The sequence below is a fragment of the Misgurnus anguillicaudatus genome, chromosome 11 (assembly GCF_027580225.2).
Source record: "Misgurnus anguillicaudatus chromosome 11, ASM2758022v2, whole genome shotgun sequence".
NCBI classification, from domain to species: domain Eukaryota; kingdom Metazoa; phylum Chordata; class Actinopteri; order Cypriniformes; family Cobitidae; genus Misgurnus; species Misgurnus anguillicaudatus.
In genome coordinates this window covers 35,475,342-35,529,282 of record NC_073347.2, presented here as the reverse complement: position 1 = coordinate 35,529,282, position 53,941 = coordinate 35,475,342, and the positions used below count along the sequence as shown (strand labels likewise).

Genomic DNA, 53,941 nt, shown 5'->3' with positions numbered 1-53,941 from the left:
TTGTGTTAAACAATTGATAAATTACAACAGAGATTGGTGATATAACAGAAGTGATAAAGTAAGTTTATTTATTGCAGTAATTGTTTGACATTGCATCTTAAATTTGGACAGTTACACAACGTTTAGCCAGCAGCTTTGTAACCCAGAGGAAGATCTGAAGTCCTGAATAACTCCATATGTCCAAATTCCAAGTACCTAAAAGAAGAAGCATAACCACATAGTAGATGTTTCTTTACTGAGGTGACCGCAAACCTCAATCCCAAAAAAGCAAGACATCCTTCTCCTTTAACCACATTTAGGATTGTCTTAAACATCGTTTTGCCTCATCTATATAATGTAGTCTCAGTTCTTCGCCGGTTTTGATCATTGTAAAGAAAAACAAATAGTACCGGACTGCTCTTTGCTTTAACTTTTTTTTTACATACTTTTTAAATGTTTACATGTGTGTAAGCTTCATGAGAGAAAAGTTTGTGACAGAATTAGTACATTTTGTTGATAGTGTATTTCGGTTTGAAACCTCAGGATGACTCTTTTAGATTCTCATGGATATTTCTAGCAATCAAATCCCCTCACTGTGGAAGGTGGGGCGCAATTTTAAAACAATTACCGTAACTCCCATGCACCAATTCAGAACTCGTATAACGCTTGGGGAAAGTGCTCTACCGACTTGAGAAAATATTTAACAATTTCCGTAATTACCTAACGTCCGTTCACATTTATGCTGTCAATTGAAAACTAGCAATTTAGTCGCGTTTGTGCCAAGGTTGGTGTGACTTTGTGCATGAATGCAGGTTCCTCCCACTGAGTAAACCAAGAGAGGAAGTTAGGGGTCCTGTTAAAGCAGCTAATCAAAGAGAAATCTCACCAGATGACTGAGAAGAGAGAGAGAGAGAGAAAGAGCCAGAAATATACACTCGGCACCCCAAATCAACAGGCATACTAACCATAAACACATATATATATTATTGTATACTTGCCTTCTGTGTGGCATATACACTACCTACTCATTTCTCTTTATACCTACACAATCTTTACAATTACTATTTTATACATGTTTGAATATAAATGGCAACGTCATGCCAAGCTCCTGAATAATATAAAGTGAAATAAATGCAAATATGTGAGCTTGTCTGTGAAATGCAAGTCTCATAACCTAAATATGAGATTAGGAGCATAAAAGTTTGATTGAACTTTTTGATTTTAATGTTTGAAATAACCATAGACTCAGTCCATTTGAAAGATATCAAGATTATATTTTCACATTATGCCCTTTATATTATGTAAGATCATTTTATGTAAAAAGACAGTAAACTACAAAAATGATTTTGGTTGGGTTTTCATGGAACACATAATGTAGGGGCGGTTTCCCAGACAGGGATTAGACTAGTCCTAGACTAAAATAAATGTTAGAGCTGTCCAAACTGAAAACTACTTGCACTGCAATATCTTAAAATACATCAGTGCCCTTTGTTTTTCCTCAAAATGCACACAAGTTTTTAGTAAGGCATGTTTTCTAATTAAACTAAGGTCTAGTACTGGCTTAAAATAATCCCCGTCCGGGAAACCACCCCAATGGGTTACATAGACAATCTCATATTAGTTTTTTGGTTAGCATTTACATGTATGCATTTGGCAGACATTTTTCTCCAAAGCGACTCACAGTGCATTACTAACGCAATGCTCTACCACTGAGCTATACAGGTTAGCAAGCATGAATACATTAAAGCTTTGCACATTTTGGGCATTCTCTGGCATGTCTTTTAAACAGTATTGAAGGACTTTCCATATGCTAATTCAATAAAGAAGATTAAATATTTTCATATATGTATCATATTCATTATGTCTACGATTCAAATCTAAACATAAGGGTTCAGGGACAGTTCACTGAAAAATGAAAATTCTGTCATCATTTACTCATCCTCAAGTTGCTTCAAACCTGTATACATTTCTCTGTTTTGCTTGAAGGGACACTCCACTTTTTTGAAAATATGCTCCTTTTCATATGCTTTTTTTTTGATAATATGCTCCCCTAGAGTTAAACATTTGTTTTTTACCATTTTGGAATCCATTCAGTCGACCTCCAGGTCTGGCGGTACCACTTTTAGCATATAGCACAATTCATTGAATCTGATTAGACCATTAGCATTGCGTTTTTATATTTTTACTATTTAAAACTTGACTCTTCTGTAATTACATTGTGTACTAAGACCGACGAAAAATAAAAAGTTGCAATGATAGGCGCAATGATATTATGCAGTGTGTGTGTGTATGTATGTGTATGTATATGTGTATATATGTATATGTATATATAGCCGGGGGAAAAAGTCCTAGGAGGAAAAAACCCTTTGGAGATATAGGGTTTTTCCCTCCTAGGACTTTTTTACCCTGGCTAAAAGTCTGGGTTTTTTTTCTCCTAGGGGGTTTTTCAACCTGGGGATTCAACCTTCTTTGGCTTTACTTTGCACCCTCTTCTATACGTTACATTACTAATACGCTCGCTTATAATGTTGATTCATAGCCACAGCAAATTCTGCTGCTTATGGTATCTGTATTATGTTGCTATCTGTTGCATTTTCTGTTTTTCCCTGCTTTTATTAATGTAAAGCTGCTTTGAAATAATTACCAATTGTGAAAAGCGCTATATAAATAAAACTGAATTGAAAAATTGAGTTGAAAGTTACAAAGGGGACTATTTTCAGGCGCTGCGTAATGTCATTGCACCTCCAGCACCCATGTTACGACAGCAAAGTTCTTGATTATTACGCTACAATGTTCCTAGCCTGTCTAGAAAATCACAACTTTTAATTTTCCGTTGATCTTAGTATACAATGTAACTACAGAAGAGTCAAGTTTTAAATAGGAAAAATATCAAAACTCTTTGGTTATTCTTTAGTGTGATGCTAATGGTCTAATCAGATTCAATGGATTATGCTAAGCTATGCTAAAAGTGCTAGCGCCAGACGCGGAGATCAGCTGAATGGATTCCAAAACTGTAAAAATCAAATGTTTAACTCTATGAGAGCTGGAAAATTAGCATTTTTCAAAAAAAAGTGCAATGTCCCTTTAACACAAAGGAAGATATCTTGAAAAATGTTTGTAACAAAGCATTTCTGAGGCACCATTGACTTCCATAGTAGGAAAATATACTATGGAATACTATCGAAGCAAATGGTGCCCAAGAATTAACATTTCTTATTTTGTGTTCAAAAGTAAAAAAAAATACAGGTTTGGAAAAATTTAAGGGTGAGTAAATGATGACATAATTTTCATTCACATTCAAGTCTTAAAGTTTCATTAAACATTCTTGCACAAAAGGTACTTTGTACGGTATGATCTTCAGACAATGAACAGATGAGAAACAAGGTGTTGAGAAACAACAAACAGAAATTGGTTATATGGCACAGCTCCAAAACCCCTTTATTCAACATTATCTTTAGTAGGACATGTGTGCATTTCACAGCATGCAATGTAATCCCCATTAAACATGAGGAGCATCTTCAGAATCTGATGCTGGTTCTTCAGCAATGGATGTAGATAACACAGTCCTCACATTGTGTCTTGTGTATGTGTGTGTAAAGCAGGCACTGGCTCTTAAGAGACGCTGCTGTGGTGGGGCGCTGCCTCAAACTCTGTAATTACCCACGAGTCCCGGCTCTGCCCTAAGCCACAATTTGCGGTGGCATGAAATAAATACATGCTCTTCAACAATAAACAACTGCCTTTTCAAATTATAGCACCTCCTCCGGTTTACCCCCACTGTCACCTCCTGTTTTCTCTCTTAAACTTTAGTCGTGAGTTTCGTAACGTAGGCTGTTATGGCACAAGCTCGCACGTTAACGGGGGTCACCACAGTCGGAGAAACACTGCCATGTTTTTCACAGAGCGCAGGAAAAAGTGGCCGAGCTGCTCTTCTGTTAAACCTTCAGTTACAGAACAGATTAACAATATTGTTGGAATGTCAATACTAGAACAGAAATGTTGTGGCTGTTGTAAAGCATTGGAGAAAAAAAGAAATTCTAAACGTAGGAGTTTTCATGTAGCTCAACTGCACTGTAAACAAATGCACCATGAGCTTAAAACAACTTGGTTTTGCAAGTCAATTCAACCTACTACTTTTGGCGTGTAATAAAAGTTGACATAAGTTAAACAATTTCACTTTGATTTTTTAATTTATTTTTTTAAACTTAGAGTAACACATAAATCTTTGTTTATTTGACAAAAATGCTGCAGTTTTTTTTATAGTATGGTAGAGCATTGCATTAATGCCACAAAAGGTCATGTGTTTGATCCCAGGGAACACACATACTGATTAAATGCATTGGATGCACTTTACGTGACTTTGGGCAGCATCTACCAATGCATAGCTGTAATGTCAAAAATGAAAACTCTTAACTCATTCACCGCCAGCCTTTTTGAGAAAAGTTGCCAACCGTGATTTTAAAAAAGTTTCACAAAATTCCTTGCAGGTAAAATTATCTTCTATAAATATATAAACATACAAATTATATCAAATTAAAGAACACACCCTCTGCTTTCAAACAAACAATAAACAAATAAACAAACAAACAAACAAAATGGGGGAAAAACGTTTCATTATACATTTACTTTTTCCACTTAATTTAACCACTGAAATATGGATATTTCTCTTCAAAAATACAACATTTTGAGCAAAAAGCTTAAAAAATTGCGTTTTTGTAAAGGAATTTATGTTAGAGATCAGACTCAGAATGACTATCAAACATAAAGGCAGTTAAAATAAATCATTAAATCTGTTTTACTTCCGTTTTTGATAAATTCGGTTTGGTGCCATCCAGTGGATAAAAGCGGTATTACACTTTCACTTTGAAATTCGTCCAGAAAGGCATATTTATTAGTTAAATATTAACTCATAATTGACGAGATAACTCGTCAATGGCGGTGAATGAGTTAAGTATCTCTTCACTCTTCAGGTTACATTGACACTTTGAGGTATGGTCCAGTTCTGTAAAATGATAATTTGGCAAATTGAAGCACAATGTGAGAATGTTTGGCACAAAAACTAACAAACGATTTATGCCTTACACTCTTTAAAACAAAAATTTAGCTTACTTAAAATGTTTTTTTTTTCCAAGTAATGCTATAATACAGGAGTTCACAAACCCCTGGTGGCTCGTGGGGGAATAGCAGAGGATTCGTGAGCTAATGAAAAAATAATAAATGTAATAATAAAATGTAAATAATAAATAAATAATAAAAACAACAAAATCTATATTTTATTTGTGAAATCTGCATGTCGTGTGACCATTACCAAAACAGTAACAGTTTACATTAAGGTTGTATGTGTTAACATTATTAAACGCATTAGCTAACATGAGCTAACACAGAGAAATATAATTTTCAGCAGTTAATAATCTTTGTTAAAGGTGCAGTGTGTAATTTTTTATAAGGATCTCTTAAAGGAATAGTCTACTCATTTTCAACATTAAAATATGTCACCACCCCAACCAAGAATCGTTGATACATCCCTCCACCACCCGTGCGCGTGCACGCAAGCGCCGGAGCGCGCCGCGACGCCTCGACAGCACTACATTTTATTTTGTACCACCAAACTTGCTCCTATAACTACTCGTCTTAAATAGGAAAAACGTTGATGTGTTTGGTCACTTCTAACTTTATCTCTAAATGGTACCATTAAGTGAATGGGGCTAAGCGAAATGCTATCGAAGCGTCGCAGCGCGCTCCAGCGCTTACGTGCACGCACACAGATGATAGAGGGATGTATCAACAATTCTTAGTTAAGGTAATAACATATTTTAATATTGAAAATGAGTAGACTATTCCTTTAACAGAAATGCAAAATCATATACAAAGCTATATTATCAGGGGTGTATAAAGACCTTTCATAATGAACCGTTATGTGTTTATTACCTTAGAATGAGACGTTTTTATCTACATACACTGATGGTCCCCTTATATGGAAGCCGCCATTTTGTGCTGCCATGTTTTTACAAAACCCCTTAACGTACATACTTTTTTTACGCAGCTGTCTTCGACGATGACATGTTTGTCTGGTGGCGGCTACTGTAGCTTCTCTATGCGTTTCAAAAGCGAGGGGTGAGCAGTGGACTGAGCTGTTGGTTGCAATTCGCAACCTCACCACTAGATGCCACTAAAATTTACACACTGCACCTTTAATGTATTAGCTAACATGAACTGACAATGTTCTACAGTACTTCACTACAGTACTTAAAAGTTCATGTAATTCAGCATTTATGAACACATTTTATCAGAAGTTGTAATTGTCAACATTAGTTATTGCCAGTGAACTAACATGAACTGCAGTGGCATTAACTAACATTATTTAAAGGTGCAGTGTGTAAATTTTAGCGGCATCTAGTGATGAGGTTGCGAATTGCAACCAACAGCTCAGTCCACTGCTCACCCCTCGCTTTTGAAACGCATAGAGAAGCTACAGTAGCCGCCATCGTCTGATAATATTGTTATGATTTTGCATTTCAGTCAAGGGATCTTTCTATAAAAATTACACACTGCACCTTTAACTAATGTTAAAAAAACCTTGTTGTAAAGTACACTTGTGCAATATGAACAGATACATTTTATGTACCATAACCAGATGATAAAATTTTCAAACAGATAAAAAATAAATGCTTTTAAAGTTAAACATGCAAATGTGCTATAAAATAATTTTAATATTTACTTTCAAATCTCAGGTTACTTCAAATAAATAATTTAGGACAAGGGGGTTAACATGAAAAAAAATCTGCCCTAAAAACAATTTTGGGTTCCCAAATACCTTTTCAGTCAAACCTTTTTGCAACAATGGTTCTTTGGATGTGAAAGGTTCTTTACGAAACAATTCAACCCATCAAAGGACCTTTCTAAGAAAAAAATATTTTATGTAAGAGCAAGCTCGAAGCAATGATATTCTCCCCTTAAGTGACTTAATGTGAACACATGCTAACTGCTAAATTGCTTTATATACGAAGTGTTCGATAAAGTGTCAGAAGTCACATCAAGTGCTTAAACCCACAAACCCATTCATGTAAGAAACCCTACACATATTTACTGGAACAGTCAGCATCAAATGTTATCAATAAACTTTCATAAACAATACACAGAGGCCACAAACCACTGGTGTAAATCCATAATAGCAGGCTGGTGGTCATATATGCTGTAGGTGGCATAAGTCACTTTTTGCATTTAAAGTGCATGGTTGTTTTTAGATACAGCTGCATTTTTCCCATCTCTGTCTATCTCACATACTTGCTTGAGCCAACCATAGGTTACTTTCATGTGTCATTGATAACAGGGAAAAATGTTTAACATATGATCATCACGGCCAACTATTCCGGGGCAGAGAGAACAGCTTGTACTCTGAAGAATTACAGCAGCTTCCCCAAAAAAATTCACTTTATTCAGCATAAAAGTGACTTCTTTCTATGAGAGAGCGCCCTCTGCTGTTTGCAGATATATACACTAGAATTAGGATTTTATTTATGGAGGGTGGAAAAGGAATCTGATTGAATCACACTTTTCACAGTGATGTCATAGTTCACTTTTTTTGGTTATTTAAAGATGCATTTAGTCTAAAGTTCGCTCTATTTATAGTACAAATAAACTTTTGTGCAACAAAATGGATATTAAAGGTTCTTTATGAAACCACATAAAGAAGGTTTTAGGAACAGATTTTCTAAATGTATGCATGTATGCATTTACCAAAATATGCAATGCACAATGACACCACACCAGTATCCCACAATGCAATGCACTTAACCTGACCTTCCGTTATAGCATTGCAAATTAAGCAAAAGCAACATCAACTACAATTTAAAAGCGATATTGAAAGCAACCAATTCTCTTAAATTATTTGATCTTGCACAAGATTTTAACAAGACACCATTAGCTAAATTTAAACATGCAATATGTGATGAGCTAATACGACTAAATATTAGCATACTGTCTACATCAGTTATCGTTACTAAAAATGGTAGCTAGTGAGTAGTAGTGACCATTGTGCTGTACCAGTATTCGCATCTGTCTTGCACCCAAAAGCAAAACCCATGACAAACACAAAAAAAAACTTGCAGATGTTGAAACTAGATGTTTTTATACATTTATTATATAATTTTCTCCTAAATAGACATTTAAAAGGAAAGCAAAACAAAATAAAGCATAACATATACTTTACTTTAATCATTATTGCAAAATTCAATGAGAATCACATAACATGCCACAGAAAAAAAACAATACAACATAGTGATCCAAAGAGCATGAAGCCCTTTATCTGCTGATATCAGCTTTTGTTATTGATTTTAAAAGCAAAGTGACACAAGGTCATCCTTTTCTGTAAAAAAGGTCATTTAATGCAAAGTGTTTCTTCGGCAGCTAATGGTTATGTTGTTAAACTCTTGAATACAATAAAAAATAACTTATCTGAAAATACAGGTCTTCCCTTAAACCTGAAAACAGCAGCTTGGTGCCTTAAAGCAGAATAAACAAAATGCACATTTCTCTAGACATGCGTTACTGTTTCAATGGCTGTATTTTTCAAGTTCATCCCGTGATTCGCATCTTAAAAAAGCACCTCCATTCACGGGATATCTTGGCTTCAGAATAAATGCTTAAAATAACTCGTTCAATATTAAAGGCAAACAATGTAATGCTTTGTAAGGCACTCTGGACTGTCAAGTTTTAAACCTTAAATGAAGTCAAATGCACTAGTGTGAGAACTGACTGCTTATAAAACAATACAGTTGTATACAAATCGACTGCAGAAAGAGAAAAGTGTAAATAGTGTAATGCACATTTGTAAAGACAGCAGATGTGCTTGGCTGTGGTACATTAGGTAAACATTAGTGTTTCTTTGGTTAAGTGTGTCATAAAACAGCACGACACGCTTTTCAAATTTATTCAAACCCAAGGTCACGTTTGCCAAAGTGTCAGATCCATAATGATGGAAACGATTTGCACAAGATGTAAAGCAGGAACCATGAAGAGCAATGAAGTCTTAACTAACTTCTGTCATCCACTGAAGCCAAAACATGTGAAACACAAGAGAAAACGCTGAGCTCAGCGAAGAGGCAGATGTTTCAAAAGCTCTTGCATAATATAAAATAACAAGATCTTCTGCACTAGAGAATAGGATAACACTAATTTATACATAAAAAAAACATAAACTGCAATCAAAGAAATACTACAAACGTACAAAGCACGCATGCAATACATTTACAGGAAAAATACCACCGAACCTGCAGGAACGTGAATCAGACTTTAAAGGAATACTCCACTTTTATGAAAAAAAATCTGTCTTCCAAAGTGTTTATTTCTTTATTTATTCAGTCGAGAAGAATTATTTTTTTTTTAAACATTCCAAGATTTTTCTCAATTCAACACTTTATTGGACCTCAACAGTTTATAGATTTAACACAGATTCAAAGGAAATCTAAATGATCCCAACCGAGACATAAGGGTCTTATCTAGCGAAACAATCGTCATTTTCGGCAAGAAAAATAAAATAAAATACTAAAATAAAGTACTTTTAAACCACTCTCATCTTGCACTAGCCGGGACCTTACGTATTACGTAATCACGTCGAAAGGTCATGCATAACATATGTGAAACTACCGCCCCAGGTGAAGAAAGTACCGAGCCCCTAAGGTGACATTGGAGTAAAAAAATGTTAAGTTTAGTTTCATGTGCTCACGTGAAACCTTCATGTGCAGAATTTAAAAAAAAAAGTTTAGTTTCACGCGCGTGCAAAACTAAACTTTTTTTAAAAAAACTTTACGCGCGCGCACGTCAAACTTTAAACGCGCGCGCACGTCAAACTTTAAACGCGCGCGCACGTCAAACTTTAAACGCGCGCGCACGTCAAACTTTAAACGCGCGCGCACGTCAAACTTTAAACTAAACTTTTTTTCATTTTGTCTCCATTTCCCCTTAGGGGCTCCGTAAGAAAGAGGAGCGTTCAGACGTTGTTATGTGGAATTATACAAATTAATGTCTCTGTGTGAGTTTATTGTTTAAAATGGTGGGCAAGTGTGTGTTCTACATATGTCATACGTGACATGATTGTGTAATGCGTAAGGTCACACTGGCACTTCACACGGTTAGTGCAAAACAAGTGGTGGTTTAAAAGTGTATTTTTTTCGCTCGATAACACCCTTATGCCTCGATTGGGATCGTTCAGAGCTCCAATTTTAAACTGCATTAAAACTGAACTGTTGGGGGCCAATAAAGTCTATTAAATTGAGAGAAATCTTGGAATGTTTACCTAAAAAAATATATATATTTCTTCTCGACTGAACATGAAAAGACATAAACATCTTGGATGACATGGGGGGCGAGTAAATGAGAACTTTTTTTAATCAAAGTGGAGTATTCCTTTAAAGACCAAACGTCTGCTACAAGATAAAGACGTACACTTCTGTTGAGGAACATCATCTGTAGTTGATGTAGTTTTATATACATCAGTTCATTGGCTGATATTAAAGTGCAAAACTATGAGAAGACAAAATAACTTAATTTCTGTGTAAGGTTTGAACAACAGCCCTAACCTTTTGCAATACTGATGTGCCCTAAAGTTGGTTGTACAGTTGGGGCACTTTAAAGAATAAAAATATCCAATTAGAAATCACCATGCAGAATAAAAACCTGGAGTGTGTGTGAGGTGAAATCTGAGTTTAATCGAATGACTATCAAGACACACACGCTAATCTATAACTCATTTTCCCTGCTTGATATCCTAACATAAAAAAAAAACGCAGGTGGCAAAATATTATTCTTTGGTACGACTCTCCTTAATTCTCATTTTGAGGGTTTTATATCAAAGTCTTTCAATTCGGGATTAACCAAAAATAAAGAAAAACCGTCAGGGCAGATCTTCGTCTGTTCTTTGGCTTGGTGGTGTTGGCACAGGAAGAAAGAACAGAACATACAATATAAGAGGCTAAATAAACCTCAAAAGACGATCATGCGGTACAACGATGCTCTGGCCCTCCGCACCACCCAAACCTCACCTCATAAGAGACGCTTTTTCCCAAGAGGAGCCCATCTGCTCTGCTTTTAAACCTCCATCAGAGTCTGACAGTAAATTCACATAATAACGCTGAAGTGAAGAACTCTGATTTGTGAGAACTTTCATAAGACTCCAATCCACAATACTGGTCCATGCGGTACCTGACGTACAGATTACCAAAGTGAAGGCTCAAGCCCCGTCAGTCATGATTCAAAGCTCTGGGTGCCGGTAAGAGAGGCGAGTGTTGGTTTAAGGCTGCCAATCCTTGCCTCGATTTTCAGGAATGTGCTTATAGCGACACCTATCTTCAAAATGACAGCCGGTGGTCCTCCAGAAGTAACACTCGTCCCCGTTGACAGGACCTCTGCGTCTAGGACTGAAAGAGAAAAGTTGTAGTGTCATAATATTGTCTGTTTGATACAGAATCTGAGAGAGGTCGTGTACTACTATTATTTTTGCTTGCTTGTTTACTTCATTTTACTCGCGATCGTGACTTAATTTTCTTGTTATTTTCTCGCAATAACAAAATCTTTTTTGCGATAACAAACAAAAATAGTTTTTTCTCTTGCAATAACAAAAGTGATCTTTCAGGATAACAAAAGTGTTTTTTTTCTCGCAGTGACAATTTTTTTATTTTCTTGCAATAACAAAATCATTTTACTCGCGATAACCAAAAAATATATATATATATATATATATCCCTCGCGATAACAAAGTCATTTTCTCGCGAAAACAAAAGAGATTTTCTCGCAATCTCGACTTGATTTTCTTGTGATTACAAAAGCGTTTTTTGGGGGGGTTCACGATAACAAAAAATTAGCTTTTTCTCATGATAACAAAAAAATTATATAGATTTCCTATGATAACAAAAAAGCCGTTATTTTCTTGCAATAACAAAAGTGATTTTTCACGATAACAAACGTAATTTTTTTTTTGCGGTGATGCATTTTTTTATTTTCATTTTCTCACAATAATAAAGTGACTTTTCTAGTGATAAACAAACAAATATCCCTCACGATAACAAAGCAATCGTAACAAAAGTGATTTTCACGCAATCTCAACTTAATTCTCTTGTGATTTTCTCGTTATTACAAAAGTGTTTTGAGGGGGAGTCGCGATAACAAAAAACAAAAGTATTTTTTCTCGCGATTACCAAAAAGATATATAGATTCCTCAAGATAACCAAAAAACAAAACGTTATTTTCTTGCAATAACAAACGTGATTTTTCTTGCGATAACAACAAAATTCATTTTCTCGCAATAAAAATAAAAAAAAGATTTTCTAACGGTAACAAAAAGTGATTTCTCACAATAACAAAAGTGTTTTTTCTCACGGTGACAATTTTTTTTCTTATAATAACAAAAGTGATTTTTCTCACGATAACAACAAGTTTGATTTTCTCGCGATAACCCCCCCAAAAAAATAATAATAAACTTGCGATAACAAAAGTGATTTTCCTCGCAATCTCGAGATAACAAGTTGCCAGCACCAGCACTTTTTATGATTTTCACAAAAGTTTAATGCCTTCCAGAAAATGTTCTTCTTTAAATATATAAACATGCAAATATATCAAATGAAAGAACAGACCCTCTGCTCTCAACCAAAAGTTTCATCCTACCTTCATTTGAGTTTTTTTTATCACCTTTCATATATGGGTAGGTTTCTTTAAAAATACCATACCAAATTTTAAGCAAAAAGCTGAGATAATTGCATTTTTGTAAAGGACTTTTGTTAGAGATCAGATTCAGAGCAATGAAAACATACACCGAGTTTTAACCATTTTTAACTGAGTGGATGCTTCAGTGTTTTATAAGTTGGGTAAAAGCGCCACCTGGTGGATAATAGTGGAAAAACAGATTGCTGTAAAAACTTGTCATTGGCAGGGAAGGGTTTTCTCTTAATTGACGAGATAACTCAATCAATGGTGGGGAAAGAGTTGATATACACGTTCTACTTAAAACAGTATTTAAATGGAATGACTTGGTCAAAAACCGTCTAGTTTATGTGGCTGTCAGCTATAATATAAAACCTTTTAAGATTTTTGATATTTATTCAAATAAACTCAAGATATTCAAGATAGAAATGTGTACATTATGGCTTTAGATTCCCTAAATTCACGAGCATCGACATCCAACTTTTATCTATTTATTAAGTCCATCATGGGCAATTACGAAGACCCCGACTCACATGCATCAGCAGTCCACTTCAATATACATTAAATATTAGAAAGAGGAAATGAGATGTGGATTATGTCCAGATAACGAGAAAACAACTTTTATCATCTCGAGATCCACAGAAAATTAAGCTGTGATCATGAAAAAACAAGCAAGCAAAAATAATCATGTCCTCTATCGGCTTCCGTAGTTTGATGAAATTATTCAATTAATAGACTGAATTACCCAGCAGCCCCTGCAGGTTGTTGAATGGCAGGTGTCGGCATGACTCTCTGAATCCGTCGATCAGGATATCGGACCACCAGGCGAGTGTTCTCAATGAGAAAGCCCTGAGATAAAACGGTGTTATTTCTCTCAAATTAGAGGTTATCCTATGACATGTTACTTATCTGTGTGACAATACGATTTTCACGCACATTGAGTTTCTCCATCGCACGGGAGGCCATGTTAGCGTTCTTGAAGTTAACGAATGCACAAAAGCGCTCATGCAGAACCCGAATGCTCTCGATTTCTCCGTGACTAAAAAACACAACATAATAGGGCAAAATGAGAATGAGGACAATAGCTTTCAAAGTGTAATTTCTTTTAATGATGGCTTGGCATCGCATCTCACAGTTTGAAAAGGTCCCGCAGATGCTTCTCTGTCAGTTCTGTGGTCACGTTTCCCACCCACAGGGAATTGCAAGGACTTCCCGGAAGAGAGATGTTATAAGAGACAGAGATGAGCCTACTCTCAGAAACACATTGTGAAATGCAAAGCTAAAATGTGAAATCAGATTTGGGTACATTTGGTGTCCAAAGTCATTATTTTTTATAACATTTTGGTACTTAAGCCTCATACACACCGCATATAAATCGGTTCTCCCTTAATCCGGTTCTCTACACACAGACTTCAGTAATTTACGGGACTTTGTCAATTCTGTTTTTGTCAACACTGACAAGTAAGTGTTGTCAGTATGTGAAAATATTATATTGTTATGGTCTATAACAGTGGTTTTCAAACTGGGGGCCGCGAGATGGTGCCAGGGGGGCCCCAGTTTTATGATATTTTATGAAATACATTAATTTATCATGAATTCTGTGTAATTTAACCTAAAAAAAAATAAGGCTACTAACCAAAAGCACTCCTTTTTTGTATAATTTAATGTTTTTTTTTTATTAAAATGTAGAGTTTTAGAATAGTTTTTTGTCACAAATTTTCTTGGGGGGGCGCGAAGGAATGCACCGTACACAAGGGGGGCCGCACGCTGAAAAAGTTTGGGAACCACTGGTCTATAACATCTCATCATGTAGCATCATGTTTCATGTCAAATTACTCCGTACCAAATTATTAACATAATTATAAACATAACTATTCAAACCAAAGACACCAAATCTACCTGTAATTATATAATCACCCATAGTGACTTACCCTGGATGGAGAAGGGCACAGTCTTGATTTAACGCTGTGAAATATATGAGAGACATGACAAATCAGTGATAGTAAATAAACTTTGTGTGATTTGGAAATCAGTTTTTATATCGTGCAAACTCTTTAAAAGCACAGTTCATCCAAAAATAAAAACTCAATCTTCTTTTACTGATTTTGGTGACCTTGGGTAACTTTTTTGCTTCCGTCATCTTGTTTACCACAATAGCTGTATTACCCTTTTAATTGGGCAAATAGACATTGGTCGTATTTTCAATTCACAATGGAAATTTCGCACAGTTTTTATGCTCGCATGGTGGTTTTTCAGCTAATTCAGAAAAGGTGCATTTCACAAAACTGCAATAGAAAGTTTATTCGACACGACAGAACTGTGAATAACATCCTTGTGTGACTGAATGACTTCAGTCAAACATAAAACCCTCGCACGTATTTTGTGTTGCAGTCACAAAATATTCGATTTATATATTTATGTTCATGCACAGGATTTTACTCTTTTTTTCGTGTCATTGAGCACAACTTTCTTTACTTTGTCACTTAGTTTTTTTCTATTTTTTATTTTATTTTAAAACTATTGTCACTTAGGGTAAGAGTTGGGGTTTGGGTTAAGATGTCTGAAATGTAACAGTAAACAGAACCTATAAAAACTCATGCATGTCCATGAACACAAATAAATAATCAAATATTTTGTTACTATACCACAAAATGTGCTGTGAGATTAAGTTGAAACATAAGAGTTGCAAAGTAACAATATGATGATTACAAAATGTTCAAATGAACCCCTTCAAGTATAGCAGACTGAAAATGAAGCAATAGCACCCTCAAGTGGTTCATTCTTTAAACAAATTATAGATCAGAAGATCTTACCCCTGGCTGTAACAACAGCCTGCACAGTGTTGTATTTGTCCAGCAATTCAATACTCTGCTCCTCGTCATATCCAAGATCCTGATAAGAAAATTCAGAAAGACTTTTTTTGCTTTAATTCTTGGTGGGATCACAATCTTTACACATGGCAATGATGAACTTCAACATATTACAGGAAAAATTCACCCAAAATCAGAGTAAAGTATCTTAAGTTTCCTCTTGGAAACAAACATTTGCTTTATCATGATGACATCCTGATATTATATTTACCATAAGTTGTTGCACTTTACAGTATAAGAGGTCATTTGCAGCTTCTTCGCAGTCTCCGTCTAACTTCAGCACCTGCTCCATAGCTTTCTCGGCTTCACTGTATCTCTATAATACACATCAATACACACACGTGACACTTCATAGTAACCTCTTTCACACAGTCATTTCCATAAATTACTAATACAAAATTGACTTTACCCACAAATACAAAAATGTGCTGTTACATACATTGTTATGTCTTTTTACCAGTAGGGGTGAGTGGGGCACAAACTAACAGGGGGTTTATTGTAACACGGCTGCTTTACATATTTATGAGCAATCTGTGCTTTTGTCTTTTTCTCTTTCTGTCAGAAGATCTCCTGTGAATTTGTGAAAAGTTGTGATGTTTTTGGTTAAGATATTGAACAAAAATTGTTTTGAAGGCATAAAAGTACATTTCGTCATTTCGTTTTTTTTTTCTAAGTTGGGTGTGTAAGTCATCAAATCCAACCTTATATTATTTTAATCACTGTCTTGTTACCCAAAACATAACAACATTTTGAAACATGTCAGCAACTCCTGGTAACTGATAGCTGGGATTGAAAACATTTTTACACACCGGGGTTAGTTGTCACACAGTGTTACAATGAAGCCTCAGGTGTACAATGATAATGAAATTAAAACTATATAAATACTATTCATCAAAATCATAACTGTTAATACAATATCAGGGGAAATAACTCACTACTATGAGTTAAAGGATGATGGATGGATGAATATGTGGATATCTATCTATTACAGGCAGATAAATAAACAATATCCACCTTAAGTATATAGACAGAATTTGATTGAATTATTTGTGTTTAAACTAAATTTTACTAATAATCAGGTCTTACAACAAACCCTCTGTTTGTTACAATGAACCCCACCTATGGGTTAAGTTGTAACATTTGAACTGCTTGTATGATAACGGTAGGGCCCACATACAAACTTCAAGTGTTCATCTGTAGCATTGAATGATAAAGCCAAAGCCAAAAAGCGTTAGTTTGTAAATAAATAGAAAGAGTTGCCAACCTCCATCCAAAACATTTAACAAAAATGTCTAAACATAAGGCTTCACAGAAAAGGTGCAAAGGACTTGGCCAATTCAGCAAATAAATAGTAATCCATTTTAAACAACTCTGGTGATAAGATTTGGCCAATTTAGCGGATTACATGTGTTCGACTTCTGTAAAATTTTAGTAAACAGTGCGAGAGATAAATGTCCACTGCACCTGGCCCGAAGCTGTAAGCGGGTTCTGATGTCATCCGTTCTCATACTGGTAAGCATCGTACCAGTAAATTAAAATAGTAATATTAAAAAAAAAAATGGTCCCATTCACACGTGATCTCTTAACTGCAATTTACCAATAATTTACCAGTACAGACTGTATGTGTGAAAGCAGTTATTGTAATACCGTAAGTCCCATGAGTGCACTTCCTCTACGGTAATGGCCTTTGGGCCAATCAGGAGCCATCTGGATGGACTTCTCAGCATCCGCTAGCGCCAACGAGTAATGCTCCAAACAACAGTAACAGTAGGAGCGATTTCCAAAAAACCTACAGATAATAAAGAATTAACACGAATAGCCAATCTCTATGGATCAGGTTTAAATTGAATGTGGATCAAAGCGTCACCTGTAATCCTTTGGGTCACATTTGATGGCTTCGGTAAACAGACTGACAGCTTGTGTGTACTGGCCCTCCTGAACTAATCTGATCCCTTTTTCTGGAGCGAAAAGAAAGAAAGATTCAGAAATCAGAAGAACTAAGCTTTACTGATAGATACTACATGAAATTCAATTAAAAAGCAAGATTTACTGAGATGCAATTTCAATTTAATCCATTTTAAATTCTGTCATTGTTTATTTGGTAAATACAGGTAAAACGTTTAAGAACATCCTAAAGGTCACCTAATATGAGAAATTCACTTTCATATGTTGTTTGAACATAATTGTGTGTCACTGGTGTGTGTACACAACCACCCTATAATGATCAAAATCTGCCCACTACTTTTTTATCCCTGTAAAACATTAACAGTCTAATGGGACGAGCTGTTGGCATTTTCTGAGCAAACTGATGTCACTTTGCGCAAGCCCCGCCCATAACCGTCCAAAGACCACGGTTAGGTCATAATTTGTAGTTTAAATCTGCTTTACATAATTCATTACCACACATTCATTATGAACAATAAAGTAAGGTGATTATCTTATTAGAACAATCTATGTTTTCTGTATAAATAACAGTTGATGGGGAGGGAAGCAGCAGCTCATTTGCATTTAAAGAGACACACACACAAAAACAGCACACACAAAAATGGGCCTTTTCAATATGGTATAATAAATCATCATTTGGACTTGAAACTTCACAGGCACATTCTGAAGACACTCGAGACTAATATTACATTTTAAAATAATGCCATATTAGGTGACCTTTTGAGTAAAAGAGGGTGACAAAAAGCATAAAAAAAATCAGATGAGGTATATATGGGTGATTCTCACAAAACCATTGAAACACCACGGCACTAATGATTTTAGCTTTAAAATGTGTAATATAGTAACATTAAAAAGCATCAGAATTAACACAATACTGTGTTCTACCTTGCACAATGTGTGATTTCAACATAAGAATTTATAATTGTAAATTTTATCTCATTTTCTGCTGAAATTCTCATTACCGCAATGTGTCCGGCTGTGTTTGAACATGCGTTATGTTGTAATTTAATCAAATTAACACAAAAATATTAAGAAAAAAAATAAATGGATGTTTTGCTAGACTACTTTAGATGACAGAAAAATATTTACTGAATATTCATGTATAATAAAAATGAAGAAAAATTAGGAAAATGATGTGTCCATGCCTGATGTTCTCATCCTCCGCAACACTTTTTGAGAACAGTTTAAGCACACATACAGAATTGTAATAAAGTTTGATTTTGAGTGACCAAGCACATGGACCAGTTACTTTAAGATGGCTACCAGGTAAGATCATTTTTTTACAGTTAATTTGAAATATTGTCTTGTCAGAATGCTTACACGACATTTTGATTATCATTACCGCAACAGATGCTTATTAAATGTTAATTTAATTAATAGAAGCATAATACTTTGATTTTAAATGCATGTGCAGAATCTCCAAATTATGTTCTTTCAGGTTTGTCATGTCATTTTGAAAACATGTCAGTGTTGATGTTTTCTGACTGTTGCGGTAATGAGATTTTTTAGGACAAATTTTTTTAATTATGTTACAAAAAGTGTTCAATGATAAGTAAAAGTTTTTAAATTAATGTTCCCATTTACTCCAGACTTTGTTTTTCAATGTCTGGTGGGAAAAAAAGTTAATTTAAGCAATTTTTACATTTTCATGCTTGACATTTTTAAAACCAAGTTTTCGTGAGAATCACCCATATACACAATTTAAACTGAGTTTACTACAATATCACAGGGATTTCTAAAATGATTTAGTGCCAATTTTGGTTGAACTATTCATTTAAAACCACTAAAACAGAGTTCATGTACTGGATAGAGCCTCTTTTCATAATTCACCATAAACGGTGTAAATGTGTGAATGAAAAAAGTTACACACCTACTAGTAAAGCACTTTTTTTACTTATAGCATCTGATAAGCCAATAACCTGTAATAAAAGAAACAAATATATTAGTAGATACTAAAAGGATATTTTAGGTTATTTACAGTCAGGGCTGCAAGACATATACTGAAACTTCTGCAAATCGCGATATATTGCAAATGTCTGAAATAATTGAATGACTTCAATACTCCAAAATGTTATTTAAAGTTTTAGAGAGACAGAAAGCGGTGCTTTTGTTTTCAAGAAAGAATGTGAAACGTATATTGTTTATATAATATAAAAGTCAGTTTTGAATACATTTTATTATAATTTAGTCCACCTGTAGTCATTAAGGCATATCTAAACGTTTTCCTGTCAGTAATTTCTCCATGCTTGAAACAGCTTGAACGTAACTCTACACCCTTGTCTCATTTAGTATACACAGATATATGAATATGCAAATTAGTCCCCACCTCTACTCACTCACACCAGCTTAGACTATATAGGACGTTTCTCAAACGAAAGGCTGCATCCTCCGGAGGTCGCATATGCAGGCTACATGCGTTATTAAGCTTGGTTTATTACAGTTAACCGAGCATTGCATTTGCATAAGCATATTATAACAATTTACGATTTACTATAAGTATAATAGTTAACTTTATAATTGTTAATATTCTGAAATAAGACTGTATGCAGCCTACAAATGCTATCTCCGAAGGATGCAACCTTCTGTTTGGTCATTTACTGTATATGAATATGCAAATTAGTCCTCACCTACTCTGTTTTGCATCGCCTCAGACCACAGATATACATTTAAGTCTTTGAAAAACGTATTTACTTAGTATAAACAACAAAAACTAGATTTTCACCACAACATTGAGATTTTAAATTGATTAGCAAGCAAGCATTAGCAAGTCATTATTTAGCAAGTCATCGCATATCGGTCGTATTTATCTTCAATATCGTGCAGCCCTATTTACATCATAATGCAGACAACATTAAAATAAATAAAATACCCACAATATTTCTGCAAGTAAGCTTAAAACTAACAATAATCATTCACATATTTCATGTCATGCTATGAGCATAAAACTGCTAGTAATGAGATAATCGTGAAAAATAGTAAACCTCAAAGCGATGTTTAACCCATCAGTCTCTCTGTTATTGTACATTGAACCTTAAACGTGCAGAAGTGCACACAACTTTACGTTATCTGTATACTGATTGACCGAATAAACTACTCCTTATACTAGTTACTTGAACAAAGTAGCATTTAAAAAGACATCACTGTATAACAGCACTAAAGGGACTAAAACAACAACATGTGTCTTTAAACTCTTTTACTTGTACTTTGTGCTTGGCTTTATTAGCACACTACTGAACAATCAAGTTAATGGTCAAGTTAGTAGCATTACTACTTTTAGCCATTTACTCCAGTAAAGCAGGCAACCAATCACATCAAAGTCATTATTACAAACATTACATCATTTAAAAGTGACTCCACCCACAGTCAATAGTACCAAGGAAACCCAGGGTCTAGTTTCAGCGTTCACGTGACTCGGCTTTACAACAGAAGAATGTAAACAACAAGAAAAAGGTCACGTGACAACACTTACCTCTCCAGTTCTGCTCTCGTTCTCTTTGTTCTCTTTCGACTTGTGACCTCCTTTACTTTTGGCTTTGGGCCGAATGTGACTTACAGCATTAGCAACAAAAGCACTGTTTACATCCCATCCTGGGTCCTGAAAATAAACAAACGGTGTCAGTTCAATGCTAGTTAGTTAAAAACTGAGCCTTTTCACACCTAATTGTTAATCCAGGGTTATCTTGTTTCTCATTTCACATTTGCTCATACTGTTTACAAGTTTACAGGGTCGTTTACAACATTTCCAACCATAAACCATACATTTCTTATAGAGTTTGGCTGTTCGATGATTACACAACAGCAGCATTTTGGGGGTCCTAAAAATCAGGAAATGATGCCTTGTCATCTCTGTGTAAACGTGAATCTGCGTTAACAGTGACGTCATGTGCATGTGTTAATTCAGTTTATAAGAATACATGAGTATAACCAAAACAACTATGGCAGCCTACAGGACTGTGTTTGTGCTTTGTGTTTATTAACACTTCTCCAACCAAGTTTACAAAATGTTTGTGCTTAATAGTTGAGGGTCACTTGTAGTAATAAACTAACCTCATTGCCCATCTAAACAAAACTGTCTGATGCTTTCGCCGTCTTGACTGGTCATGTGGTAGAGACGAAACGGTATGAAAATTTCACTATAACGTGGTTATAGTGACCAAAATTACCACGGTTATCACTATTATGATTTTTTTACGATTTCTAGAAATGTAAAAAAAAAATTGATTTTACATGCAAGTGCACTTTTGTTCGCATAAAGCATTTTAATTTATAACTTCCCCATGTGCATAAACCGCAAACTCTAGAAGTTCATTGGCTGTAACAGTGTAATTGTCTCAGATTTAGCACCTCTTCAACGGAGCGGGTCGGCAGCTGACGATTACTTTTGTTTCCCAAACCCAAACCCAGTGGAGCCCCGGCAGGAGTTTCATTTTGAGGAGCAACCGGCTCCTCTTCCACTTTTGACAGGTCGATCTCCTCCGTTTCCTCAGATTCAGACTCTTCAGACTCTTCGAGCTCAGAATCGGCTTCGACAAGCTCCTCCCCCTTAAATTGTCAGACAAAAGCACAAAGAAATGAATACAAGAGGATGCAGAAAGAAAACATTGTGATTTTGTTCCAAAATTGAGCAAGCAAATTATTTTCTGATAATTGACCGATTTATGCTCTACATGACTACGTGCATCATGCAAGGTCAAACATAGAGCCGTTTTCTGCTCATTAGACTATTGCATTTGTTTGCTTAGCTTTGTGCAAATGCAAAACATTTACATTAAATTGAAACTTACCTGCTCAGTACATTCGTCCTTCTTACCACGTTCTAGTTTCTTCCTCTGTCGCTGGCGCTGGCATCAATGTGGATTAAAAACAAAACATATTTATCACATATCATGGCATTTATATGTCCCTACTACAGTGTCAGAAAACACTAAGTGTATCATAACATGAAGTACTTTTTGTAAAGCAGTACTCTGATGAATAATGACAATTACCACATTGGCCGCTACCGGAGGTTAGTTATTATAGTTAATAAAATTATTAAAAATAGATATTTTTCTTACAAGGCATTCATTAACCCCCTGAAGCCGTGTGGATTACTTCTATGAAGGATGGATGCACTTTTTTGGGCTTGAAAGTCATGGACCCTGTTTTCTACCATTATAAAGTTTGGAAGAGTCTGGACGTTTTCTACAAATTGTGTTCATCTGAAAAATGATGGACATATGCATCTCAGATGGCTCGATGGTGAGTAAATCATGGGGTAATTTTCATTTTTTTGCTGAACTATCCCTTTAATTAAGTAGGTGTTGTTTATTAAAGCCACTGAGTGCTAAAAAGCACAATGAAAACAAAAAACTTACCCGGCACCTGAACTAGGTTGAAGGTGGTCAATTCTTGTGTTTAGTATGTTAAAGTTTATCTGAGAATGAAAAATTTCACTCACCTTCCTCTTGGCTTTACGCCTTTCAGCTTTCCTTTTAGCCTTTTCTTCTTCGCTGAGACCCTCTTCACCCGTTAAAACATCCTGTATGCACACAAATATAAAGTAGGGTAAAGGGAATGGCCTCAATCAACCAACCTCATTTTTGTTACAAAAATAACACAACCTAATATTGGCCCATGTCCAAGAAAAACGGGTTGAAGTCTCATAATCTAGTGATGATATTATGAGCATCAATATTTGATTTCACTCATTAATTTTAATCTTTGAGATGACCTTAATCGGTCAATAAAGATATCAAGGTTATATTTTCACTAAATGTTCTATACCAGTGGTTTTCAAACTGGGGGCCGGGGCCCCCTGGGGGGCCGCGAGATGGTGCCAGGGGTGCCCCAGTTTAATGACATTTTATGAAATACATTAATTTGATAGGAATTCTGTGTAATTAAACCTAAAAAAAATAAGGCTACTTACTAAAAGCATTACTTTTTTGTATAATTTAATGTTTTTTTTTAGTAAAATGATGAGTTTTATAACAGTTTTTTGTCACAAATTTTCTTTGGGGGGCCGCAAAGGAATGCATCGTACACAAGGGGGGGCCGCACGCTGAAAAAGTTTGGGAACCACTGTTCTATACATTATGTGGTATGATTTTATGCAGAAAACACAAAAATCCTCCCAAAAAACACCAATTACAACAAAATGACTCTATAAAATGTCTTAATTAGTTGTCAACCAATATGGGGTTCATAAGGACAATGCAAATATTGATAAAGCAGTGTGGCCGATATAAGGCTGATATAACACAAATGTAAGTACAGTAATGTAAATTTTACAAATATCGCTGCAATATAGGGGTGTAAATCAGACCTAGTTAAGCTTTAGTTTAAGTTTTTTAATAACTCATGAATGCAACCAAAATATATAACATGAATGTTTAATTAAACTTTTTAAAAAGGCACAATCTCTGTCCCAATTGGAATATTTTTTCACAATAAGAAAAAATGCACTTTAAAAATATATAATGATGATAATGTCACATAAAATTAAGTTATGACGGCAACAGTCAAAGTTTTTAGCGTTCAGCTGGTGCTGTCAAAGGTTTAAAGCCAATCTGTTTTGTCCAATCTTTTTTCCAAATACAAAATATTTTCAAATCCATGATTTGCATCTAATAGCAGTCACAATGTCTTCTGTCTTTTTCACTGTGTTTTCGCTGCTACAACCTCTTTGTTGCAACATTGCAATTACTTGCTGACACTAGCACACAAAAATAAACAAAAATCTTCAATTTGGCGGAAATGCGTAGATGGACGCTACGTCAAGGAATGAGGACGCTGAGAGTGTAAAAATAAAGGTACCTTATATCAACATTTTATGTGTGGCACTGTTACATCGATACATATTCATGTATTCTTACACCCCTACTACAATAAATCGGTCTATCACTAGTCTTAAAGGGGACATATCATGAAAATCTGACTTTTTCCATGTTTAAGTGCTATAATTGTGTCCCCAGTGCTTCTATCAACCTAGAAAATGTGAAAAATATCAACCCAGTAATTTAGTTTTGGTAAACCATTCTCTGAAAGCAAGTGAAAAAAATAGGTCATTGAAATTTGGCTCCCCCTGTGATGTCAGAAGGGGTAATACCGCCCCTTAATCTGCACTATCCAACCACGGCACTGCCATTTAGTGCAAAGATCAGCTCATTTGCATATTAAAGGACACACCCAAAATGGCACATTTTTGCTCACACCTACAAGTGGCAAATTTAACCATGTTATAATAAATTATCTATATGGTATTTTGAGATACACATAGGTATTCTGGGGACACCAAAGATTTATTTGACATCTTAAAAAAAGTCTTGAGAAATGTCCCCTTTTATAACTGAAGGCACACAAATTCTTCCACCCCCCCTCTATTAAAGCACACATAAGCAGTATTTTAAAGGTACGTGTGATATAAGTGGTGAGAGATGACGTGACAGCTTCTCAATTCTCTTTAAATTCTGCACAACTGCTTAATAAGCAATTCTGCAGGCAGACAAGCAGGTAGTTTTTCATTTGAAAAGATGATTTATATCAAAATAGCAACATTTCAAACAGCTCAAGACAGTTTCAGTGCTACAACAAGGCTGAAAAGAGCTATGAAATCACTGCAGAGGACATAAATCCATAGGCAGACGGATCAAATGTTTCAAGCAGAAGTAAAAGATTAATGTTACTCTTACTCTTCTTATGAATGATTATCTAACTAAAGTGTAACTCAAGGCTTAAATTCTTCAAGACTTCACAATAAAGGTACAGTTCTGAAACAACAGCAGGCATCTAATGTCAGTGTTGCTGGAAGAATGCACACTATCATGGACAGATAAGACATAAATTGAAGCTTTCTGCCTGAATGAAAAACATTATCACAAATAAAACACTGTGTTCTTTTAAACAAGAGAGACACAGAGCCATTACAAAGAACAGTATCTGCTGGGAGCTTCTCTATTTGGGGCACATCGGCCTGACCTTGATCTAACTGAAACGTGGGACGCATGACCAGAAGTTCATGCTCCAACAAAAATCTTTGTGGTGTTGTGAAAGAGAACTATGCTTATGAACTATGAAATAAATAGAAATGTCAATGTTGCATTAGATATCACATTAGAAACTTTTTTGAGATTTGCATATGAAGAGCTCAGATGCAACCGAAAGCCCTCAGCACATATTATATGTTCATCAAATACAAATCCGCTTAATCCCGCCTCAGGCCGCCTTTTGGCAGAAGTTGTAATCCTCATGCTAAGCAAATGCAAAGTGTAAAAAAGCAGTTAAGCATGTAACAGAGTATTTCTGGGCCAAATTTAAGGCTCACGAAAAGTTTTTCATACACAGGTACCCGTTACATATCAATGACCCCTTATTCCTTTTATGGGCACTTCCTCCAGAAAAGCACACCCACAGAGTGAGAGCGAGAAAGACGAGGATGCTTATTAGCATTTTTCCTTCAAGTAAAAATCACAGGCATCACTGCACACGACAGCTTTGTTTTATATCAAGACTCAAAAATGGCACAAGAGAAGAAGTGTGTTTTTGGATGTAATGAGAAGAACGCCTTGTTCAGCTTTCCAAGTAAGTCAGCCTTATGAAAACAATGGATATAGTTTGTTTATCCAGGGCAGCAGCGAAGTTGTGTGTGTGTGTTTGTTTAACGCTGGATTTCGTTGAAATAGGGTGGTCCCAACTAGTGTTGGGCGATATGCCCTATTTTCAGATAGTCCTATCGTCAGCCTGTGGGATCGGCAATACACAATATTATCGGGGGGCGGGGCAGTAGTTTACTCATTTTTTTATTTGTTAATTTTTTACTCATTAACAAGTCACTTATGGGTGGACAAAAAAAACAAGAGCAACACCGTCATGACTGCAGCCTTCTTAAAACTGATGCCATTAATGCGAGCGCGTCATTAAAACCCTATCATGATTACTTAATAACTGTAAAAACATGCATCTGCGCACGCACACACACGTGCGCGCACATACAAACAATTCAATGCATTTGTTTAGTGCTGTTGCAGAAGACTACACGTGTCAAGCAGTGGTGCACTCAGAGGTGCCTTTTTAAACGCATCGGTCCAGCGGAACGCGATCATATTTTTAAACACAATCATATATTAAACACGAGGGACGTGTTGCTACAACTCATTGAAATGCATATCATAAACAGGATTAATAACTAGTGATCTGACTTCGGACAGATCGCAGCTCTCTGCACGTACGCAAGAGTGAGAGAGAGGCGCTAATATGCAGCGGGTCATATTTTTTAAACAAAAAGTAAAGTTTGCCTCAGCTCGCATGAAACGCATTAAACTGAACAAATACATAAGGATTACTACTTTAGTTTATGTTTAGACATTGGACAGACGCGAGAGCGCGTGCACGTGAGACAGAGAGAAGCGCAGCTGCTCATGACGTGGTGCGCTGGATTTAGTGGTAGAAGGAGACCAAGACGCGCGCATTAATGCAGGTACGTGCAAGAAGGAATTCTCTCTTTACAAGCTCTCCGCGTAAAGTGTAGCCCACAAACCCTCATGTGAGGAAAAGCATGCATTGTGGGTGTTAATATAAAACTATGATGATAATAATAATAATAATAATAACCATTCGCCAACTATCGTCATGACTATCGCCATGAAAGCCTGCCATTGGCGATATGTCTGAAGATCGTCGATACACGATACTATCGTCTATCGGCACAACCCTAGTCCCAACTGGGTCATGAGTCACAAGCGGTAAGTAAAACTGCATCAAATGTCTGTGTTTTGTTGGTAATTGGCACGTAAGTGTATATAATGTAAACGATGCGAATATGTAGTAAATCATAAGTTATCCAGAGATAATGTTTTGTGTGTGTTGCTTGCTCGTAACTCGCTCCTCTGGCTTTTCTGGAAACAATCACTAGAGAGGATGTCTTTTCTGATAAAACTAAATACTCTTTGGAGATATGAAGGACGGTTAATTGCCCAATAAATTATGACGATTAATACCCTGTTTTAGGGCCTTGAGGTTTAATTCTCATCTATTTTTTTGTTTGTTCATGAAATAATTTCACACATTGTTGAATATATCTTTCAAAAACTGAAAAAAAATTCCCTAAATTTGAAATATCTGTTTTGGAAATGTATGTTTTACTTGGCAATTCGAACTGCTTATTAAAGTTTTGCAGCATTTCTTTAAATGCTGTTTTACCATTGTATTAAATGGCTTTGCAATGTATCTTGTTACACTGTCAGTCAAGGAGCGCCATTAGATATGGTCTCGTTTATACAGGTGCTGCAGCTCCCCCTTGTGTTTTTTAGAGAGATATGCAATCATTGCGGTGATCTGGAATCATGGCGATGAGGTCAAACAATTGCGATGAGACGATTATTTAATCATTGTGACAGCCCTATACTAATGTATAGGAACTCAAGATTAACATGAGATAAAAAAATGCTCATTATAAGAAAATATCTCAGATGCACTTAGAGGGTTTTGTATCTAAACTTTTAAAAAAAGCAGAGTTAAAAAAGATAAATAAACTTCTGGTCACTTTATATTAAACAAACTTAAACAAGATCTAGTCGATATCTTGAAAATATTTTTGTACCTGCGAGATCATATCTTCATTCTGTTCAGTGCCAGTGTCCATGTCCTCCGGCCTATCATCACTGGAGCCTGTAAAAGACGGATGAAGAAAAACATTAGCTTTGTGATAAAAAATAAATAACCGCATTTAGCAGAAATACTGTGTGACGCAGAAATGAGAATCAAGTCATAGGTTTCATTTACACAGTATTATCATGTTTACACTTCTTGGAAGGCAGTGCAGTATTGATATGCAAGTATAATATTTGAGAAATATTTCGTTTTGTAAAGTGCATTTTTGCAATTTTCCCACTTGCATTTAGGATTCTGAAACATCTGACTTTCCACAGTAAAGCTATAGCTATAATAATGTTTGCAAACTTGATTATGACCTTACATTCCTTGCATATATTTAAACCACTTATGGTCGTTAAACAGCACGGTAAATACTATATGTTGATACTTACAGAAAACCAGATGGAGCATTATGACAACAGGAACATGACCCTCATTTACATAAAACGTGACCATGGAAATTGGCTGTTTAAACAACAAGGAGTTCGTGCCAAGATGTGTTTTAAAGCCACTCTATGCATTTTCGGCGTTTTTGTCAAACAGCGACCCCTAGAGTCGCTGGAGAATACTTGCAACGGTCGTAACTTCCCTCTCCCACTCTAGTACACCTGCGAAGATAATGACCAGGTAATGTTTCACAATTTCGTACAAATATTAGGCTACTGCATAGTCTACTAAACTACAGATGATGGTAATAGGATAATAAGAAGTTTATTCCAAGTGTAGAGTAGGCATATAATAATAAAGTACCGCGTTTGCTAGCTTATAACGTTTTTACATGATTGCAGCTAAATCACAAGTAAACAGTCTAGTCTATGTCTAATGTATCATTTCAGTTGTGTTCTTTTATTGTAAACATTACAAAATGCCATGACAAAGTTAATTGTGTACGTTGCATTATTTCATAACATTGTTCGTTATAATGTCACTATACATGATTATTGCTATTTATCATAATAGTTTGCAAATTATTCATGTTTACACTATTTACAACCTCTAGGCTTATTTATGTCCTGATAATTATGTGAGATATTGACATCTGTTGTCATGATAATCGCATGACATACTACAAGCAAGCGCAACAACATACAACATAGACCGCAAACAAGTTTACAAATAAGAGATTTACTTACTAGTCCTTCAACAAAATTGCCAGATCAGCATCCCATCCAGTGCTGTCTTTTAGCTCACGCCAACGAGTAAAAACCTGACCGAGTGGGACTCTTGTCCGTTTCCTAACGCGGTCAGATTCTCTTTTCCTTTTCCTACTCGCTTCCGAACGCACTCTCTTAACTTTTAAATCGTTTAGCCTCACGTCTCAAATTCGCGCGTGCAGTTGTTGTTATAGGCTGGATCGACTTCATGCAGCGCTGCAAGAACCGACAGCCGGATGACGTCAAAGTGCCATCTCGGATCATTCTCGCGGTACTTTGACGTCATCCGGCGGTCGGTTCTTGGAGCGCCACACGAAGCCGAACAAGCCTAACCTGTGTGACGTTGTTGCCGTAACACAAGTCGTGATTCTCGCGAGATTTGTCAGGGGTGGTTCTCTCAAGCTTGCATTGCTGGTTTTGCTAGCGGCGTCCTCCCCGTGCATCAACAGGAGGATGATTCGCCCTACTATGACTTTGTTTACCACCTAAATAACTTTGAAGCTGTTAGATTAAGGTAAAATAACTGCATAGTGTGTCTTTAACACCATCGTACATAGCTTTACCATGCATGAAACTTTAGTCATTGATATTTTGCTGTTAATTATGTTTTTGCCAGCACTGTATATCCAAAACGGCACAAAAAAAATAAGAAGAAGAAGTGGCATATGCAATGCATGATATAGCCTAAAGATCAGTTATATGAGGAATATGGATCCACAAAAGTAATGACATCATCATCTGGACTTTTAAAGTGGGTGGTATTCTTGTCGCGAGCCCTGGTGCAACAACCCACCAACCAACATGGTTTAGACTTCTATAAATTACAGAGATGCATTGGATAGGCCTAATAAAAACAACAAAGAAAAAACACAGAGACCCATAATGATGTATAGAAGTATACAAAACCTCAAGACTTATAATGCGCCTTAAACAATGCTGTGGGAACAAAATAATGCGCTTTATTGGTCAGCTGCACAAAGACGTTAATTTCACATCATCTCTGTGACAACCAACTGAAGTTTAATGAAACCACACCGTCACACCCACATGTCAAACAAATACAAGAACTAAAACCCTGCAGGGTTAAAACGAAATTTCCAGCTAGCTTAAAATTCCCTTGAAATTATCAAATTAAACCTTGCAGACATTCCTCCAAGCAACCGGTGCTGTTACAAACCAAACGGCTCAAACCATTTCTGGTAAAGCAATACCTTCTCTGAAGATCATCCAACAGCTGTGATGTTGAATTTTGCGGTCTGCTAATCTAAGCAAACGGCTTTCAGACTGACCTTCCAATTTTTAAATTCTTGCAAGGCTGCAACTAACTAAGATTATTAACTAGCTTTCTCGCTGTTAAGTGTACGACGTAGCCTACGCATAGTTGCCTATGCTGTAACATGATCGGCATCTCGCCAAAAATGTAACAATGCGTCAATTGCAGAAAAGCAGTTTGAAAAACATTTTTGTTTTATTATAAACACAGCAAAGAAAAAAGAAACGGTGAAGAACATTTTCCCCCAAACAGCCCCCTTGTTTTCATTTGACTTGCTTAGTCAAACACTGACATTCCTGGTTTAGGAAGACAAGGATCTTTATGAGGTAATAAACTTCCTGTTCGAAAAGGAGAGAAGATACATTAGTGACAGAAAACCACAGTTTCCCCATCTTTAACCACTCCCATTAGACATTACAACACTCGTAATATCTTACAATCGTTACTATAGAGTACAGATATAGTTTGTCTTTGGTCAAGAATCACGGTCAAACTGATACCACAAATTTACAACAAACACAGATAAAAGGAGACGTAAGAGACGTAAGACCTACACTTTGCTCTGCCTCAAGAGCAAACCACACTTTGTTACGACATCTAAAACCTGTGGTGTCAGGGAAATGATGTGTCGAGCAGCACACTTCCCTTTAAATGAGTCATATAACACTTCAGTGACTCGTGACAACAGCAGAAGTAAGAACTGATTTATTTAACAGAAACAGTCGTGGCCCACACAGTGCTATCTTTCATGTATCATGCAAACTGTTCATGCAAATGATCCCAACTGCTACCGTTTTCACTGCAGTATGTGGTTACAGTAGCCAACAAATTTTAATTCATACTACAAGACAATGCATAGGCTATATTTGATTGACACAAAGAATAGTTACTGCATAACTCCATTGTAAGGTGGTTAGTTTCAAGGCTTGCAATGCCGATTATACAAAACGCAAGGCCACAAGCCAACCGGCCAACCACCCACCTGATGAAGACATCTCCAAATATTTTACTATGAATGTCACAGGCAAATGCTGCCTACAGCAACAACTCAGGACAATAACACAATTATTATTAATTATGAAACATCGCACACCCTATCAGGACTTCATGCAAGCCAAAAAGCAGTATTTCAGAACGAAAACACTCTAAAATAATGTGACAACAGAGGAAAATGGACAAATTAATGCTCCAATGTAGGGCTGCATAACGATTAATCGTGATTAATCATTTGCACATAAAAGTTTATATAATTTATATATATAAATTAATATATTATAAATTAATGGACGTTTCAATTATTCCTTACTAGGGCTGTCATAATGAATAAATAATCGTCTCATCGCGATTGTTTGACTTTATCGTGATGATTTCAGATCACCGCAATGATTGCACATCTCTCTAAAAACACAAGGGGGAGCTGCAGCGCATGTATAAACGAGACAGTATCAGATTATGTGTTATGTGTATTATTATTTACTGCCAGGCAAACCTTGCAAAATATTTAATTTAAATAATCACAACAATGTGTGAAAATTATTTCATAAACAAAGAAAAAATGTGTAAGAATTCAAAGCAATAAAAGACAATTAATCGTCATAATTGGCACAATTTATAAGGCAATTAACCGTCAGCCAAATTTCATAATCGTGACCTCCCTATTCCTTACCTTTAAAAATGTATATATATACACTAGGGCTGGGTATCGATTCAGATGTCCCAGATCGATTCGATTTCGATTCACATGCTATCAAATCGATTCAATTTCGATTCTCGGTTCAATTTTCTATTCCGGTTCTCGGGTCACTTTTTATACTCGATTCTCGATTCAACTCAATGAATATAGATTTAATACAAATGCTATATCAATAAAAAAGCACAGTGAACAGCAGTTAACAAGTGGGCAATTATTTAAAAAAATTAAAAGCCACAACACTATCGTCATCTTGCTTGCAAAATCTAAAATGCTTCCATACCTCTGACTTTTTATGTGAAGGTGGCATCGACGTCGATGAAGCACCTGAAACCGCCATTTTAAGCACTGAATGAATGAATGACAGGCTCACCCTTCGCTCCTTGGTAACATCGCGCAAGGCAAAAAAAGAGGGTGACATCTAGTAAAGAAGACTAGTAATAAGATTAACGTTAATCTTACGTTCAAAGTTTGCAAAAATAAATATGAAAGAAAAAAATCGATTCAGCTCTTTGAGAATCGATTTTGAATCGACCACGTTTAAAAAAAAAAAAAGATTAATCGAAAAATCTATTTTTTTGCCCAGCCCTAATATACACACGTAAATATTTATTAAATATATACTTGAGTGTGTATTTATACATGCATAATTAATTATTATACACCGTACACACACACGATGTAAACAAAAACTTTTATTCTGCAAACGATTAGTCGCGATTAATCGTTATGCAGCCCTATTAATGAGAAGCAAATGGGGTTTACAGCATGATGTCTTTGAAGGACATTTTCAGTTCTTCATAAACTTTTTATTATCTAGTTTTATGGAAAACCATCTGTGCACAAGAACTTCCAGAAACCAAAACATACCAATCTGAAAAGTCTTTCAAAATAAGGGCATTTAAGAACCAAAAACCAGAATCATAACTAGCAGGCATGCTAGTTACATAAGACAAAAACCTTGGTGGAAGGAACCAAATTGTTTATAATTGTATCAAGAAAGCAACATCTGCAATGACACAATAGTGAAACTTGACACTTATAAAGTTTTTTTAAATGCATTAACAATTTAGGAAAGGTCTTAAATGTTTTGGATAAAAAATGCTTGTCCATAAAAAATGACACTGAAACTCAACAGCTGTTGTATATGTGATTTCCAGGCTTGGTTGTTTCTCAAATGTTTGGATGGGGTTCCAATAAGAACAAACTTGCCTGCCTCTGATAAACGTATTTAAACTATAATGAATTTTATTTTATTCCTTTACGATGTAGAATTTATATGTGGGCTGACTGACAATCACAAGTTATTGTTGTATTTCATAATGAATGTATTAAACTTTAAAAGATAAACATATTTATTTACCATCTACAAATATAAACTATTTGGATGATAACTGATTAAAATTACTTTAGTTACATTATAAACTATTTCTGTAAGTGCTATCGGTCTCTATAAACTTCCCCACTTTAATATAAAATTAATCTCTAAAGCGGTTTACAGATATATAAGAGGATTGTGTTGTGGGTTTGACGGCTTAGATCCGTAGAAAACAAACTTTATAACTCGGTGAGAGAGACGAGAAAGTTTGCATGGCGTTGAAACTCACCGCTGAGCCCCAGTAACCGGCAGAAATCCAAACTGAACTTCATCAGTCCGACCATCCAGCATTATTACTTTTAATACCACCAGAACGACACGTGCACGACGCATGCACGTCAACAAACGTTAAAACACCAAAAAGATCGTCATTTTTAAAACTTATGGAGATAGATGTGCGCCGTTTGTCTTCCTGGGCGTCGAGCAGGACGTCAGGCAGGCGGGTGTGCGCGCTCAAGCGCCTCCCAGGACGAGCGTCTTAAAGGGGACATATCATGAAAATCTGACTTTTTCCATGTTTAAGTGCTATTATTGGGTCCCAAGTGCTTCTATCATCTTAGAAAAAGATCAACCCAGTAACTTGGTTAACTTAGCTCTGCTAGCATGTGAAAAAAATATGTCATTAAAATGTGCTCCCCTTGTGATGTCAAAAAAGGGATCTTACTATTATAATAATACCGCCCCTTACTCAGCACTATCCATCCACCATTATGGCAATCAATGTTTGCATTTTATCAGCTTATTTGCATCTAAAAGGACACATTTTTGCTCACACCTACAAAGTGGCAATTTTAACATTTTATAATAAATTATCTATATGGTATTTTGAATTTTTCAAGTCTTGTGAAATGTCCCCTTTAAAGGGCCGTTTAGGCCCTGATCTCAGGTAGCCACACGTTCTGTCTGGAACAAATATGAAGCATTCATTGAGAAACCCTACTATCAATGTAAAAGTTTGTTTTAGTTATTTATATTGTGTGGTTTTAGTAAAAGTTTACTTTTTTAAATGATTCTATTTATTTTATTTTAATATTTATGTACAGTATTTGTTTGCGAAATTGTTGTATTAATATGTAAATAATTATTATGTTGTTTATTGATTATATTGTGGCTGGCAATGAATAAAAAAATAAACTGTTCTCAGTGGCAGCCGGTGACTTCTTTTTCGAGGGTGCACGATGCAAAGCTCATCACAACATGTATTTAGCCCATCATGTGTGTGGCTCGCCATGTCAAAAAATATGTTAGTCGTGTCATGTGAACCATGTGCATCATGCGTCTTGTCAAAATACATGCCTGCTGCAAACGCGTCTAAAGGATTTATGATGAAAGTGATGCTCATGTTGGCCAGATACTCACTTAATCTAATGTTTAATAAGAGTTTAGTGTTAAAGGACAAGTTGGGTATTTTACACTTAAAGCCCTGTTTTAAGATTTTTTATGATGAAATAGAACGGTTTTGACTGAAATTTGGACATATGATGCTGTCCCAAGAATTTTCGGGTGTTTGTTCTATCACCTCCCACCTCTATAATGGCTGCATAGGTGCACTGGAACAATTCTTCCTAAAATGCATTAAACTTTTGTTTACAAAGACGTGAAATCCACCGAGTGGTCAGGGGTGTTCATTGATATGCTCACACAAAAATCGCTGCAAAAGATGCTTTCCAACAGGTGTTTTAGCATTCGTTGTAAACTTGTGGACCTATTTTTCCAAACGCCTCACACCTGTATATTCTTCCGTTGAGAGCTTGAATAATAGACACTCCAGTCCAGTTGGTGGCGATAATCCGCCAATTGCAAGAATACAAACAAGGTTCCCGGTGCAGAGTAATACCGTACCTCACAGCACATCTAATACAAGTCAATGGAGTTGGAGAAAAACTACGATTAAACCTGTTTCAAAAATGCCAGCAGCTGGCGGGTTTTGTCTCCGCTGAGTGCTGAGAGTTATAAAATGTTCAACTTTAGGTGAAACGCTCAGCTCGTCAATGTCACTTCTCACCCGGTCATCCAATCACAGTGGAGAAGGGGTAGGACAAATATTACCAGCGCATCGTTCACCGACTGATAAACAAAGCAGAAGTATCATTGCAACCAAAGCGCTTACCTGATAAAAGCTGGTAAGCGGCTATAGTCGGCATCCGCCTGCCGTTTCAGTCCCGTTTAAACGGTTTGGTGGACACGCCCCTTAAGGGTGCTACATATTTATACACAGAATTGTATTTTATTGCAAATAAAATCAGAATGAAGAACTGGAATTAACTGTTTTATAAATATGAAACACAAAATCAGCCTCTGAGGCTTAGTTTTCAACAATTTATTGTTAACTAGATGTCAATCATTGCTTCTGCTATCTTTTCTCACGTACACGCCCTCAACTTGAAAGAATAGTTCCCCCACTCTTAAGTACATAGTGGCCGTGTTTGCTTATAAATACAATATTTCCGATGTCTTAAACGAACCACATGTTTGGGATTTTCTTTGAGCCCCATGTTTCCGAGTTGGAGATGTGTCAGTGAGAAAACACGACAGAAGTGATATATGTAACATCTGTAGTTGACTGTCAAATATGTTTAATGAATGTTTACTCATCTGAGCAACAACCTAACCACGCTGCCACAGTATTTTACCTGCTGTCCCATATTTGGATGGTAGAAAGTTGGCTATCCTATATTTAAAATGTTTGTGGCTTTCATTCCACGACTGTTTGTTTTGAGGCCAACTAGTTTATTCTAGCCTTTTCCAAATCTGTCTTCTAGGAGAACTGGACCACTCGGTTGAGTCTGTGGTTTTCTCTCCACTTATACACCATTGGAGTTTTGATTCCTTGCCACTGTCGCCTTTGGCTTGCTCACTGGGAGACTGTTTGTTAATAATACGCCTACAAATATAATAAAAATGCAGCATGAAGTTAAACCAACTTCGTTTTGCAAGTCAATTCAACCTAATATTTTAGGTTTTGACCTGGGATAAGTTTAAATAACTTATAAAAACAAGTTGAAATTGTTTAACCTAATTTGTTAAGTTAAAGTAACACAAAAATGCATGTTGATTTTACAAAAAATTAAATTTTTTACAGTGTGTGTTTTGTATAATGCTGCTTTGCAACAATGTAAATATAAAATTAACTTAAATTGAGTTTAAACTTGAACAAAATGCTCTCTTTAATGGGAACATACTGGACCTTTTGCTAACACCACTCAGCTATTTGTGTAAAATGTGGTTTCCATTAATGCCTTCTATCACATGTTATACACAACAAAAAGCCTGTATTCAATAATTTATCTACTGAGATTTTTTTTTTAATTGTACGGCGTTAAAAAATGCATGCAACAATTTTTTTAAGTGCTAGATTTTTGGAGTGTTTTGAATGTTTTGCAAGACAGAACAAATCCCAGAAAATGTCAACAACAGTTCATATTTGGCCTGATCTTTGTTTTCATCCCAATATCCCAGCGGGCCACCAAAAGGTGATTTTTCCCAGCTGAAGGCAATAAACGTGTTGTTAAGTGACATCATCATCGTTTTAAATCTGACAGGACTGTGAGAGCTGCATTCCAGCCAGCTGCACCCATGACACCTCCACCTGGATCAGACGGCAGAGGAACATCAACATGTGAAACCACAATAATGCCACCAAATCCAGTAGGCAGTTTTAAATGATAAGACAAACTGGGTTTTATTTAATCAGACACAAACCTGGATGGCTGCCACTGCCACATAAGTACAGCCCTTTGACTGGTGAGCGGTAGTCAGCTATAGAGGGCAAAGGTCTTGCAAGGTACAACTGATCCAAAGACATCGAGCCATGAAATATATTCTGCAAAATACAAAGCTTGTAAGCAGTATTTCGAGAGATATGCATGCAAAATATGGTTTACTTGACTCTGTATAGTTGTACATACATACACTCACCTAAAGGGTTATTAGGAACACCATACTAATACTGTGTTTGACCCCCTTTCGCCTTCAGAACTGGCTTAATTCTACGTGGCGTTGATTCAACAAGGTGCTGAAAGCATTCTTTAGAAATGTTGTCTCATATTGATAGGATAGCATCTTGCAGTTGATGGAGATTTGTGGGATGCACATCCAGGGCACGAAGCTCCCGTTCCACCACATCCCAAAGATGCTCTTTTGGGTTGAGATCTGGTGACTGTGGGGGCCATTTTAGTACAGTGAACTCATTGTCATGTTCAAGAAACCAATTTGAAATGATTCGAGCTTTGTGACATGGTGCATTATCTTGCTGGAAGTAGCCATCAGAGGATGAGTACATGGTGGTCATAAAGGGATGGACATGGTTAGAAACAATGCTCAGGTAGGCCGTGGCATTTAAACGATGCCCAATTGGCACTAAGAGGCCTAAAGTGTGCCAAGAAAACATCCCCCACACCATTACACCATTGCATTAATGAGAAATTGAACAGGTGTTCCTAATAATCCTTTAGGTGAGTGTACGTGCCATTTGAAAGAGGGCCATCTTGTTTATTGAGGAACAACAATGAAAGCAATACTGGAGTTTTGTGCTTACAAAATATTATTAAATATAATACTAAAGATAAATTGTTTTTGCACAAGAATAGGTCTTTGTATTTGTTTTTTATTTAAAATGAACCCACAATCACATTAAAGTTAAATGTTTGTTTCATACCCCTCCAGTGAGACCAAAGACCTTCTCAAGATCAGGAGGAGTCAAAATATCTTTGCCCACTATAGACTTTTTAAATCCAGGTGCATAACGCTCAATCCATTCGAATACTGCGAGACAACAAACAAAAAACTTTATTACTTTAAAGCATGCAATCGTGTAAATTAAAATGAGCTAGTTTGTACCCGTCTATAATATGCTGGCATAAACAAAGCTGTCTGTGTTATACTAAATCTTCCAAAAAAAGAAATCTCAATAATGCAAATGAGGTGTACCCGTGTCTGCAAATCTCTCCCTGTCCTCACTGGTCCAAGCACGGTGACCCTCCAGCCAATAAGGGGTAAACTGCGTGAAGATAGACACCACGTGACAGCCCGGGGGCGCTAGAGTCGGATCCAGCACTGAAGGGATGGTCATTTCCAACATGGGCCTAAAAAAACATGCTTTAGTTGCAAATGCACAGAAGATGAATTGAAATGTAATGTAAATCGGGGTGGTTTGGTACAGCGAATGATGAGCATCACAATAAACTCTGTTCCTGAGCAACAAATGTGCTGTGCAAATATTAGCTTTTCCATTATGAGCCGCAATGCAGGTTTTGCCGACCTGGAGGATGGGCGTCCCAGCTGGCCTTCCCTATAAGCGTCCTCCAATACCTCAACACTTTCACAGTTCAGGTGGATTGAACATTGATGATGTGGACCGGGTTTTCCATCCGAACTGTTCGGAACGGCCAGGAAATTAGGCAGCTTGTCTAAAGCCACTGTTCATGGGCACAGAAAGAGGGATCAAACTCCAATGAACATCAAAAGACAAACTAAACTTTGAAGAATGTTTGCAAGAACTTTTACTACATTCAAGTACTACATTTTATTTAAGCATATGTGTGACACTGTCTCTTATCATGATCTGTCATCTAATGAGATTAGGAGCATCAAAGTTTGAATTTAGTCATTCATTTCACATGTCTATTTATTTTTTTAGACATTACCCATTCATAATTTATAATATGATAAAAAAAGTGTCTTAGACTTTGTTAGGCTACAGTATTTGCCTGTTTTTATTGATGTGGTTATAATAGTAATTGTGTGATTATAAGTGATTATAATAGTTGCATTTTCCGAATTATTATTGGACTTCTTACTTGAATCTATGTGCATAATGCTTTGTGATGGAATTATGCGTCTATTTACATTTACATATTTTTATCCAAAGCATCTTGTAGTGCATTTAGGCTATACATTTTATCAGTATGTGTGATCCTGGGATTGAACCCATGACCTTTGCATTACTAACACAATACTTTACCAAGTGAGCTAAAGGATCAACAGTTATATTATATAACTTTTGCCATTGTTACACTGCCAAAGTGATGTCGTACTACAGTATTCTCATACACTGATGACAAACAAGATGCACACTAAAAGTATTTTCATATATGGGCGGTGGCAGCCGGTGACTTCTCTTCCGAGGGGCGCAAATTCAAAATATGTGTTTGGAGTGTTGTGTGTCGCTCCCTATGTCAAAATATGTGTTCGTTGCGTCACGTGAACCTATGTGCATAATGCGTCAGATAAATATGTGCTTTCTGCACACACGTCGAAAAGGTTAGACGCTCACGTTCACAAAATACTTGCAAGATAACAAAATTAACACTAAACTTTGATGACACAGGAGATTAAGTGAGTTTCTGGCAAAAGAAAGCATCTTTTTGATCATAAACCACTTCGAAGCGTCTGCCGCAAACATATATTTTGACATGACGCATTATGCACATAGGTTACATGACACACCGAACACATATTTTGACATGACAAGCCACAGACATGAAAGGCTAAATACATGTTTTAGTGGCGGCTGATGACTTCTCTTCCGAGAGGCGTGAATTCAAAATATGTGTTGTCATGTGTGTTTCTCGTCATGTCAAAATATGTGTTCGTTGCGTCATGTGAACCATGTGCATCTTGTCAAAATAAGTGAGATAGTTCACCCAAAAATGAAAACTATGTCACTCTCTCACTCTGATGTTGTCACAAATCCGCACAAATGTCTCCGTTCCTATGAACCCAAAGGAAGAAACCCTGAGAAATGTTTGTAACCAAACCGTTCGTGGACCCCATTCACATCCATAGTAGAGAAAAAGAATACTATGGAAGTAAATGGGCAAACATTTCTCAAAACATCCTCCCCTGCGTTCATCAGAACAAAAAAATGCATACAGGTTTGTAACAACATGAGAGCGAGAAAATGATGGCAGAATTCTCATTTTTAGGTGAACTATTCCTTTAAAGAGATGCTCACATTCACAAAATACTTGCAAGACACTGACTTAACAGTAAACTTTGATTACACATGAGATTAGCCAAGTATCTGGCAAACGTGAGCGTTTCTTTTATCATAAACCCCTTCGAAGCGTCTGCAGCAGACATTTATTTTGACAAGATGTCTGGTGCACGTTTCGCTAATACATATTTTTTGCTTTAATATTTGTATTGTGTACAGCTAGGGCTGTATTGTGCATAAGTCACATCAGAAAGTTGCATGATTTATTCCACGATACAGCATAGTCTCTCTTACCTTATTGCTTACGTGATGCCAAAGTGATGCCTTACTATTCTCACACACAGCTGACAAACAAGACACACGCTGAATGTTGTCATGGCAACATCAATGTGGCTTTAATATGATGCTTTATTTCCAGGAAAGTCTAGCTAAAACTTTAGCACTGCTTATTTCATGATAGTTAAGTTAAATGAATCATTAAATGACCGATATCATACCGTTAATCTTGGTAACAGGAGAAGTATAGTCAATCTGATCCACAGCGTTGATGAATCCCTCAGGCAGGGCGTCCTACAACCACAGATATCAATTATTCACAATCGTCATTAACATTTAAAGCCGCAGTTTATTTTTCCACGTTTTTTTTCCTTTGACCTTTGGAAAAAGTGAGGGTGTAATTATTTTTTGATCATACACAACCCCATTGTATTATCTCTGACTAACACATTTACATGCAGACAATGTGTGTAGTGAAAGCACAGGATTACTCCTTGGGTAAACACAGATGACTCTAACCGAAGGACACAATAGCAGTTAATAGAAAATGGTAACTGCATCGTGAATAATGTGCTCATGTAGCTCAATGGTGGAGCATTGCATTAGCAACACAAAAGTTGTGGGTTCGATTCCCAGGGGTCGATGTATGGCTTTGGCAAAATGCAATGCATCTGCTTCGAAAGAATAGTTCATGCATAATTTCATGCATAGTTTTGGAATAAAAAGCAGAATTTTGTTTTTAGCTCTTGACAAAAATGTTTAAGCATTTAGAAATGAGCAAAACCTCAAGACACTGGGGCCGTACCTGTGGGGTGAGCTGTTTGAACGTGACATAGGGAGTGGCGTTTGACAGAACCAATTTACTCATGATCTCAGTTCCATCTTTTAGCACAACACCCCTTGCAAAACCATCCTGACCAATAAGAACTTGTCCAACATCCTAAAGGAACCCAGAAAGGCAATAGATCAATGTCCTGAGCACGTCATGTACTGTCTAATGAAAGCAATTACAAAAACAATGGTTACACCTTCACCATTGAACACTAACTCTCTCTGTAAAAATATCCGCTCCTAGAGAGCGTGCAGAGCGGGCGATCGATTGAGAAACTCCACCCATTCCTCCTTCTGCATAACCCCAGGCTCCTTTCTCCTTCTCCAGCTCACCCATGACATGATGCAGGAGGACATATCTGCATAGTAAAGATCATTGTTTACACAAAAATCGCAAGATAATCTGAATAAATTCAAATAATTAAGAGGCATTAATAGCAAAGTTGTTCCTGTAGTTCAACTGGTAGAGCATTGCGTTAGCAGTCCAAAAGGTTGGGGTTTGATTCTGATTTTGATTAAAAAAAATGTATATGCACTGTGAGTAACTTTGGATTAAATCGTCTAACAAATGCATGAATGTAAATGACAATATTCGCTCACCCACTTCCAGGATTGTTTGGACTTGTGTTTGCTCCAATCACAGAGTCTGTGGCTAATGTGGCTATCAATGGCTCTGATTCAAACCAGCGATTTAGCACCTGTGTGAAAACCCAAAACAAATGACTTTTAATGCATGGTCTTTAGACAATGTCTATTAATATTATGAATTGCAAACATTAAATGGGACATTTCACAAGACTTTTTAGATAAAATAAATCTTTGATGTACCCAGAGTACATATATGAAGTTTTAGCTCAAAATACCCCACATATAATTTATTATAGCAATTGCCACTTTTTAAGTGTGGGCCGTTTTTGGGGGTGTGTCCTTTTAAATGCAAATGAGCTGATAAAATGCAAATACTGATCGCCATATTGGTGATTTAAAGGTACAGTGTGTACCTTTTAGAAAAATCTCTTGACAGAAATGCAATATAATATGAATAACTATATTATCAAGAGTGTATAAAGACCTTACATAATGAAGCATTATGTTTTTATTACCTTAGAATGAGACTTTTTCATCTACATACACTTTACATGAAAGTCGCCATTTTGTGCCACCATGTTTCTACAGAAGCCCTTAACGGACAAACTTTGTTTAATAAGTTGTGGCAGCTACCGTAGCTTCTCTATGCGTTTCAACAGCAAGCGGTGAGCCGTGGAGCTGCCGTTGGTTGCAACTCACATTCTCACCACTAGATGCTGCTAAAATTTACACACTGCACCTTTAATGAAATTGAAACTCAATTGTGCTGTCAATTATTCTCTCTCTCTCTCTCTCTCTCTCCTTCTCTCTCTCTCTCTGCACTAAATGGCAGTGCCGTGATTGGATGCAGTGCAGATTAAGGGAAGGTATTAATATAATAAGATCCCCTTCTGACATCACAAGGGGAGCCACATTTTAATTACCTATTTTTTCACATGCTTGCAAAAATAGTTTACCAGAACTAAGTTACTGTTTCTTTTTTTTACATTTTCTAGGTTGATAGAACTTGGGTACACAATTATAGCACTTTAACACGAAAAAGTCAGATTTTCTTGATTTGTCCCCTTTAAAAACAAATGGGGTGAAAGAAAGTGACAAACAGGTGCTGCAATAAGACAATGATTGATAGAAAGACTTTATGGTAAAAATCTAACTACTGGACCCTTAACCTTTGGAGCCACAACTATTCACGTAAGCCATCAAGTTTGAGTGTTCACAAACTCAGATTTTCCAACTTTGCCATTTCACATCCAACAAACCCAGTTTTACAGTTTATGTTTTAAAAGCCAAGAACTGTAAATGCAGCATTCCCTGTATTTTAGTTTTTTAACCCAACCCACCTTCATAGCTGGAGCTGTAATTAGTTCATAGAATTCTGGAATATTCTTTCCCAACATCAACCCTTTAAACACAGAAACACATGGATTTGCTCATAATACTTCAGTTTTATAAGCCCTAGTTTAAATAGGATTCTAGTCCCCGAAAAGTCGAGTTGGCTCTGGTTTATCTTATATAACCTTATATAAGCCTATATTACCAGACTTCACCAAAGGTTTTAAGCTCTTCAGTGCAGATAATCTCTTTCTCAAAGATCCCTGAGTCACTCCTGGAATGTCAACAGGTGGTGCATCCAGAAGAGGGTGAATGGCACAGGCAAGTCTTTCCAAATGGCTTAGAAAATCAGGATAGACCTGTAACGACAGTATATAGAAAATAGATATCTATATCTAATACATTTTTAAGTTGAAGAGTGTGGGTTTAATAGTTTGCGGTTGATTATAACGTAACATTAAAGTGCTTGACATTGTCACAGAACCTTGGCATCTTTCTTTGAGAATTTGCCAATCTCTTGCTGATTCTTTGCCAGATCGGCTCCAAGCAGCAAAGAGCGCGGTGGCCGCCCTCCGACGCCCTCCTCCAACATGGGGGTAAATGAATGGGGGTCCCTCATGTACACCTTCAGGCCATGTTTCTGCATAAGATGACAGAGAGGATTCGTTTTTAATAATAAAATAAAAAAGTGCAGAGAAAATGTGGCATGTAACATGCATACAAACAGCACCTTGAGCTCCAGGTCCTGGTAGATGTGTGGACGGAGTAAACTGAGCAGATAGGAGGCCCTGGAGAAATGAAACCCTGAACCAAACAAACACAAACAATTTCCATAGTCACAAGCAACTACAGTGATCCACAGCAGAAGTTAAATATGACCTTAAAGGGTTAATCTGCTACCTAGCCACCTATACATAAACTGTAGGACTAAGTTAGTTCTAACTGTGGGATCACACCAGCCGCGTTTGAGGCGTCAAATTCGTGCATAAGATTGCCGCTTGAACATTTTGAGTTTACTCGCTTCATTCGCGCAAAATGTTAGTTACTGAGACATTCACGCGGAAATTTGCATCATGGGAGGGGCTTCTGCGACTCTGCTCGTTTCCTGTAATCACGTGACTACCAGAGCAAGGTCCTGATTGGTTAACGCGGCGTGTTTTTCCGCCCAAGTTAAAATTTTTCAACTCGCGCGTTTCCCGCGGCCAAGCTCAATTTGCGGCATTCGCGCAAACTAGACGCGCAAATGAGGCGGAATCGCATCTACCGCGCCGCGCTAAACGGCTCATTTACACCGCGTTAGCACGTCTTCACATTGACTTAACGTTGAAGCGGCCGCTGTGAACGCAGCATAAGACAAGAGTGCTTTAAATCTGATTCTTCAACAGTTAATAAAAGCACAATATGTCATTTTCGCCACTAGAGGTCGCTAAACAACAATTACAGCATACGATGTATCACGATACAATGCAGTACGTTGCATGTTGCGATACATTGCAATACTTTTTTTAAAATCAAAAATGTAAAAAAATAGAGCATTTTTTTTTACTTTTTTTAAAAGCCAAAGTGCTTCCACACGTCGACTTGGACGTGTTTTTAAATTTTCTGCCATTTTCTCACTCCCGCTGACTTCTGAGACATTGGCCGAATAGGCGTATATGACAGACAATTGGACAGCGACAACTACAGCAGCAGCGGAGGAGGTTGTTTGATGCACACAGAGGGATTTGATGTTTAAAATAAAAAACTCGATAGTAGAGATTGAAATATCGATACACTATCGTTGAAAAAATTATCACGATAGTTAGCTGTATCGAGATTTTTGCACAGCCCTAGTACTAACCCTATGAACAGTGGTAGAGTGCTGGATTCTTTTGAAATTAAACATTGTTGAAATTTTTTTTACTGTAAGTGGGATGTTTTAATGCAAATAAAATCTTACAGTGTCACTTTAAAAGATAAGTAACTTATGTGGGTGATAAACTTGAACTCACACCTGGAATGATTTCTTCAGATACAGCTGCTCCTCCAAGCACATGTCTGCGTTCCAGTACAGCAGTTTTCAACCCCCCCTTTTGCAAATATGCTGACTGTACAAATTACACCAGAACATTATTCAGATTAAAAGCGGTTGCGCAATTATTGGTATTAAAGAAGAGCTTGTTTGGTGTGCACTTACAGCAATAAGGCCATTGTGACCTAAATAGAAGAAAAGGAATATGAAAGGTGTGAGTTAGGCTATTCATAAATCAATCACTTGATGTTGAAAAACTGGTTATAAGAAGTTATTGTATGCAAAACACCACAAAGTGCAACAGTGGATCTATGTATTTACATGTGTGCAAAATTTATTAAATTAAATAAATGCATGCACAAATACTCAAAAACATATAAAAGCATGTTTATATACAATACAATACAAAATTCATGTTTTCTAAACTAGTCCCTGCAGACATTTCTAGTTGTTTTCTATGGGACACTTTTGTTCTGTAAATAACTTTTGATCCTCTAGAGGGCGCCCAGCCGCTCACAATCCCAAATCCCACATTGAATCCTATTAAAATCTCAAACCCTTTATTTATTTATTTATTTATTTATTAAAGCAACGTCGTTTTGCAACAATTCATTTTTAGAAAGTGAATTAAATATACAAATGCATATTCGCCTGAGTCTTTACAAAAATATTATTATAATTATTATTTTTACTTTAAAGGATGGCTCAAAATGAATCAAGCTGATTGGTTCATTGCGGTTCATCGTCAACAACGCGGAGAAACGTGACGTCAACACGTCATCTACGTGCTCTTTTCAGCGGTGGTTTGGACAATTATTTAAAACAAAAGAACGATACAAAGACAATTTTAAAGTCGTTGCATTTAAAAACAGAGTAAATATTTAAAATAAGATTTTTTTTATTCACAGCAGTCTTAGCTGACCAATCAAAAGAAACGTCCGGGCCATTAGCAACGCCCATTTAAGTACTCCAAGTAATGCGAATTGCGTTTCTACCCTGTTAAACTTTTCACTCAGGCTGCTTGTGATTGTGTGTGGTTTACCTCCACCGATAATAATCGCGTCATATTGAGGTTTGATGGTAACGCTGTGGCTGCAGCTCCGTGTCGATGAAATAAAACCTCTGCGTGCTCGAAGCCCCCGGACCGCAGCAGCCATGATGTTTTTCTGACAGCCTTTAAACCTTAAGCTCAAACTTCACAACTCCTCCCCATGTGCAAAGTATGTGAGGGGCCCCAAGTTACTTTTCTCTCCAATAGAAAACACTCCGCCCGCCCCCATTAAAAACAGCGCTCTCAAAATGAACAAAATGATGAGTTAACTTTTGATTACAGTAACAAAAGTTCATTGGAATATCATTTTTAGCGTAATCCATAAATCATAATAACATTGATAAATATGTTTTCTTCTTTCATAGCTGTTGTTTAGTGGCAAATGATTCAGCAGATAAAAGTAAAGAAAGGGGACATAATGTGCATTTTTTTTATCAGTGGGACTAAAAATTTCAGAGATTAACAAACTATGTGTACTAAGTTAAGTCATTGGTGGGTAATATCAACCATGCCCTTGGTAAACCTTAACAAATTGTTCTGTTCTGCTTGTAGTGACACTGGACATTTAACATTTGAAAGCAAAGTTTAAAGGTTTCATACAAAGTTTGTTAACACTTTATAATAAGGGTCCATGAATCATAATGAACTAATACATTTATTCTTACTTAAATATGAAGTAATGCTGAGTTAAGGCATGTTATCATTAACTACAACATGACTCAACACATTCACTGTTAATTAATACATTAACTAACAACTAAAAAACATGTAATGTTGTACTGTATTAGTTTATGTATGATTACCAACATGCCTTAACTCAGCATTAGTTCATGATTTATGGACCCTTATTATAAAGTTAACCGAAAGTTTAATGGTCAAAGAGTGAATTTATGTAATAGGGGTGAGCGGGGCACAAATTAGTGTTAATTGTAACATGGGTACTTTACATATTTGTACAGGTCTAAGCAATCTGAGCTTTTGGTCTTTTTCTCTTACTGTCAGAAGATCTTCTGTGAATTTGTGAAAAGTTTGATTTGTTTTGGTTAAGATATTGAACAAAGAGTGTTTTGTAGGCATGCAAGTACATTTCTTCATCTTATGTTTTTTTTTATTATTATTATTTCTGTTAGGTGTGTAAGTCACCATATCCAACCTTATATTATTTTAATCACTGTCTTGTTACCTACAACATAACCCTATTTTGATAGATGCCAGCAACTCCTTTAACTGAAAGCTGGGATTGAAAACATTTTTACACAGCAGGGTTAGTTGTCACACAGTGTTATAATGAAGCCTCGGGTATACAATAATAATGAAATGAAAACAATGTAAATACTATTCATCAAAATGATAACCGTTAATACAATATCAGGGGAAATAACTCAATGTTATGATTTTTTTTGTCTTAATTGTGCAGCCCTATTTCTATGCATTATGCATAATACAAGGATGGTTAGATGAAGGATGATGGATGGATGAATGTGTGGATATCTGTTTATTATAGGCAGATATATATAAACAACATCCACCTTTAGTGTATAGACAGAATTTGATTGAATTATTTGTGTTTAAAGAAAACTTTCTAGCAGGTGTTACAACAAACCCTCTGTTTGTTACAATGAACCCCACCTATGGGATAAGTTTGCACTCCTGTCACTTTCGGTGTAATTGTACAATAACGCTAGACCCCACAAACAAACTTTAAGTGTTCATAGGAGAGATGTCTGTGTTGATTGCGTAAAAAATGTTTCATACAACTTAAATATTTTTATAACCAAAGCCAAAAAGCATTACTTTGTGCCCTGCTCTCCCCTATATAAAAAAACGACATATATATATATATACATATGATTAGATTTTGTGCTTATCCTCAAAATTTAAGATTACTTTTTTAATGTGCCTCTAGCTTTCTGCCCTGACATTATAGGCACAACATTAAGTGCTTTTGAAATGTATAATGTTTGGGCTGAGTAAAAACACTTAAGACTGGATTTACAGACTTAATAGCACATTGTGTCTGACCCAGTGCATCCTTTGTCCACAGAATTTAGGAAATTACCATCAGGAAGGAGGTACACAGCTGCATTAGCAACCAAAAATATTTACAAAAAGTCATTTATACCGAGTGCTATATCATTACTGAACTCACAATAGTCCATGATATCCATTTTCTTTTTTTTTTTGATATTGGTGTGTGATGAAGGTGTTATCTATTGTTGTTTGTAAGGGTTACTGTGTTGTTTGTCTGTTGTATTTATTGTCTATTCATTGTGTATGTGTTTTAGAAATCCACCTGTGGAGCCAAATACATATTTCCACTTTTGTGGACAATAAACTTGAAATTGAATTGAAATTAAAAGCTCGTAATCATAGGGGAACCTATGAAAACTGCGGGTCACATAGCACCACTTATGGTTCTACAGAGCACAATTTGGTTCTACCCTTGCTAGATAGGTGCTATATGGCACTTTAAATGGTTCCCCTATGATTTCGAGCCAGTGAACCACTTTTAAAAACACTTTTTAGTTTTTGAGTGTAGTCCCTACAAATGAATGCTTTGAGGTGTCTTAACTCAAAACATCTTGCCCTATGACATATTTTAAAATATCTCAGCACCATTGTATGAACTCAAGATGCACACTAATAATATTTATTTCTGAGTCTAAAAAAGCGACTTACAAATTCTAATTCAACTAAGGCATAACCCTGTCTTGAATCATAAAGAAATGCGTGTAATTTATACTTTAACCACTAGGAGGAGTAGCAGCAAAAGCAGACAAACTACTCTTTCTTTCAAGTAGGTGGCGGTGGAGGCTTGTTTGTCCATGGTTGGTTAACCTGTGATATAGGCCCACCACAGTGTAGGGGTCCTAGAAAGCATCCATTCGCCCCCCACCAAAAAAAATTAATGACATGAAACAATCTCAAACTTAGAAACAAAACATAATAAATGATACATTATTGTGATGTTTGTTAGTAGCCTTATTTTATAAAATGTATAAAAGGTTATAAAACGGGGACCCATTTGCACCATTAGCCCCCCAGTTTATGAATAGACATAATACATAATAGATAATATTATACTAATATCACAGGAAAAAACTGCTTAAATGCTTGATGTTTGATAATAATTTAAAGTTAATTCATATTATTTAACTATCTAATTATACACAAATTTGGGTTGATAATGCAAAACCGATTCATGATTCCTTACATTTGTTTAAAATTGTATTCATTACATTTCTTGGTACCCAAAACGTTCCCCCAACATTAGTTTTAAGTTCCCATTTCAATATCAGTTTCATGAGCTTTGTTTTGTTTGTTATTTATAATTACGATTTCGTTAATAATTCATGAACCATTGACCTCAGGGTCAATTCAAAGGCTTTTGAATAACGTCTCTTTCTATTATAAAACACATCGAATAAAGATGCTTCAAGATGCTTAAGAAATCTTCTCTTCTGCTAAGAGAAATCACTTTGAATAAAGAGCCCCACTAAGAAACCATAAGTGGTTCTCTCTGCGCAAAATAGGATAAGAGATGATGCTCAAGACGATGAGTCTGCAGACAGCTTTCAGAGCCACATTTTAAAAACGAGGGATTTGTGGCTTTATACATTTCACATCAAGTAACAGAAGCTAACCAAACCTTGGGCCTTAAATGAATTAGAAACTCAATTTCAGTCTACATGATGCATAATTACTGTGACACCGTATATACAATGTCCTTTAACTTCTATTTGTTTTGCTTATGCGGTGAAAAACAACTCCTATTGATTCAGGTACTCAAAAGGGAAGAAATAATTTAGCCTCCTATTAGACAATCTACAGTTTCCCGACACCTCTATCAGAGCATGTCGTCAGGACATTATGGTCAAGACATGCCAGCTTAGCTTTCCTTGAAGAAAAGCATCTGGACAACACGCAGTCAACGTTAATTTGATCACGGCCAGGGAATTTTGTTCTTGTAAGCGAAAATTAACACTTCATTCCCTTTGTCGGCAGAAATTCAACACCGTGGGCCATTAGCCAAAATGAATTAGATGGAAATGCGTATGCTTAAAGTGTAATTAGCTCTTTATTGAGCAACCTAGTTAATTTTCTTCCAAAGAGATTATTTACATTTTAGGTCAAGAGAAACAATCTTTACTGATCTCTCACCTATAGATGTATTTTAAAAGTTTAAAGCCTACATTACATAGTGGAAGCAATGCATGCAAGCATGGTTTTCAAAATCTTAGGGTATAAGAAGAATTATTTTGGTGTTTAGACATCACACCCTATAATCCTTTTAGTTTCATTTTTCGAGGAAACACATTCTTAACAATAGCAACATAAAAATAAAGATTTGTCATTTGACACAGGTCAAGCATAAAATAAAATATTGTGCAAAAGAACAACATTTTCAGAGAAAATCTAATGACAGTGTAAAGTCGCCATGAAACGGAAGTAGCAATTGTCTCATGGTGACGTATATCAGTCTTCTGAATTAAACAAATGTAGTGCAGGACTTGAATTCATCCATCAAGAACTGATTGGATCGTTTGAAGTTGGGTCATGTATTTGCTAATCGCTGCGATCTTTTCCCAGACCTCGCCCACCTGCCATACCATATGACCAGAAGTAAAGAGAGATCAACTCAAAGAGGGAAGAAGATTTGTGTTGATTAAAGATTATGAGGGCACTCATTTCAATTGTCATTTCAATTTCATTGCGTCTTTAAAAGAAAGAAACGCAACACTATCTCATGGCAATACGTATTTGTGACTAACGTGATATTACGCAGAGCCTGAAAATAGTCCCCTTTGGTAACTTTTAATAGCTGGGGACTATTTTCGGGCAGTGCGTTATATCACTACGCCTCCTGCAGCCATGTTACAGCAGCAAAGTCCTTTATTATAACGCCAGAATGAAAGTATAGTTCCTAGACATATCGGCCTAGAAAATCACAACTTTTAATTTTTCGACAGTCTTATAGTTAGGGATGCACCGATATGGAATTTTTGGCCGATACCGATAACCGATAACTCTTTATATTTGGGGCCCGATAACTGATATCTATAGGTCGATAAATATTCCGATTATTTTCACAATGAAAAACTTGCAGACCGCGGACATCTTGTCTTTGCGCTAGACTAGCATACTCGTCTTAAGCCCGCAACACGTGTTATCTTCGTGCTATGTCACAGAAAGCACCAATCAAAACTCCACATGGCCAGCAATGAGCAAGTGAAGTGGTTCGACAAACCAAAATAATCCATCATTTATCGGCTTTCATTTATCGGCTTAATTTTGCTATCAGACCGATAACCGATAATATTAAAAATAAGCAGTTATCGTGCATCCCTACTTATAGTACACGATGTAACTACAGAAGAGTCAGGTTTTAAATAGGAAAAATATCCAAACACTTTGGTTAATTTTTAAGCGCAATGCTAACGGTCTAATCCAATTCAATGGATTGTGCTAAGCTATGCTAAAAGTGGTAGCGCCAGACCCGGAGATCAGCTGAATGGATTTCAAAATCGTAAGAATCAAATGTTTAACTCTAGGGGAGATGGAAAATGAGTCTATTTTCAAAAAAGTGAAGTGTCCCTTTAAGTCTGTCAGGAGCTTAACAATTTACCTTTTTGTAGATACTTTTATTTTATACAATTATAAAGTATATTAGCCAATATATGTTGTGGCCCATAAGAGACCTACATAAGAACTAGCTGGGTCCCATCACCAACCCATATAGGCAGATTCCTATAGGCACCAAATAGGAGATATCTGGTTAATATTGACCCTATGGAGTCCATCAAGGGCCCATCATTGGCCCATCTGGGCTAACCCATGTGGGGTAACCATGGAAACTGAGGAGTAAATTTGTTGGATCCCAGTTGGCCCCAGACATCAGCCCAGGTGCCCCACATGCATGTGTTGGCTGGGTTTGTAAGAAATCATGAATTAGCCTACTGGTTAATCACCTTGTTTTTACAAGACAATTTGCTATGATTTTCCCAAAAATATTACGAATGGGCAGTGCCAGAACAAATGACCATAGTTTCATAGCAATTTGTATCTATCAATAACATATTTAAGTTTTACAAAATATTGTTTTGCTGGGTATGTCCTATGTATAACCTTGAACGATTTTTTGTGATTTAAAACTGTATAGGTATATGCCAAACCTTTAACCAAACATACTGTCTGAGAAACGGTTCCAATATAGACGCCAAATGGGAGCTATCTGGTTAATATGGACCCTATGGAGCCTATCATCAGCCCAGGCTAACCCATGTGGGGCAACCATGAAAACTAAGGAGAAAATTTGTCAAATCAGCCCAAGTGCAACCCCTTAGGGCCCCATATGGGTGTGTTGGCTGGGTTTGTAAGAATTCATACAAATTAGCCAACTGGTAAAACACTTTGTAGACAATTTACATTTATGATTTATCTAATAATGTGACTATGATTGTTGCTATCTGAGAAGCCAAACAATATAGTTTTTTTTCCAAAATGATCATCAATATTCTCAACAATAAAATCATGTTAAACATTTTCCCAAAAATATTATGAATGGGCAGTGCCAGAACAAATGAACCACAGTTTCACAGCAATTTCTATCTATCAATACCATCATTAAAGGCGGGGTGCATGATCCCTGAAAGCCAATGTTGACATTTGAAGTCAACTAAACAAACACGCCCCTACCCCAATAGAATCTGGACCTTCTTTTGATAGACCCGCCCCACACATACACAACCCAAGCTACAGCAGAGACGCCCCTTACTGCTGATTGGCTACAAGTTTGTTTTAGTGGGCCCGACTCCCTTTTCCAAAATGTTTTAAAAAAATAATGCACCCTGCTTTAAATTTACAAAATATTGTTTTGCTGGGTATCCTATGAATAAACTTAAACGATACTTAATTTTTTTAGGCCAAACAATAGGCTACTGTCTCTGAAACGGTTCCATTATCACAGCCCGCTGAGAAGCTGAAGTGCAGAATGACGTCATCAAAATCATTATACGACTCTTGAGGCCGTTTCTCAATCCGAAAGGCTGCAGGCTCCTGAGGTCGCGTATTTAAGCTGCATACGTCATCAAGCAAGCCTGGTTTATTTAGGTTATCTTAGCATTACATTCGCAAGTCATAAGCATATAACAGCAATTTACGATTAACTAAGAATAATAGTCACCTTTATAATTGTTACTATTCTGAAATAAGTCTTGATGACGTAAGCAGCCTAAAAATGCGCCCTCCGGAGGCTGCAGCCTTTGACCTTTAACCCTAAGCTTTGAACACCAGCACATAATA

At 36.4% G+C, this 53,941-nt stretch overlaps 2 protein-coding genes across 4 annotated transcripts; both read right to left on the bottom strand.

Moving 5' to 3' along the window:
• Nucleotides 1-8,101: 8,101 nt before the first annotated feature.
• Nucleotides 8,102-34,066, bottom strand: LOC129415996 (uncharacterized). Of its 3 annotated transcripts, XM_073873593.1 has the most exons (17): nucleotides 33,843-34,066; nucleotides 32,519-32,656; nucleotides 28,066-28,133; nucleotides 22,927-23,007; nucleotides 22,271-22,327; nucleotides 21,831-22,028; nucleotides 20,956-21,081; nucleotides 19,357-19,405; nucleotides 17,410-17,500; nucleotides 17,190-17,331; nucleotides 15,754-15,858; nucleotides 15,486-15,564; nucleotides 14,604-14,637; nucleotides 13,806-13,919; nucleotides 13,609-13,711; nucleotides 13,418-13,521; nucleotides 8,102-11,393 (listed from the first exon to the last, which is right to left on the bottom strand). In XM_073873593.1, the coding sequence occupies exons 3-17, from the start codon at nucleotides 28,105-28,107 to the stop codon at nucleotides 11,267-11,269; spliced, it is 1,452 nt and encodes a 483-aa protein (XP_073729694.1). In that variant the 5' UTR covers nucleotides 28,108-28,133; nucleotides 32,519-32,656; nucleotides 33,843-34,066; the 3' UTR covers nucleotides 8,102-11,266. The 3 variants fall into 3 exon arrangements, with proteins under 3 accessions (XP_073729694.1, XP_055026185.2, XP_055026186.2); XM_055170210.2 differs by lacking the exon at nucleotides 32,519-32,656; XM_055170211.2 differs by lacking the exon at nucleotides 32,519-32,656 and having other exon boundaries at nucleotides 13,806-13,880.
• Nucleotides 34,067-36,750: 2,684 nt separating this feature from the next.
• pyroxd2 (pyridine nucleotide-disulphide oxidoreductase domain 2) lies at nucleotides 36,751-46,810 on the bottom strand. The gene is made up of 16 exons (XM_055170944.2): nucleotides 46,631-46,810; nucleotides 45,754-45,773; nucleotides 45,571-45,664; nucleotides 44,308-44,381; nucleotides 44,062-44,217; nucleotides 43,783-43,936; nucleotides 43,586-43,647; nucleotides 42,258-42,355; nucleotides 41,875-42,016; nucleotides 41,632-41,766; nucleotides 41,048-41,120; nucleotides 38,874-39,030; nucleotides 38,543-38,697; nucleotides 38,271-38,377; nucleotides 37,316-37,436; nucleotides 36,751-37,202 (listed from the first exon to the last, which is right to left on the bottom strand). Exons 1-16 carry the CDS (start codon nucleotides 46,743-46,745, stop codon nucleotides 37,135-37,137), a joined length of 1,731 nt encoding a protein of 576 aa, XP_055026919.2. The 5' UTR covers nucleotides 46,746-46,810; the 3' UTR covers nucleotides 36,751-37,134.
• Nucleotides 46,811-53,941: the final 7,131 nt, after the last annotated feature.

Excerpts from the sequence above, each read along its gene's own strand:
- pyroxd2 (XM_055170944.2), bottom strand. The coding sequence starts at position 46,745 with ATGGCTGCTGCGGTCCGGGGGCTTCGAGCACGCAGAGGTTTTATTTCA. Across the intron at positions 42,017-42,257 it reads CCAAACAATCCTGGAAGTGG|ATATGTCCTCCTGCATCATG; the intron begins GTGAGCGAATAT and ends TTTACTATGCAG. Across the intron at positions 38,378-38,542 it reads GGAGAGATTTGCAGACACGG|TATTCGAATGGATTGAGCGT; the intron begins GTACACCTCATT and ends GTTGTCTCGCAG.
- LOC129415996 (XM_055170210.2), bottom strand. The coding sequence starts at position 33,897 with ATGGTCGGACTGATGAAGTTCAGTTTGGATTTCTGCCGGTTACTGGGG. Across the intron at positions 19,406-20,955 it reads ACGAGAGCAGAACTGGAGAG|GTTATTGGCTTATCAGATGC; the intron begins GTAAGTGTTGTC and ends CTTTTATTACAG. Across the intron at positions 13,522-13,608 it reads GTGCGATGGAGAAACTCAAT|GGCTTTCTCATTGAGAACAC; the intron begins GTGCGTGAAAAT and ends GTTTTATCTCAG.